General features: G+C 39.9%; 1 protein-coding gene and 1 non-coding gene across 2 annotated transcripts; one reads left to right on the forward strand and one right to left on the reverse strand.

Annotated features, from left to right (window-relative positions):
• Positions 1 to 18403: 18403 nt before the first annotated feature.
• On the reverse strand, positions 18404 to 18539 carry LOC114670211 (U8 small nucleolar RNA). Its single transcript, XR_003719693.1, has one exon. It is a non-coding gene; the product is annotated as a U8 small nucleolar RNA (small nucleolar RNA).
• An 819-nt stretch (positions 18540 to 19358) lies between these two features.
• On the forward strand, positions 19359 to 33183 carry LOC711440 (aldo-keto reductase family 1 member C3). The gene is made up of 9 exons (XM_001104543.5): positions 19359 to 19511; positions 21309 to 21476; positions 22332 to 22448; positions 23710 to 23787; positions 24232 to 24354; positions 27016 to 27125; positions 27396 to 27561; positions 31086 to 31168; positions 32961 to 33183. The coding sequence occupies exons 1-9, from the start codon at positions 19428 to 19430 to the stop codon at positions 33001 to 33003; spliced, it is 972 nt and encodes a 323-aa protein (XP_001104543.2). The 5' UTR covers positions 19359 to 19427; the 3' UTR covers positions 33004 to 33183.
• The last annotated feature ends 38906 nt before the right edge of the window (positions 33184 to 72089 follow it).

Genomic DNA, 72089 nt, shown 5'->3' on the forward strand with positions numbered 1-72089 from the left:
CACTACATTTGTCTGCACTTGATCTTGAGCTTCTCGTCTCCAGATTTGTGAGAAATCCATGTCTGATATTGATAACTGACCAGTCTGCAGTCTTTTGTTATAGCAGCTGTCATGAACTAAGAGAGCCTGTTAGAAGGAGGCATAGACTTAACCAGTGTTTTGGGGGTATTTTAGGAGCCCTGATACGTGATCTTCGTGTGTGTTTTGCTTCTATGAGGTGGTATTGATGGGGTGAAGTGGATTGTCCCAGCTACTCTGGCAACATTTCTTTTTGTTGCCTCACAATAGATTTCCACTTATTTACAGAGAATTATATGGCTATATCTTACTGTGCTTTATGTTGCTATAACAAAATAACTATAACTGGCTGGTTCTTAAACAATAGAGGTATATTTGACTAATGGCACCAGAGGCTGGAAAGTCCAAGGCCATAGTGATCTCATCGGATGAGAGCCTTCCTGCTGTGGTGTTCCGTGGTGCAAAGCAGGAGAGTAAGAGATCAGGAGCAAGAGAATAAAAAAGCAAGGGAGATCAGAGGCAGAGACTCTCCCTGGTCTCATGGGTCTGTCTATTCCCTCTCTACATAATGAGAGTAAAATCCAAAGAGCATGAGGACCGAATCAAATACGACAAAGACCCTCTAGAGGCATGCCAGTGCTGGTAACACCTGTGACAAGTTTTGCACAACTCACAATGAGTAAAGCACAGACCACCCCACATGGTGGCACAGCTTCTCTTCTTCAACAGACTTTCCCCAGGCTCCTCTGAGTCTCTTTTTAAATAGGCCTCGCCTTGGTCTGTAAGGATCTGAACACACTCCAACATCATTTGTAACAGTTCAAGGCTACATCCATAGATAACCACACCCTGTTAAAGAGCCAGCCTGAGAAAACTCACAGCTTCCAAAAGAATTCAGTATTTGTTCCAGCAATGTCTGAAGAAATGCCTGTCTCCCAGTCTCATAAAAGGGCAGGAGTCCAACTTCCATTAGTTCCAGTTATCAAACCCAGAGGGACTAATCACATGGCCCAAGCAGCCCCTTCCTACTTTTTGTAATTTTCCACTTGGCTGATTCCACTCAGTCGCTGCTCAGCCTTTCCCTGCTCCCCTATTTTCCTTTTAAAATGCTGAGTCACCTTGTATAATCATAGTTCAGTTCAGTTCGCGCTGGACCTCTTCTCTCATGCAATGTTAGGTTATTGATAAAACCTGTCCTCCCCGTGTTAATCAGTACCCAACTTTCTTTGTCTTTGACTTTAGCAGTAGCAGAATTTGCTTTTTCTGGCTTTTGTGATTTAATAGCTACAGACAGGTGGGAATGAAGACCAGCTTATATGACACTTATCTCTGGGTTCTAGTACTACTGAGCAGCAATTTCAGTATTAGGGATTTACAAATGTGTTTAATTTATTGCCAAACCCTGGCATACGTCAAAATAAATGCTTATATTTGATCACTAAAAGACGAGATAATGATCCACCTCAGGGAGGAGAGTATGTGACTGCAATTATAATCTTTAAAGCCTTCTGTTTAGAAAGCATGCTTGCTTGAACTTCAAGTTTCTGGGCAAATGTAAGGGTCATTTGTAAAAGCTGAGTTTTTCCTGCTGCCAATAAGGACAGAGACTTTTTCTTCTATGCTCATTTCTTAGACTATTTTCTCAGGAAAAAATTTGTGTTTGTAAACTGTTCCTTAGTCCCTTTATTTAAAATGCATGTCAATTGTTTGAAAAGCTGACTAAGCCTGTTGCCAGAATTGCAACCTGCCAGTGTCGTGTTAAGGGTAAGAGAGACAACTGTTTGGAAACAAAAACATCAAGTAAGATGACTTCCTATCTCCCTGGGCCCCTTGCTCCAAGCTACCACTGCCTGCTTGTCGTAAAGAAATGTTATTTTTCCTTGGGATAAAGGTGACTGTCTAACACAGAAGGATACCCCAATTACCAGGTGAATTTAGGATGGAGCCCTGAAAGAATGTTATAAGAAATGGTGGTGTTAGGCCTTATTACATGAAGACCAGTTATCATTTATCTCGAGAAGATGCGTGTAAGGGTTGTATTTCTTGGCTATATAAAGGGGTGAGATTTCTTTCTGTCTTTGTAATCTCTTTAGCAGATTACCGAGGATGCACATTGCAGCCTGGTTTAATGCTTTTTTAATTTAATTTTATTTATTTATTTATTTTCAAGACAGAGTCTTGCTCTGTCACCCAGGCTAGAGTGCAGTGGCACAGTCTTGGCTCACTGCAAACCCCAGCTCCCAGATTCAAGTGATTCTCCTGCCTTAGCCTCCCAAGTAGCTGGGATTATAGGCATGCGCCACCACACCAAGCTAATTTTTGTATTCTTAGTAGAGACGGGGGTTTCACCATGTTAGCCAAGCTGGTCTCGAACTCTTGACCTTGTGATCCACCTGCCTCGGCCTTCCAAAGTGCTGGGATTACAGGCGTGATCCACCGCGCCCTGCCCTAATGCTTTTTTAGTAAGAAAATTATTTTCTTTCTTTCTACTCTATAGAGAGGAGTTTTGTAGACTGGCAGGAGATTTCATTTTTAACATTATTCTCCAATAGAAAGGAGAACATACTTGACAGTTGTCCCAAATTAGGTAAAAGATTGAGATTGGAGACCCCCATAGGCCCATAATTTCTACCTTTGGTAACATAATAGAAGACATAGAACAACCCTCCCCTACACAATCTCCTCAGTGGGACAACCCAATTACATCCACTGTCCTGAGCACATGGACCCCTTTCTCTCTCAATCTTACCCATGTGATTCACTGAGGGAGCAGCTCCAGCCCAGATCACAGAACCATGTGAAGAACTGAAAACCCCACCTTCCCGAGAGGGCGAAGGGCAGAGCATGGACATGTTCGATGAGTACCAAGGAGACATGAGAAAAATGAAAACATTGCCATGACAGTATTTTGGTATTCCAGAGTTTCTGCCTCGCTGCTATCAAGAACATCACCCTCACCTCTGGTGCTTCTTGTTAGGAATTCTTCCTCCTTGACCTCGCCCTGGTTCTATGGTTATAAATCCCCACTTATCTTGGTTGAAGGCAGAGTGGAGCTTGAAGGAAACCAAAATATTTCACTCTCAGGAAAGGAAGATAAATCTTGGGGCCCCAAATCACTAAGTTAAAGGAAAAAGTCAAGCTGGGAACTGCTCAGCACAAACTTGCCTCCCACTCTATTCAAAGTCACCCCTCTGCTCACTGAGATAGTTGCATATTTGATTGCCTCCTTTGCAGAGGCTAACCAGAAACTCAAAAGAATGCAACCATTTGTCTCTCATCTACCTATGACCTGGAAGCCCCCTCCCCACTTCAAGTTGTCCCACCTTTCCGGACTGAACCACTGTTCATCATACATGTGTTGATTGATGTCTCATGTCTCCCTAAAGTGTATGATACCAAACTGTGCCCTGACCACGTTGGACACATGTCCCCAGGACCTCCTGAGGGTGTGTCATGGCCATTTGTCCTCAACCTTGGCAAAATAAACTCTCTATAGTAACTGAGACCTCTCGTAGATTTTGGGGGTTCGTACTCTAAAAGAAAGTTTTTTGACAGATTTCAAGATGGCTATTCAGAAGGGCGGGAAATACAAGAATCGCTAAAAACTGTCTTTTATGGGAGAGGCTTGTGCCTATAGAGAAACTCTGCTTGGATGCAGCCAGGCTTTCTCTGAGGCTTTCCCTTGGATTTAGGAAAGATTAACTGATGGTCTGACATCTTTAAAAGTCTGAAGAAAACATTTCCCATCTCTTCTCTTAAGTGCTGCTATCTGTGAGGTTTCATTGACATAATGTGCAAGAAAATTAAATGTTGGGACTCCAAATTCATTCAGCCAAAAGGAAAAGTCAAGCTGGGAACTCGATAACACAAATCTGCCTTCCCCTTTTGGTTCCTAAAGAAGATGGCTACAAGATGAAAGGCTACCCACCTCCCCTATATTTTGTCCACAAGGAAATTCCTGGTGAGCTGCTGAAACTTCACCATGGCAATGCAAATCGATAGCTTATCTTTACAGTGCAGTCACCCCCAGACACAAATGCATTTCCGATTGCTCCCCTACCCCATTTTGTCTGTGCTATCTTATGTAATATGCGGATTCCCCACAGTTTTCCCCTGCTCCCTGTTGTTTATGTGAAAACTGTGCGCTTCTCAGTATCCTGCCATTTCCCCTTTAAATTTGGAGCCCTCAAAATAATCTTCAGAGAAAGGCATAGACCTGTCTCCTGGGTGCATCCTCAACTTTGGCAAATAAATCTCCTAAAATTACTGAGACCTGTCTCATCATTCTTTGATTGACAGTAACAAGACCACCTCTGCTAGCCAGGCCTCCTCTTCTCTCCCTCCCATAACCTGTGTTGCCACTACAATCTGTTTTGCCAAGATTTAAACCCCGCTTCCATTTTTTTCTATCAACTTAGATGGTTTACACGTTGCTCTGTGGTTGTCCCCTACACATAGTCATAAGTTTGCATATGCCTTCTCTCTTTCTAATCTGCCTTTTGTTAGGTGAATTTTTAGTAAACTTCAGAAGGTTGAGAAAAATGTTTCCCTTGACCCCCACCAGCGTGATTGCTCTCCCACGGAAAGACCCAAATGAAGTGTCCCCTACATCTAATGCCATGGCGCCCCTTGAGTGAAGTCTTTCTATGTTTTAGGAAATGTCATAAATAAGTTTGTTTTTTTTTTAACACCTTGTTGGACAATAAAGGATTGATCTACTGATAGACACCTGATTCTCAATCAGAGCTTTTCCCAAGGGAATTTGTCATGTGGAAAAAAGCTCAAGAAATGGCCGGGCATTTTGGCTCATGCCTGTAATCCCAGCACTTTGGGAGGCCAAGGTGGGCGAATCACCCGAGGTTGGGAGTTCGAGACCAGCCTGATCAACATGGAGAAACCCTGTCTCTACTAAAAATACAAAATAAGCCAGGCGTGGTGGCACATGCCTGTAATCCCAGCTACTTGGGAGGCTAAGGCAGGAGAATCGCTTGAACCTGGGAAGCGCAAGTTGCGGTGAGCTGAGATCATGCCATTGCACTCCAGCCTGGGCAACAAGAGTGAAACTCCATCTCAAAAAAAAAAAAAAAAAAAGTCAAGGAATGTGGGAGTCATGGGGGCTCTAGAGAGATGGAGGAGCCACAGGTTGCTGGGGCTAAGATATCCTGAGCTGCACTAGTTTCTGAGCTATTCAAATCCCGGTTGTTTCACCCTTTTCTTTATTTTTGGAGTCACCCAGGATCCTTTCAACAACCACTTTACACTTGCATTAGAGCCTATTTTTGTTGTTGCAAACACAAAAAACACACTCAAATAAGATGCTGTAACAATAGTTCTCAAATCACAGCAACAACTCTAGTAGCTATATCCTAGGAGGTTCAAACTCTGTGTTACCTGTTGCTGTGGTCTGATGTGTTCTCCAAAGCCCATGTGTTGGAAACTTCATCCTCAGGGCAACAGTGTTGAGAAGTGGGACTTTTACGTGATACTTAGGTCATGAGGGATTTTCCTTATGCATGAATTATTGCTGTTTTCTCAGAGGCAAGTTAGTTATCGGGGATTGAAATCCTGATAAAAAGATGAGTTTGTTCTCTCTCTCTCTCTCTCTCTCTCTCTCATGACTCCAGAATTGTAAAAAAAAAATCTCTTTTCTGTATAAATTACCCAGTCTCAGGTATTCCATTATATTAGCAGGAAATGGACTAAGACACTACTTTATAAAATGTTGCAATTCCCAATGTTCAGCTTTTCCTTGATCTAGCTTCATCTACATGTTTCTTTGCTTGTTACTGATGGACAAATTTTCCTGTTGTCTCTCATTTACGGCTTACACTATCACATGCTCTCTATTAATTCATGTCTTCTATTTCCTTCTGTTGCTTTTCTGTAAGCATCTCTTTTCATGTGTCTCATTTTTAGGCTCTCTAAGACATATCATAAAACTCAGTTGATTCCTCACTATCATGCATAAAGCTGTGTTCGGGGGAAGTTCTCCCTCCTGACCTGCTACACCATCACACAGCCAAAGGAGTGCTGCCTTTGCTTTATTTGCACATTCCTGTTTTAAACAGTCATGGCCAGAATTATGTGGCTACTTGGGGCACATAATGAAAAATCTGGTTTTTGAAGTCATGCATAAAATTAAGATCTCTTTGTATTTGGTAGTCTCACATCCACTGTGCTCCCTGTTTCAGCACCTCATTGGGATTATTAAACTCATTAGATTCTTTACATGAACTTGAAATGTTCATAGAAATCTCTAGCCATTTCCCTGGTTAAACAAGATAATCTTTGTTTTTGCTAAAGAACATTCGTGGTTGTTTAATGATGAGGTTAATATTCCCCTCCTTTCCACCTCCACGTTGGAAAAACCACCTTGGACTGAGTTTTGAGGAGCAAAGAACTAATCACTTGGCCAAAGGGGCCTTGTATCCCCACAAGTCCTGGGTACTTTTCTCTCATAGAGAAAAGAAGGTGTGTATGGTTACCTGGAAATGTGATTTTATATATTCTTGGCATCCAGGGGAGAAAAATCAATAAGCAAAGAAGCTACAAACATCTCCCCAGAAATTAAAGGGTCATGCCAAGACTCTAGGTTTTCATTTCCTTCTGTTGCTTGTTAGAATGATGTTCTTGTGGGAAACTGGAGTTCTGCAATCCCCACTTCTTCTTGAATCCCTACCCTAGCTAAGTACTTTATTCTTAAGAGACTGGCACCAAATCACTTTGTCCTGTTATGGAAATGCAGGGTTTGTCTTTTGGATGGATTTCTGAAGACAATGGGTAAAACATTAAAGTTCATTTAATTGCCTGTCTGTCTGGGCAAGCAGTTTGGTTTTTGCCAAACGTTCCCCATAGTAAAATGGCAGTATGGTTTTGATTGCCATTGAAACTAACCAAACATTTAATCCTTTTCCCTTTAGAGAAAAAAAAAAAAAAAAAAAAAAAAAAAAAAAGGTGCAGCTCACTGCCAGTGCTCATTTAGTTTTACATTAACATGTTATTTGAGGCTGAAGCAAATCTGACCGATTTTCAATGTAAAAATAACTATAAAACCTGTTCTCAGAGTTATTTCTAAACAGAACTAAGATCAGAATTGTTTGAACCATCAGAATCGTCTATTTTGAAAAATCGATTCATGAAATGAATCTTCAGGCAACAACTGTTCAAGAAGGATGTGAATATCACAGGTAAGAAAGCTACATTTTCTAAGATGTGACATTGTCAGTGATCTGAAAATATGATTACTGTATTTTGTAAATGGAAATACCACTACAAAAACAGAAAGCTATCAACGGAATGATGTCTTTTGTTTCCAAAGTCAGCATACTAGAGTGATTCAAAAATAATAAGAAGCCAGGTGCGGTGGCTCACGCCTTTAATCCCAACACTTTGGGAGGCTGAGGCAGGTGGATCACTTGAGGTTGGGAGTCGAGACCAGTCTGGCCAACCTCGTCTGGCCAGTGAATGGTGGTGAAATCTCGTCTCTAATGAAAACACAAAAATTAGCCAGGTATGGTGGCATGTGCCTATAGTCCCAGTTACTCAGGAGGCTGAGGCAGGTAGAATCATTTGAACCTGGGAGGTGGAGGTTGCAGTGAGCTGATATAGAACCACTGCACTCCAGCCTGGGCGACAGGCCAAAAATCTGTCTCAAATAATAATCATAATCATAAAAGCGAGATATTTCGTGACAAAGTTCTCTCAGGGTAAACTGCCGCCACAAGTGCCGTTGGTGAGCATTCTCGAGGTAAATGGGAAAAGGGTTAAATGCAAGGCAGGTCATCAGCAAAGTACAGTACCTGTTTGTGAGCTGATTTTCTCTCCAGTCCAACATATTCCTCAATACGATTTTTAAATCGAATAGATATCTCACTAGGGGATAGGCAAGTAACTTAAATTTGTTCATACATAGAGGCAGGGCCGGGAGAGATTAAGAGCACATGTGGTTTAAACGCTGTTATCTTTGCTTTGCGGATAGTGTGGAAGTTGAAAATATTTGCCATTGAAGCAAGTGACTGTTTGCCTCAAGGTTAAATAAGGCAAGAAGAGCTTCAGATGCCTGGTCTGCAGTGAAGAGTAGAGCAGACCCTTCTGCTGTCAGGTGCAGACATTTCTCCTCCACCTTCTTTAAGGCATTAACACTCCTAGACATTGTTCATCTACAAGTGTCTTGAAAGTGTTAACTCCAGTCTCATTGTGAGTCTTGCTGACTCACGATGACTCGAGGACTTCGATGGCATGCTAGACCTTCCAGTCACCAGCCTGGATTATTGTACTTGTTCTGAGTTGCACAGGTGTTTTACTTTTGTGCCAGGTGGTTGGAAGGAGGCATATAAGATGGAGCCATTTGTTTTAAAATCATTTCGTTTATTGATGCTCTTGTCCAGTGTGTCTGAGGGTGGTACCTGCCTTCCCAGGAGGCAGGAGTGGGGCCCCCAGCTGAGGAGCTTGTGGTGCACTCTTAGTTTTTAAGACTTGTTATACAGGGTGCAGTAAAACAACATGTGCCACCCAAAATGTACTTTTTTGGTATATTTTGATCTTGCTATTAAGAGGGGCTACAACTCAGAGAGGCTGCAGACACATAAATAGCCCTGAAAAGCTTTCTTCTCCAGCAGAGATTTGCAAGTGCTGAGGAAATGTACCTTAGTGAAGTGAACAGAGGCTAAAAGCCTTTCTCTGAGGTCCCCCTTAATCTGCCTAATTGGATCAAGGAAAGATTAACTTCCAGGAAAAAACAGACTAAGATCCTCACACTTTAAAGGTCTGACTGAGAAACTTCTCCATAGGCCACTGCCTATCCTCCTGAGAGCAGCTTGGGGAGCCCCTGAGAGACTCACATCTGTGTGGGGACAGCCTTGGCTCACCATGAGTACCTCTCCCTCTCCCCCATTACCTGAGACCCCCACCTCCCCGAGAGACCCCAAGCCCCTATTCTCTCTGTAGCCTCAGGATGTGATGAAATCCTCAATCATCTGGTCCTGCTTGGAGTCTCATAATTGCTGCTCCATGTACATGTATATAAATTTATATGCATTTTATGTTAATTATTCCATTGTCAGTGTGTCTTATGTAATCAAGTCATCAAAACTTCAGAAGGGCGAGGAAAGAAAATTCTCTTTGCACCTGCAGGGGTATCTGCATGGTATGCAAACCAGAAAAGTTAAAGGGAAATAATGAATCAGAGTCAGGGAATTAGCAAACATGACCTGGACAATGGCAATGAAGGAATCATGCATGGCCTCTGTATTGGTATTTACACAGCTGAGGTCCATAAGTGCCAAGATCTTTGTCTTTTTTCTTCCTTTCCCTCTTACTGCATACATCTGGACATAGGCCAAGGTTTAGTAAAAGAATCTGTTTAAGATGTGGAAATGGGAAACTCTGTGTGGGAATGTCAATGAGTGTGTGTGAAAACGTTAACAATCGTGTTGAGAAAAAAAATCTTTCCTTGTGCTAGTATATTTACTTGCATAATTATCACCTTTAGTTTTGTAATTATAAGATTTCTCAGAGCCTGGCTGGGTGCAGTGGGTAATGTCTGTAATCCCAGAACTTTGGAAGGCTAAGGCGAGTGGATTGTTGGAGGCCAGGAGTTCATGACCAGCCTGGCCAACGTGGTGAAACCCTATTTTTAATAAAAATACAAAAGTAGCTGGGCATGGTGGCATGCACCTGTAGTCCCAGCTACTCATGAGGCTGAGGCAGAAGAATCGCTTGAACCCAGAAGGTGCAGGTTGCAGTGAGCCGAGATTGTGCCACTGCACCACTCCAGCGTAAGTGACAGCGTGAGACTCCGTCTCAAACAAACAAACAAAAATATATTTCACAGAGCCTACCATTGAATGTGTAGTGTTCAGGAAGCATGGAAGGATCTTAAGGAAGCCACCATCCGTGTCTCACTTTCTTCTTAGTATTAGATGAACTTTTTCGTTGACATCCGACAGGAAGAGCCTCTGTATTGGACCACCATGTTTGTACTCATTGTGTAGGAACAAACCAACACAACAAAATAGCGGGAGTTGCCGCTGACAAAGAGTTTAATAATCAAATGATGGCCAAAGGAGGAGGTAGGACGCAACCTCAAATGCACTGCCTCAAGGAGTTTTAGAATGGGGTTTTCAAGGGACTTTTGGCAGATAGAGGGCTGAGGAGTGAGGGGTTGCTTAGTTAGGGTGTGGGGGATGAAAACACAAAGATATAGTAAGTGCATCCTAGGATCGAATCAGTTCCTTAAAGTGGGTATTTACACAGGATGGCATCAGTGGATCTATTGGAATGCAGGATCTGGAAAATATGGAAAACTTGAAACTTCTTCACATTACGGAAGTTATCTATAGAAGTTAGGGCCTTGTAATACAGGCTATAAGCTGTAAGCAGCTACAAGGAAGTGGGCTGTGGGTCAAGTTGGTGAATGTTTAACCACCCTTCTACTCAAAAGCTTAAGATTTTGCTAAAAACCTAGACATTCAGTTTTATTGATTTTATAAGGATGGTGTCACCTTCATTAAACACATTTGTTCTGAGGGACAGTTGGGATGCAGTGGCCACTGACTTATGTGGCCAAAATGCTTGCATTGACCAAAAACTTTCTTTCACATGAATAAAAATATTCCTCCAAAATAAGCACTTGATTTTGAGAGTCTCTGAAAAACACTCATTGTATATAAGAAATATATTTTGTGGTTAACGACAATATAATTTTACTTTACTCAGGGAAGGCTATTTCTCTCAGTACATCGTTCAACTTTGGCACCAGCCAACATTCTCAGGACTCACATAAAGCCTACCAACTAAGCAAAATCCTGAATATTGTTCACTAATCCTGATTCTGCGTCCTTTCCAGGTGTGAATTCAAAGGCAGAATTACTCCCCATTTTCTCCCCTATCCTGTGTCTCTCCCCTGAGACTTCTCTGCAAAGCATCACCACCCAGCTTAGCGTCTGTCCTGGGCACTGGTAATAATGTGGTACCATTCATCCTCTCCTAGCATTTCATCACTCATCAGGAGCCCTCAGTTCTGTGCGGAAGAGGACAGAGAAGAAATCAGTGAGTTCCTGATTTCTGGCTTCTTTCTGTCAGTATTTTTTCTAATATCTCTAAGTTGCAAGAGAGAAGTAGAAGCTACATGGCATTCACCCTAAACCTACTTGCATGACACATACTGTTTGTCTTAGAAGGATGATTATACGTTATGATAAGGGGAAAAAGCAATCTCCATTCTATCAATTCTCTGGACGATTCTGACTTAAATAGAAGGAGTTTTACTGTCTAGGTTGATCTTCTGTTCCTTAGTCCACTGCTCTTGAAACTTTACTGAGGTTGTTTATTAAATATAGGGGTCTTTTTGAGGAACCTTTGGGGTTTTCTAGGTATACAATCCTGTCATCAGCAAACAAAAATAATCTGACTTCTTATTTTTACTACTTAAATGCCTCTTATTTATTTTCCTTACCTAAGTGCCATGAATAGTGCTTCCAATTTTGTGTTGAATGGGAGTGGTGGAGTGGACATCCTTGTCTTGTTCCAGTTCTTAGGGGAAAGGTTTTCAAGTTTTCTCCATGCAATATGACACTGGCTGTTAATTTCTCCTAGATGTCCCTTATTATTTTGAGTCACGTTCCCTTGATGTCTAGTTTACTGAGTGTTTTTATCATAAAGTTTTATGTTGCATTTTATCAAAACTCTGCATCTGTTGAGATGCTCATGGTTTTTTTTTGTTTTTAATCATATTTATATGATGAATCATGGTAAATTCTGTTCAGTGATTTGTGTACATTTCATCATCCTTCATCCCTGGAATAAAATCCACACAGTCATGATGGATTATCTTTTTGATGTGCTATTGGATTTAGTTTGCTAGTATTTTGTTAAGAATATTTGTGACCATGTTTTCCAAGGGTATGTTCCTGTAGTTTATTTTTCTGTTCTTTCCATGCCTGATTTTGGTATCAGGATGATACTAGTTTAGTAGAACAATTAGGGAGGAATGCCTCCTCAATTTTTAAAAATAGATTCCATAAAGTTGGTACCAGCTCTTTTTTGCATGTTTGGCAGAATTGGGCTGTGAATCCCTCTGGTCCCATGCTATTTCTCACTAGAACATTTTTAATTACTGATTTGATTTAATTACTGAGTATTTTTCATTACTCATTATGGGTCTGCTCTGTATTTCTATTTCTTCCTGATTCAATGTTGGGAGGTTGTATGTTTCCAGGAATTTATCTATTTCCTCTGTATTTTCCAGTTTGTGCACATAGAAATGTTTATAGGAGTCACTGATACTCTCTTGTATTTCCCTGATGTCAGTTTTAATGTCAACTTTATCATTTTTTCTTATTTATTTATTTATTTATTTATTTTTGAGACTTGCTCTGTTGCCCAGGCTGGAGTGCAGTGGGGCAATCTCAGCTCTCTGAAACCTTCACCTCCCAGGTTCAAGCGATTCTTCTGCCTCAGCCTTCTGAGTAGCTGGGATTACAGGCACACACCACTATGACTGGCTACTGTTTTTTGTATTTTTAGTAGAGGTGGGGTTTCACCATGGTGGCCAGGCAAGTCTCAAACTCTTGACCTCAAGTGACCCTGCCTCAGCCTCCCAAAGTGCTGGGATTATAGGTGTAAGCCACTGTGCCCAGTCTCACCCTTGTCATTTCTGTATTGTATTTATTTGGACATTCTTTCTTTTTTATCTTTGTTAGCTAGCTAACTATCAATTTTGTTTTTCCTTTCAAAGAACCAAATTTTTGTCTCATTGATCCTTTGTACCTGTTTTTTTTTTCTTGTCTCAATTTCATTTAGTTATGTTGTGACCATTCTTATTTCTTTTCTTCTGCTAGTTTTGGGTTTGGTTTGCTCTTATTTTTCTAGTTCCTTAGAAGTGACTTTAGGTGGTGAGTTTGAGGTCTTTCTATCTTTTCAGGGAAGCTTTAACACTATAAATTTATCTCTTAGCACTGCTTTCCCATATCCCAGAGATTTTGGCATCTTGTGTGTCTATTTTCATTCATTTCAAAAAATCTTTTGCATTCTGAATTTCGTTCTTTACCCAAAAGTTGTTCAGGGACATACTGTTTAATTTTTCATGCACTTGTATAGCTTTGAGAGTTCCTCTTGATATTGATTTCTAATTTTATTCAACTGAGGTCTGAAAAAATACTTGATATGATTTTGATTTTTTTTTTAAGTTTATTGAGACTTGCTTTGTAACCAAGCATGTGGTCAATTTTTGAGAATGGTTCACATGCAGATGAGAAAAATGTGTATTCTGTAGTTGTTAGGTAGAATGTTCTGTAAATGATTATGATTTCCATTTGATTCATGTTCCAGTTTAAGTCCAGAGGGTTGTGTTTTTTTGGTTTTTTTGTTTTGTTTTGTTTTTTGGCTGATTTTCTGTCTCAATGATCTGCAACGTTTGTAAGTGGGGTGCTGATGTCATTTACTAGTGTCGTACTTCTCCCAGTCTGTTTTCTTAGGTGTAGTAGTATTTCTTTTATGAATCTTTGTGCTTCAATATTGAATACATTTATATTTAAGATAGTTAAATCTTCTTGCTGTATGGAATCTTTATAATATAATGCTCTTCTTTGCCTTTTTAAAATATCATTAGTATAAAAGTCTGTTTTATCTGATATAAGAATGGCTAGTCCTGCTTGCTGACATTGATATATCATGTAAATGAAAACAAATCTATAGGTGTCATTAGACCTAATGGTAGGTCTCCTGCAGGTAAAAGCTGTTGGGTCTTGTCCTTTATCAAATTTGCTGCTCTGTTTCTTTTAAGTGGAGGATTTAGGTAATTTATGCTCAAGGTTAACATAGATATGTGAGCTTTTGTTTCTGTCATGGTCTTGTTATCCAGTTACTTTAGAGACTCAATTGTGCAATTACTTTATAGTAATTATGACCTGTGCACTTACAAGTCCTTTTATGATGGTATTATCATATTATTTTTATATTTAAGATTCCTCTGAGCATTTCCCGAAGGGCTAGTCTAGTGGTGACAAATTCCCTTAAAATTTGCTTGTCTGTGAAAGATGATTTCTCCATTTTCTTTCCTTTAAAAAGGCTAAAAATAGGCCCCCAATATCTTCTGACTTTTAGGTTTTCTGCTGTTAAATCTGTTTAGTACAGGATTTTCTTTAGAGGTGATTTGTGCTTCTGTGTAGCTGCTTTTAAAATTTGTTCTTTCTTATTGACCTTGGGTGGTCCGGTGACTATATGCCTTGTTGACATACATTTTGTATGGTATCTTTCAGGTATTCTCTGAATTTTTGAATCTCAATTTCTAAATGTCTATCAGGATAAAGAAAATATTTCTGCATTATTTATTCTACTATGTTTTTCAAACTTCTTACTTCTATTCATCTTCCTTAGAAATGCTTACTACTTGCAGATTTGGTGGCTTTATATAATCCCATATGTCTCAAAGGCTTTGTTCATTTATAACAATTATTTTCTTTTTAAAATTTCTGACTGGATTAATTTGAAAAACTAGTCTTCAAGATACGAAATACTTTCTTCTGCTGGTCTAGTCTACTCTCAAAGTTTTAAACTGTATTTTAAAATTCCTTCAGTGAATTTTTTGTTTTCAAATTTTTGATTTTTTCCCAAAATAGGTATCTCTTTTTTCTTCCCTTGACTGCTTTTGTAGTTTCTTTGTGTTTGTTTTTGACCTTCTCATGGATCTTATTGAGCTTTCTTATAATCCATACTTTGAATTCTATAACTGACATTTCTCAGTTTTATTTTGATTAGAGTCCATTGCTGGAGACTTAGTGTAATTTTTTGATGGTAACAAACATTCAGATTTTTTATGGTGCAAGAATTCTTGTACTGGATTTTTTTTCTCATTTGGAGAAGCTGAGAGTTCTTGGTTTTGAATTTACATTCATTCCAATGGAATTCTTTTCTCTATTTTTACTTTATACCTCCGCCCTTGAGGGTATGATTGTAGAGTATCATGAGTACTATATTTTGGCTTTGCTTCGATAGCCTTATGGCACTTCTGTTGGTAGGTTTTACATTGAGTTGCACAGTTCAATTCACAGGCCAGTAGATGGTACTTATGGGTAAGAGCCAGCTGTGCCAAAGCAGATGGGTATATACTTGATCTTTGTTTACTGTGTGGGGCTTTCTGTTGTTTCAAGTGATGGAATGGACAGTGGAATGATCAGTGCCCTGAGCTTCCTGTTCAGTGTGTGACAGAGACATAGCTGGGTAGAGCTGGAGTAGCTTAATTGCCTGCAAATACCCCAGTGATGAGCACAGGCACCAGCCCAAAGAGAGGTGACTAGAGGAACTTCTGTTGTAAAGCATGAAGGTCTCTGTGGGGGTTAGGAAACTGCACTGGATCAACAACCTGGGTAGTCAGTAACACAATCTGTTTCCCTAATACATCCCTGTCTTGGGCCTTGTGACTCTCAATTCAGATGCACATTGCTGTCTATCTCCAGGTCACAGTGTAGATGAGAGCCATAAAAAAAAAACTACTGTCCCATAGCTCTCTAAGGAAGTGATATTGGGGCTGAACCTCTTCACCCAGTTCAATACAGATAGCTTTGTGGCTCTTCTGTAGTGTGATGTGGTAATGCTGCTTCTTCATGGAGATAACAGGAGGGGCTCCACCTTTCAGCACTTCTGTGTTGGTATCAGCTATATTGGTGTCAGCTGGTTGGGTCAGCCTAGTCTCAGGACCACAGGGAAGTGATCACATGCTAGCATTGTTATACTGGGTTGGGCAATTTTCCAATTTCAAATTTCACATTTCCCAGGCCCCTACATGGCGATGGAATGCATGTATGAGGAAAGAAGACTGATGAGTGGCGATGAAATTACAAGAGAAAGTGAAAGACTGTTCTGTCCTAGAAGTCAGATGAAGAAATTGTTTTAAGAAGAAAAGAGTCAAATGCTATTAATAGGACAAGTAAGATAGAGTTTCAACATTGACCATTGGGATTGACTATTGACCTTTCCAAAGTCAAGAATGTTTTGATAGTACGATGGAGGCAAGAGTCAGAATAGTGTGCATTCAACAAAGTGTAGGATGAGAGTAATTAGATACAGAGGGTAGAACATGTTCAAATAATTGGCTGTAAAGGGGACCAGGCAATTGAGCAACTTCCCTAGAAGAAAATGGAGTAAAATGGGGTTATTTTTGTGATGACAGCAAAAATAGCATGCATGTGTGCTCTTAGGAAGAACTTAGCAGAGATAAGAAAACAATTGGTGATGCAGGAGAGAGAGAATGAGAATTGCTGAAATTATATCCAAATTAGTTTTCTGTTCCTGCTGTAATGAATTACCACAAAATGATGGCTTGAAACACCACAAATTAATTTTCTCAAAGTTCTGGAGACTAGAATTCCAAAATCTGGTTAAATGGGCTAACATCAATGTGTCCACAGGCCTAAACATTTATTTTTCAGAACATATCTCTAATGTTAGTAATACATGACTGCAATTACTTTGTCATTTTTTTATGTCTTTAGCTTTTTGTCCTTCATATCCTCATATCCCCAATTAACAATGTTTTTGTGTATGATTTTTAATAATATTTGTATTCCTTTCTCAATTGCTCTTTCATTTTTTCTATAGTTATTTTCTTTGTAGTTACTCTTGGGATGATATACAGCACCCTATAGTTATAACAATCTACTTTGAAAGCAATGCCAATTTAACTGCAATCCTATACAAAATTTGTTCCACAGCTTCGTTTCCACTTCACATTATTGATTTCATGAATTACAAATTTATACATTGTGTACATGTTAACACAGATTTATGCTTACTTGTACATATTTGTATTTTAAATATTGAAGAAGTGTAGAATATAACCAAACTTTCAAAAATATTTATTTTCACATTTTGCCATATGTATACCTTTACTAAAGGGCTTCATACTTCTATATGGTTTCAGGTTGCTGTCTAAAATTATTTTATTTTAAGCTGAATTAATCCCTTTACCATTTCTTGCAAAGCAAATATAACGGCAATGGACTCTTGTAGCTTTTATCTCACATTGTCTTAATAACTTTCTAATTTAAAAAATAATTTTTGCCAAATATAGATCTCTTGGTTGGCAGTTTTATTTTTACCACATTAAATGTATTACCTATTATGTTCTTCAAATTGTCTAATAAAAAAAGTCCATTGATCATCTTGAACAGAATTTATTGTTCTGTACATAATACAAAGTTTTGTTTCTCCTGCTGCTTTTAAGATAGTCTATTTGCTGTTAGCTTTTAGAGTTTTATTTTAATGGATGTGGACCTACATCTCTATCTGAACTCCAATTAAGTTGTTCACATGTTTAGATTCATGTCTGCTGCCAATTTGAGAACTTTTTGATGATTGTTTTCACCACATAATCTCTCCACCCCCATAGGCTCATGTTTCTCCTTCTCAGAATCCAATGCCATGTATACTACTTGGCTTAATGTTGTCCTGTAAGCCCTTTAGGGTCTGTTCACATCTCTTTACTCATTTTTTTTTTGCCTTAGACTCAAGGATGTAAAATATCTTATCCCTAAACATGTAGATTATGTCTTCATTCTGCTCAAATTGCTGTTGAAATCCTCTAGTGAGTTTTTCAATTCAGTTATACTGTTCAGCTCCAAAATTTGTTTGGTTTATTTTTTGTAATTTCTACATCATTATTGATATACTCATTTTTCCATATATGCTTTTCCCAATTTCCTGTAGTTCTATTTCCATATTTTAATTGGAAATTTTATCATATTTAAGACACTTTTTAAAAAACCTTTCTCTACTAATTTCAGTGCTCTTCAAGAATAATTTCTGTTAATTCATTTTCTTTCTTATAATGGATTGTGTTTTCCAGCTTCTTTGTATACCTTGTTATTTCATTTAATTGCGCATTTCAAAAAATAGACATTTTTCCCACTCTATATAGATTTGTTCTGTGTCATGATGATTATCAAATAATATGCTTGGTATGTTCTTAGTCTTAGCATAAGCCCAACATAAAACCCTAAGGCCTTGTCTGCTCTTTTCTGAACATGTATCTGCCTGGACTGTGTGTGCCCTTTATTAGCTCCCCAAATACCTACTGGCTTTTGAATAGCTTACTGTTTCAAAAATTCACACCCCAGCTTCCCCTCAATGGGTTAGATGGACTATTCCACGTCTCTTCACCTAATCTCTTGCCCTTGGCATCAAACTACATTTCTACTCAGCCCCCCCATAAATAAATAAGTTTATTTTAGTCAATTTCAGATTACTTCTTGATGCATCCATGAGACAAGTAGGGGCCTTTTGATCTACCATGTTGCTGAAAAGCTTTCAATGATTTTATATTATATTGTATCAATGTATAATCACTTACCTATTTCTCAACTTACTTTTTGGTTATTGTTTGAGGAAAAGTAAATAGAAGCAATCAGGGCATTGAAAGTTCTGACAGCTCCAAGATGTTGATAATGTATTGTGCAAACTACATTCGTCATGTTCTAATCTGCCCTCCAAAGGAAGGAACAAGTGAAAACTATCCCATATGAAAATTATTCATGCATTTATATATAATTAATTTCCAATTTTTCTTTACAAATAATGTTTAACAAGATGGAAAATTATGTAAAATAGTTATCAGTTTTTTGGCTAGTTACTTCATGATAGTCTCTAATAAACCTGGTTGAAGAACAAATACTATTAAGGCACTGCTTGCATATATTAAATGATGTCCAAACTCCAAAAACTGTTAATAATTAACACTCCAAGAAAAACTGCATAGAATTTCTTTTTTATTTGCACCCTCATCAGGATTACAGCTTTATCAGGACTGCACCTTTATCAGAAATGAATCTTTCTCTTACAATGCAAAGAAAGAAAAATCAAAATAAATTTTCTGATTGAAAATGTAAAAAGGGAAATATTTTTACAGTTTTAACTTTAAGTTTTTATTGAGGGCCAACAATTTTTAAAATTTTCATTAGTCATTCCTTTAAATTATGTGTATGTGAGAGAAAGATGTAAGATGGTTAATTATTTCAAATGATGCAATATAAAGAAGGGGCATTATCATGGCATAAACAAAAAAAGTATTTGTAGCTGGAGGTTTTTATAGTCTAACATATGGTTGCTATTTGTTCTATAAATACTTTTTAATAATTTAAGTAATATAGAGATTTCAAATAGAAAATACTTCAGATAAAAATTAATGTTTAATACCATATATTATAATAATTTACTTAGGAATTATCTTTGATAAGAAACAAGTGAACTGGATGAAATTTTCTCCACAGACCGTATAAGACTGCCTATGTACCTCCTCCTACATGTCATTGGTTAACCATTAGTCCGTTTGCAGGGGGCCATTTCCTGCCCATTGCTTTTGTAATCTCTGAGGGGAAGAAGCAGCAAACATTTGCTAGTCAGACAAGTGACAGGAAATGGATTCCAAACACCAGCGTGTGAAGCTAAATGATGGCCACTTCATGCCTGTATTGGGATTTGGCACCTATGCACCTCCAGAGGTAAGAATAATTTCTTTTAGTTTTGAGATTTCAAAAGAATAAACCTAGTAGACATGAAACCCATCTTGGGTTGTAAGGTTCGTGTTCCTGCCTTACTTTGAATGACTCACAGGTCTAGGTTTCCTAGGCTAGAAGAAAACAAGTAGTCAATCCTTGTTCAGCACTGAGGTCCGTTCCTATGGTCACGTACTGCTTATTTTTAGTTTGTGCACTGTTTCTTCTGTTCGTGTCTACTTCCCAGCTTGGCAGAATGTGTCAAACTCAGCATCGAAGAACAGTGTCCGTCAGCTCCCTCTGGTGGAAATTAATTGCAATAGGAGTGATTTATCTGTTTTTATAACTGAAGAAATCTTTCCTTCTTCCAAGAACATACGATCCAGAGAAATATTTATAGTAAAAATTACTGGATATAGTGTTTACAAAACTGTTGGCAGAGTATCATTATTCCGATGGGCGTTAGTGAGCACCACCCAGTATTACTGGGCCTGGACTAGAGTTTCCACTGTACTACTTTCACTTTAAAAAAAAACTTCCTGAAAGAAAAAATACAACCTCATTTTAAGTAAAATTTAGAACCTAACAAAGGAAAGTCTAAATTCTTAGTCCTTTTTTGTATGCATCATATTTGTATCAAAGTGGTAGGAGCGGTCTTATGACACAAAAATGAACAAAATGGATACCTAATTTTCGAGATAGAACTACTGGAAGAAAACTTGTATCCCAAGACTGTCCTCAGGCTACTAAATGTGTGATAGGGACTAATTATCGAAATTTGAGTCTCACTTTATCGATAAGTTGTAATGATCTACAAGGATACATTTGCTAGACCATTGACAAAAATGGTTTAATTTTTAATATAAATTGGCATGGTCTGGAAGTGAAAATAAGGACACCACTGAAGCGGCAGCCTTGGTAAACCTTTGAGTTAGTATCTAGTTCCTTGTAATTTCAACGAAAAAAGAAAGCTTCTTAAATACATGTAAAAATGGAAAACAGTTTATATTTTTGTCATTAAAAAATACCCTTCAAATCTTTATCCAAATTTGGTCAATAAGTCAGTAATTTTAAATTTCACTGGAATTCTATCTTTCCTGAAAGAAATAGCCTTATTTTTTTATGGCAGAAAGGTACCTTACTAAATTCTTACAGATTTCGCTGAATTTTTAATGTATAAACCGATATCCTCAGAGTATAAGTGTTCAGTTCTGTTGTGTAGCCAGAATGGCTGTGCAGAAAAGACTTAACATAATAGACTACTATTCACAGATGCATTATTTCCCATGTGAACCCTAGTCGGGTCGGTGTAACTAGCATCCAGTCAAAATCTCAAGAACTGAGACACCAAATAACATCTCTTGTAGACAGCATTTCCCAAATATGATGTTGGAGGAAGTCTGAGTGAATGTTCTGTGTAATATCACTGGGAGAGAACTCATATGAGCTTGAACTATTTCCCTTCCATACTCTGTGTGATTTTTACCATGTATAATATCACTATATTAAAAAATAATTAGGACTATTTGAGTCCTGTTAACTTTTCCAACAAATCACTGAATCTGAGGATGTTGTTTGGTACCTCCATAATAGTGATCAACCAGAGATTTCCTGGGACTGAAGGTGTTTCTGGGATGCTCAACCTTTATTACTAACCAGGAAAGACTCAGGCAAACTGAGATGGGATTTTCACCCAACATACAGACAGGAGGAAAAGCTGATTCTTGTAAAAGTCAATGCTTGTGCCTGAACTACCTCTCAGCCACACTGATCACCAGATACTACCTTTGGTTGCTTCTCCAGGTTCCCAGAAGTAAAGCTTTGGAGGTCACAAAATTGGCAATAGAAGCTGGGTTCCGCCATATAGATTCTGCTCATTTGTACAATAATGAGGAGCAGGTTGGACTGGCCATCCGAAGCAAGATTGCAGATGGTACTGTGAAGAGAGAAGACATATTCTACACTTCAAAGGTACTGTGCCTATGATGAGCTTGTGTGCACATGTATTTAATGTGATTATGTGAAGATGACAATTCTATGACTGGATCAGTAGTTGCAGGTGAATTTTGCTTCTGGGTTCAAATGTATTCACACACATTCACATATTAAAACTGAAATCAAACTCAGGGAATGATGATCACTTTTCATTTTGACTGCGTTCCAATTTATGACCTGAAAGTCCCTTTACTTTTTTGAGCTCCAGCTGCCATCAGTGTGATTTGACATGCGGTATAGAATCACAGAGAATGATAATCATGCTATGGTTTTTCTTATCCCCTGGGTAATTTTCTAAGATTTCTTATTATTCTCTCAACTGCTATCTTTATCAGTGAGATAGAAAGCAAAATAAGAATGCTGTGGGAGTATTAAATAATAAATACTGAAATTGTCCTAAATTGTGTCCAGCATAGTGAACATGTTCAAAACTTGTTTTACCCCCATTTTAGGTTGCTTTAGTTTCTAAGCAACATAAATAGCTATTCTTAAGCATTGGGTTGAATGGATAGAAGAATTAGACTGTTAAAATGAGTTGTAAACTCTACCGAAGATAATTCAGGTAACAGCATGGTTGTTACTTGATACTAATTTTTACATTTTAAGAATTTACTCCTATTATTCAGTAGATGTACAAACTATACATCCAACATATAATAAAGTTCATAAGAATAGATCAGAGCCAAAGGAATCATGAGAAGGAAGAGAATATGTTTGCCAGTGGTCATAAATTTTGAAGCAGTAGGAAAATGTCTAATTATTAGATGGCACAAACTAATAAGATTTGTTCAATATTCATTCAAAATCACCTGCATTCTTTAACCTCTGCAGCTTTGGTCCACTTTTCATCGACCAGAGTTGGTCCAACCAGCCTTGGAAAACTCGCTGAAAAAAGCTCAATTGGACTATGTTGACCTCTATCTCATTCATTCTCCAGTGTCTCTAAAGGTATACAGTTTGAGTATGAGCATAAAATTGCACTTCTGCTGTCATTATAAACATTGTTTATATGGATAGTTGAACAGAGCTTTTTCTCAGGAGGATGTAGGGATTATTACATGGAAGAAGAACCGTAAGTATAACACCTAATTTCCTTTCTTTTGAGTAAATTTTGAATCCTACTTCTCTAATGCACACCTACAAGAGAAGAGAGAACAGCAACCTCAAAGCCTCTTCTTCGAAAACTTGAGGAAATTACAATAGTCTTTTTCAAGGCACTGTCTTAGTTATGGCTTTTGAGTCCATCTCTTGGGATGTCACAGACACAGAGTTTCATGCGTTGTGATGCCCAACAAAACTGCTGCACATGTGGTACACAATGAGTTTCCACCATCTCTCCCCATTTCAAGCTGAAGCAGATTTGGCAGAAGCCACTATGCATGGTTCTTAAATTAGAAACCCTTAATGTGGACTTGCAAAGCTTTATTATTCTGCTGCCTCCTCTTTCACAATAGAGTTTGAAGCTGTATTTAGCCATGAATTACTGTGTAGTGTATAACTTTTGATTTAAAGTTACAGGAAACTACTGAGGCTAATTAATGCGAAAGAGTTTACTGAGTTATGTAAAATGGGAAGTCAAAGACATGGCTACATTTAAGGATATGAAATAGTCTACAAAAATATATCATTTGTCTATTCTTACCTCTAAACTCCAACACTTTTTTTTATTATTGTTGACCCAAACTTTTTCATTGGTGGCGATTATGGCTTTGGAGCGGTTCAAGGCTCATGGTCATCACCCTAAGAGAGCTCCTCTGGGTCTCCCAACTTCTGCTGACCCTGTGTGATTCACAGTCCTGCCCATAGACTATCAAATCTTCAGTTGATCTGATAATCCCACCAGGTACAAAAGTACTATCCACTATTTTTGGATATCAAGGTATTTCCAAATCAAAGAGAGGTACTTCAACCGAGGAAATTATAAAGGCAGAATAAAATGACATAAGTCAACTATGAAACTTGATTAAGATGTAGAAAATGGTCCTTTTCCATACATATAACATTTGTAAGAGATTAGAGGAAGCTTGTCTCCTGAATACATTCCTTACACCTTCATATGTAAAACACATAGCACACATCACTTTCTGGAGCATTGTACCACCTACCACCTGTCTCATGGAGGATGAGTGTCCTTAAAGGTATCTGGGATCACAGCTATGGGTGGGGAAATTAATTTGTGACATCATTAAAATGACTGCTTCTATTTCAGCCAGGTGAGGAACTTTCACCAACAGATGAAAATGGAAAACTAATATTTGACATAGTGGATCTCTGTACCACTTGGGAGGTGAGTGCTTGGCGGAGAGGACACAGAGAAGGATGACAAAAAGAGAAAGTCTGTTTCCCAGATTCAATAGGAGAGAATGGAATAGGCACCATTAGATCTAGAAATTCAGAAACTACAAGAGTAGTTTTGGTGAGATGAAGGGAAAAACACATAAGAGGAATGTTTAGAGAGTGGGGCACAAGACTTGGGGGAAAAGAGAACAGGAATCTCTTTCCTTGCCTGTGCGTTAATCTATCCAGTTTCGTAAGGAAGAGATAGAAATTCTTACTCTTGCTGCCACTATCTTCTTCCCCTATTTGCTATTTGAATTTTTCTCTTCTTGACAATCACTGCTAGCTATTTTCATTGTCATATTTTGAAAGTTGTTGTTCTCACACTTCTGTCTTGCACTTATCATGATAAGCCAACTGCACAAATAATTCCTCACAACCCCTTTCTCCCCAGGCCATGGAGAAGTGTAAGGATGCAGGTTTGGCCAAGTCCATAGGGGTGTCAAACTTCAACCACAGGCAACTGGAGATGATCCTCAACAAGCCAGGACTCAAGTACAAGCCCGTCTGCAACCAGGTGAGCTCCCTTGGCCTCCTCTCCTTTCGGTTCTTCATGCCCCTCTTCCTGTCCTATTGCCAAATATCTGTTTGTTTTGTCCCACTTATCTTTGTGAAGCAGAAGATTCTAGAGAGCAAAGCTTCTGTCAAGAAAGGCATGAAGATTTCTTATTTGTACCCTGCTTAGAAAAGTATTAGGGAAAAATTGGAATGAGTTTAATGTCGAATGGTGTGTAATATTTAGGGGAGGTCCATTTGATCAAGGAGGCCTGGAATCATCAATTAGAACTCAAGGAAAGGTGGACTTACCTCTAAGCTATGAAAGATGACCAGAGAGTTCATGGGTGAAGGTGATTTGGAGGGAATGGTGTATAGATATGAAGCTATGAAAAGATGAAATGAGCTGTACATAAATAGAGTTAGAATAAGAGAAGAGAGGTACTAGGGGTTGACATGGAATTTGGATGCCTGCATGCCTCTTCTTGATATTTCAAGAATTCTTGACCAGGGGCATAAATATACTAAAAATTGGCTGCAGACAATGAAGGTCATCCATGTCAGAAAGCGAAAAATTAGGCTGGGCGCAGTGGCTCACGCCTGTAATCCCAGCACTTTGGGAGGCCAAGGCAGGCGAATCACCTGAGGTTGGGAGTTCGAGACCTGCCTGACCCACATGGAGAAATCCCTTCTCTACTAAAAATACAAAAAATCAGCTAGGTGTGGTGGCACATACCTGTAATCCCAGGTACTTGGGAGGCTGAGGCAGGAGAATCGCTTGAAGCTGGGAGGCAGAGATTGTGGTGAGCCAAGGTCATGCTATTGCACTCCAGCCTGGGCAACAAGAGTGAAACTCCGTCTCAAAAAAAAAAAAGAAAGAAAAATTACCTGTTTATGGAAATAACTGTTCACAGTGGATGAAATCAACACTGAGGAACTTTAGCAGAACATAGACCAGACCTATCATTGCCTGTATCTTAATCTGCTACTTCTCTTTGGGGTCTGTCATCCAATCAATTGTTTAAACACATCTATCCTATGCATGGTTTTTTCATAGCTTAGGAATAAGTCCTTTTTTTCCCCCTGTGTTATTGTTGATTCCAGGGCTCCTTGATCAAATTGACTTCCCCCAAATGTCACAAAAAAATTCAAAAGTAAAGTCACTCTACCTTTTTACTAATTTACACTTTTGTATTCTTACTTTTATACAACCTAGAGCCAATGAGTAAAGATCTACAATTGAAATATGAAGTATATAAAATTTGTGAACGTGGCATAATGATACAGTTCCATTATATTAAAATAGAAACATTAAGAAAATTAATGCGGTTTTAATATTATTCCTTCAATTATTTTATGACAATTTTCAAACTTTCAGAAAATTTGATAAAAATAATCCACCATTCAACATTATCATTTATATTCAAAATTGTTAACACTTTGCCACATTGCCAAATATTTATGGCAAATATTTATGTGGGTATATCTGCATAAATACATATAATATTTTCAAAACCTCTTCAAAATAAATTGGAAAGATGACAATTCACCTCTACAGGCCTAAATATTATGTCACAGAACTGAAGATATTCTTCCAGTTACAGTATAATTATTGTATCTAAGAAAACTAACTGCAATGCCCTCATGTCGTTTAACATCCAGTCTATATTTGGATTCCCATTGTTTAATGGAAATGTCTTTTATGGCACTCCCTTTTAAAACAGGATGGAAATGAGTTGTGAGATGATCTGTTCTTTATAATCATATGTTTTCCATTCAGCAATTACTAATAATCCACTGGGTGATAATTCTCGACAGAAGAAGTCATATTCCATGACAAATGTTTACATACAATTGTGTACATATCACTAATATTTTTGTATTTTATGGTTATTATTGTATTTATTATTTTTTGGAGTTTTTAGATAATCATTTTCAATTTTAAAAACTTATTTAACTATTCGTATGTGACGTTTTACTATGAAAAAAAATATTTCACCAAATCAAAATGAAGAACAAATATTCCTCAAAGACAAAGTACAAGTTTAATACTTTCCTCTAAATATCAATTTCCTGATAAAGAAATTACTGTAATAACCACCAATGGTAGAGGCAAATTATTTTGTTCTTTCTTGCTCTCTCATTATCTCCCTCATTACTATGGACTTGGACATTTTTCCTTAAGATTTTTAATTAATTTTATTAATTTTTGTTAGTGCTTATTCTTACCCAATGGGTAAATTTTTTTCTTGATGCTGAAATCTATCTAAACATCACCAGTGACATTTCTTTGAAAGTAGTGCTTTTGTCTTTCAGACTTGCCCCCATGAGTCCTTGACCAAATTCTTGCTTTCTGGCACAATCTGATGCCAAAGGCTCTAAGAATCTTACTGTATCCCAGATATGGAATTTGTTACATCTCCTTCTAGTTATCAAAGGTCTTTGGAAGCCAGGATCTGCTTCATAGATGAACTTCTGTTCAGAAATGGCATTTCTATTTATACTTTTAGGAGATATGGATATAAAATGTATTTCTATGAAAAAGATTATTACTTGACAATAATATCCTTAGCTCAGATATAATACTATACTGATTATTATTCAGCTTCTTCACTTTCACCTTTTTTATATTAACACAATTATTTCATATAAATTGATGCTTCTCTCTTTTGGTCAACTGCAGGTAGAATGTCATCCGTATTTCAACCAGAGTAAATTGCTAGATTTCTGCAAGTCAAAAGATATTGTTCTGGTTGCCTATAGTGCTCTGGGATCTCAGCGAGACAAACGATGGTAATAAAACACAATGGGACCTTTACATAAACCTCCATTTTGCAGAAAATGTTTTAGGCAGAGCATCCTCCGTTTCCTGTAGTCTCAAGTGGCTCAGAGAGAGGAGAGAACTGCATTTCTGATGAGATCTCAGATGATGCTAATGGTGGTGCTTGGGGGCCTCGCTTGAGCAGCTCTGGTGCAGAGTGGACAACTTAGTCTGTTTAGGGAACCGCTTAACAAACTCTATCCCCAGCCTCAGGGCTTCAGCATTTCCGCCTTTCCTTCCAGGGTGGACCAGAACTCCCCGGTTCTCTTGGAGGACCCAGTCCTTTGTGCCTTGGCAAAAAAGCACAAGCGAACCCCAGCCCTGATTGCCCTGCGCTACCAGCTGCAGCGTGGGGTTGTGGTCCTGGCCAAGAGCTACAATGAGCAACGGATCAGAGAGAACGTGCAGGTGAGGAGCTGGGCTGTGGCCCTCAGGGCTGCTGCACAGTGTCGTTCACATGTGTGATTCTTGTAAGGCTCTGAGGACACCCTTGGGCCAGCTCCATTTCCCTGTATTTCCTACATGAACGCTTTGTGTGCATCATAAGGGTTTCTTCTACTCTACCACGGCAGATGCAGCACAGGTAGAGAGAATTGGGATGGAACCAAAAAAAAAAATGGAGATTTTTTTAATTTCAGCATTAAGTTGACAATCTACTCTGCATCCCTGCACCAGGAACATCATTTTTTCATGTTGTGTTTTTGTTTGGTTTTGGTGTTTGTTGTTGTTGTTTGTTTGTTTGTTTTGAGACGGAGTCTCACTCTGTCGCCCAGGCTGGAGTGCGGTGGCGCGATCTCGGCTCACTGCAACCTCCACCTCCCAGGTTCACGCCATTCTCCTGCCTCAGCCTCCCGAGTAGCTGGGACTACAGGCGCCCACCACCATGCCCGGCTAATTTTTTGTTTTTTTTTTTTGTTTGTTTGTTTGTTTAGTAGATATGGGGTTTCACTGTGTTGGCCAGGATGGGGGTTTGGGGGTTTTTTTGAGACAGAGTATCTCTCTGTCTCCCAAGCAGGATGATTCTCCTGCCTCAGCCTCCGGAGTAGCTGGGATTACAGGCGCCTACCACCAGGCCTGGCTAATTTTTGTAACTTTAGTAGAGACGGTGTTTCGCCATGTTGGCCAGGCTGGTTCCAAACTCCTGACCTCAGGCGACCCACCTGCCCTGGCCTCCCAAAGTGGTATTACAGGCGTGAGCCACCTCTCCTGGCCTCCTCTTCATGTTCTGAAATGAGGAGTTGCATTAGGTGTTCTTTAGTCTACCAATCATTGTGGAATTTTTATTTCCATTTCTTTGTACACTCAGTTAAAATGTCACATATTTCATCACTTGAAGTTTTCTGTTTGTGTACTGCCTGTTTAAGTCTTTGACTATTAGTTGTTTGTCTTTTTTTTAAGTCTAGGAGACCATGATTATACTATTAAATAGAGTTGTTAAACAAATCACCCTCAACATAGGGGTTTAAGATGAAAACCACTTATTTGCTCAGGATTCTCTAGTTAGAAAATTAGCATGGCCTCAGCCTGAACTTAGTCAAGTTCTGTTCTTGGCTGGGCTCTCTCTCACGTGTTTGCAGGACAACCATATAGCTCTGCTTCAAGATGTCAATGGGACATTTGTCTGGGTGCCATTTTCTCCTCCATATAGTTCAACCTCCAGCCATCCAGTCCAGACTTCACCTCATCGCATGGCATGATCCCAAGGCAGTGAGTGGACACGTGCAAAAGCCTTTTCATGTCTAGGCTCAGGGTTGCCACACCATTGCTTCTGGCAAATCTTACCCACTAATGCAAGTTACAGGACAGGCCAGACTCAAGGGATGGGTAAATAGACACCACCACTTACTGGAAGGCACTAGAAATTCATATAACCAAGCAAGTGGATACAGGGACATGTGACTGGAGGGAGTATTTCTTATTAATCTATCTCATATATATGACTGATTAATATATGATGGATTACTATATATGTGATAGGTTAATCTATATGATGGAATGATACATATATTATAGTTTAATAAGATATATATGATAGATTACACATACTATATGTACATATATATATTTCAGGTATTACTCCTTTAGAGATATAGATGTATTATTGAAGTAAAATGTCATTACGTTTTCATGGACAAACGTCGCTACATTTCGTGTAGTTAAATTATTCATGCCTCTTTCCTGTGGTTGATGAGTGGCATATCTTTTCTTATATTGGGAACGTGACAATCTTTTAATGTTATCTTGCAAAATTGGTATTTCTCTTTACTTATAAATTAGTTGTAAATTCAAATGAATTTCTTTTTCAATGTAAAATAAAAATCCAAATATGCACATGGAATTTCTAAATTGATATCAAAGCGTCCCACCAACAATTATTGAAAAGCATTCACATTTGCTCACACGTCTTGATTTTTTACCTCTACCATAAATGAAACATTCACAAATAATATCCTGCCTCTCTTTTGTCTTCAATTGACTTACTTTTCTGTACTGTCTAAATAGTGAAAGGTCTTGCTACCAGAATGGTACAACTTTTATTCTAACGCTTTATTTTATTTGATAATATTTTGATTATTCTTGACTATTCTGTTTTATGAAATTTTGAAACATCAGCATCCATGAAAGAGTACATACTTTAGTCTTTGGTTGATATTGTAATGAAACCGCAGCTCAATGTGAAAAGAACTGACTTTGTGACAATATTGAGACTTTCAACCCATGATGAATTTCCAGCTATTTAAATGGCCTTTTAATATATATTTCATTAATTTTGTAACATTCTCCATTAAACCATATGTATATATTTTCAAATATTTATCCATAGAATACTGAAAATTATTAGAATCTCTTGATAGTGTTTTCCTTTTTTGTGGATTTTCTAATGTATAAAAATGTTAAAAGAAAAATGTAGTGAACACCTTTAACCTGGACTCATTAATTGTTAACTTGTTAATGCTTTTTATTCTCTCTCTCTCATTCTCTGTATCACTATTACAGAGTGATTTATTCAATTTATAGATTTATTCAATTCAATGTGTTAGCAATTAGTGACATCTTCTTGATATTTAAAGTCTCTCAAATTTAGAGAGTGAGATACACTTCAAGCCTGTATCCGTTTCCTTTAAACGTGAAATTGTTAGTATTTAGACAATTCCTGCCTTGAATTATGTTGAAAACAATTGTTGTTTGCATTATACCTGTTTATTAAAGAGATATAGAAATTCAACAATGTCTATCAAACTTACTACATAATCTTACGTTATTTAAAAATTTGCCTCTAGGGCCGGGCGCGGTGGCTCAAGCCTGTAATCCCAGCACTTTGGGAGGCCGAGACGGGCGGATCACGAGGTCAGGAGATCGAGACCATCCTGGCGAACACGGTGAAACCCCGTCTCTACTAAAAAATACAAAAAACTAGCCGGGCGAGGCGGCGGGCGCCTGTAGTCCCAGCTACTCGGGAGGCTGAGGCAGGAGAATGGCGTAAACCCGGGGGGCGGAGCTTGCAGTGAGCTGAGATCCGGCCACTGCACTCTAGCCCGGGCGACAGAGCCAGACTCCGTCTCAAAAAAAAAAAAAAAAAAAAAAAAAAAAAAAAAAAATTTGCCTCTAGATTCTTATGGGTCTTCTAAGTATATGACCCTATCATGTGTGCACAATGTCAGCTCTGTGTCCTCTCCATTTTCTGTTGAGATTTTCTCTTTGTCTGCAGTGTTGTGCAGTTTCAATATATAATAACTAGGAATGGATTTCTGCTTATTTTTCATGTGATATTCATTGACCACCTGAGTGTTTAGAGATGACTTCTATAACTGTTTAAAACTTACCAATATTTTAAGTATTGTCTCTGCACCCAACTGTCTAATATACTTGTGGGTTCACAATTGGCAATTATGCAATCTAAAAATAATCAAAATTTTTTATTTCTGTGATAGGTTTTTGAATTCCAGTTGACTTCAGAGGACATGAAAGCCATAGATGGCCTAAACAGAAATCTCCGATATTTTAACAGTGATAGGTAAGTTTCCTTTGTAAATGAGTGACCTAATTTAGTTTTGGAGAAGAAACGTAGGATGGGTGTTGAGCGTGACCTCCATACCAGAGGGACGGAGGCCAATGTGAGTCAGAGGTGAGACAGGAGCTTTCTGGAACTCTCCTGCTGGATTCACTCCAGAGCTCTGTTCTCTGGCAGGCTGAGTGGACAGAGATCAGCGTGGGTCAACCTGTGCCTCTGCTCTCCTGATTCCATGGCACTTTTCAGAGCAGCCCACATCATTGCCAAATCTGCACCTTCCGTGCAGGCCTGGTGTTTCTACCACTGGACATGCTGTGGATACTGCCCATGTCACCTCATGAGATGTTTCCAAATCTGTGCTCATATCACATTCTCCCAAACCTGCTCAGCTCCTTATCAAACCAAAACCATTTCCATCAACTTTGTGGTCCAGGTGCCAATTCCCACCTCCTTCATATGGAATTGCTTGCTAGATCCTGTCAATTCAGCATCTTTTATTATTTCAAATGTTTTTCCTCCTTCTCCTTGCATGTTTGTTCATGCCCGAAACTCTGCTTTTGCCTCCAGAAAGGCTTCCTTAGGGAGTGAATAGGAGCGCTTGTCCTTGACTTCCTGCAATATGGAGATCTCAAGGCAGAGAATTTTTTAAAAATTAAAACCAAAAAAAAAGTGTGGAGGCAGAAGCTCCATTGTTGTATATAATTTGTAGCCAATAAAATATCTTTACTACTCCTTCATGGTCTAAGGTTCTAGGATTCACAGACGGTCATTCATGTATGAGGGAAAAGCAGGAAGTTATGGCCGGGCACAGTGGCTCACGCCTATAATCCTCGCACTTTGCGAGGCCGAGGTGGGTGGATTGACTGAGGTCAGGAGTTTGAGACCAGCCTGGCCAACATGGTGAAACCCTGTCTCTACTAAATATACAAAAATTAGCCAGGCATGGTGACACTTACCTGTAATCCCAGCTACTTGGAAGGCTGAGGCAGGAGAATCGCTTGAACCCAGGAGGCAGAGGATGTAGCAGTGAGCTGAGATCACACCACTGCACTCCAGCCTGAGTGACACAGTGAGGCTCCATCTCAAAAAAAAAAAAAAAAAAAAAAAAGCAGGAAGCTATGTAACTGCTGGCAGTGGAGATTTTAACAAGTGATAGGGTGAGATAGTGTTTGAAAAAGCATAAGCACTGTGGCCCTTCATAAGTGCTTAAAAATTGGTAGATTGTTAATTTTTTTTTGGTTTAGAGGAAAATAAAGAATAAAAAAGGAAACGATATAAAAGAAAGGAAGAATAGCGAGCATCAGTAATTCTTATCAATTAAAAATGTAATAAGATGGCATTTATCTGTTCCTTTATATTTCATGTTATTTCTATATAAGAATTTTTTAATGCATTGTAGCTCCTTGGATATTAGACTTCATATCATATACAACAATTTCCATTTCTGAATCTTACAAAATATACTGCATACAGTAGGCTGGAGAGGTAATAAGTAAAGAAAATATAATCAGAGTATCTCTTTGCTCTGCTGACAGATGTACAGGAATATGCTTGAATATTTGACTTTGTGTGTTTTACGTGTTAACTTCCAGAGAAGGGAATATGATTAATTTATTATTTTGAAAATACATATATTATGAAGCCATGTTCATAAAGGGAAGAAAGGCAGATTCTACAACTAGTCAGAAAATAAACTTCTTCACATTCACACTAATGACAGCTTCCTAGAAATCACTTTACTACTCCCCTAGTAATGGAGTCATTGCATTCATATTATACATTATTCTCTTTTCAGTCTCGCTAGCCACCCTAATTATCCATATTCAGATGAATATTAACATGGAGGGCTTTGCCTGAAGTCTACCAGAAGCCGTGTGTGTGGATGGTGATGCAGAGGACGTCTGTATGCTGGTGACTGGACCCATCGCCTCTACTTAAATCCATTCTGCTTAGCGACTTCAGTCAACCAGAGCTAAATCCACAGGCCAGAAAGACAATAAATTTTTATCATGTTGAAATAATTGAATTTTTTTCCCACAGATTCTTTACCTACTCTGTTCTGTTAAGAAAGTGGCCATCAGAGAAATGCAAATCAAAACCACAATGAGATACCATCTCACACCAGTTAGAATGGCGATCATTAAAAAGTCAGGAAACAACAGGTGCTGGAGAGGATGTGGAGAAATAGGAACGCTTTTACACTGTTGGTGGGATTGTAAACTAGTTCAACCATTATGGAAAACAGTATGGCGATTCCTCAAGGATCTAGAACTAGATGTACCATATGACCCAGCCATCCCATTACTGGGTATATACCCAAAGGATTATAAATTATGCTGCTATAAAGACACATGCACACGTATGTTTATTGCAGCACTATTCACAATAGCAAAGACTTGGAATCAACCCAAATGTCCATCAGTGACAGATTGGATTAAGAAAATGTGGCATGTATACACCATGGAATACTATGCAGCCATAAAAAAGGATGAGTTTGTGTCCTTTGTAGGGACATGGATGCAGCTGGAAACCATCATTCTTAGCAATCTATCACAAGAACAGAAAACCAAACACCGCATGTTCTCACTCATAGGTGGGAACTGAACAATGAGATCACTTGGACTCAGGAAGGGGAACATCACACACCGGGGCCTATCATGGGGAGGGGGGAGGGGGGAGGGATTGCATTGGGAGTTATACCTGATGTAAATGACGAGTTGATGGGTGCAGCACACCAACATGGCACAAGTATACATATGTAACAAACCTGCACGTTATGCACATGTACCCTAGAACTTAAAGTATAAAAAATAAAAAAGACAGTTACTCAAAATTTCATAAAATTCAATGCCTGGCTTCAGGAACCCTTGGAATGTGACAAAATTCTACAGAAACTACCAGTCCTGTTTTCTCTACAAGAAATGCTGGAGGGTATACTTCAGGCTGAATAAAAGGAAGTAGACAGTAACTTAAAGCCATATAGAGTGATAAATAAATATATGGCAAAATGTGAAAATATGTATTTTTGAAATTTTGGTTTGTATTCTATTTTTCTTCAGAATTTAAAATAAAACATAGAAATGAGTATAATTCTATGTTAATATGGACACAATATATAATGTTCTAATGAGTGACAAAAATAATGTGAAGTGGGGAAAAAACCTGGGAAAAGGAGAGTTTTTATATGAAATGGAAGTTGATGTTGATTCAATGTAAATTGTTATAACTCTATGAAGTTGTATGTCATCCCCACAGCAACTACAAAGGGAATGACTGTAGAATATACTCAAGAGGAAGTGAGAAGGGAATCCTAATGTCATTTAAAAATTATGCAATCTCACAAAATGGTAGCAATGATGGATATGAAGGACAAAAGCTATAGACATGGAGAAAAAAATTAAAAATGGCAAAAGTAACTCTTTTCCTGTCACTAACGACAGTCACGTGTCATGTAATGCCTGGGCTATCTTCTTGAGAAAGGCTTTGTTAGGTAATTTTGTCCTTGGGCAGACATCGTAGTGTATAGATAATTCTCTCAAACCTTGTCATGATCTTATCAGCGACCTTTATGTCATATTCTAAATCCTTTGTTTTCATTTCAACATTCTTCATAGCATCTTCATCAGAAGTGAAATCCATTTCGCCAAACCACTTTCTTTGTTCATCCATAAAAAGTCACTTCTCATTTGTGAAAATTATATGAGATTGCAACCATTCAGTAATATTCAGTCTTCAATTCTAATTCTAGTTCTCTTGCTATTTTCACCACATCTGCAATTACTTTCCCCACTGGTCTTGAATTCCTCAAAGTCATCCATCTATGAGGGCTGGAATCAACATCTTCCAAACTCCTGTTCTATTGTATATTTTGCCCTCTTTTCATGAATCATGAATGTTCTTAATGGCATCTAGAATAGTGTATTAGGATTCTCCAGGGGATCAGAACTAGTGGAATATATATATATATATATATATATGGGAGTTTACTAAGTATGAACTCACATGATCACAAGGTCCCACAATAGGCCATCTGCAGGCTGAGGAGCAAGAGAACCAGTCCGAATTCCAAAACTGAAGAACTTGGAGTATGATGTTCAAGGGAAGGAAGCATGCAGCACAGGAGAAAGATGTAGACTGTGAGGCTAGGCCAGTCTCTCCTTTCATGTTTTTCTGCCTTCTTATATTCTAGCCATGCTGGCAGCTGATCAGATTGTGCCCACCCAGATTAAGGGTGGGTCTGCCTTTCCCAGCCCACTGACTCAAATGTTCATCTCTTTTGGCCACACCCTCAGAAACACACCCAGGATCAATACTTTGTATTCTTCAATCCAATGAAGTTGACACTCAGAATTAACCATCCCAAATCCACCTTTCGTTAACTTGAACCCATCTCCTGAAATCATACATAATATTCAAATAAATACAATAATGAGATCATAATTACACCTAACATTATGCAAGTATCCTTCCTACAACCGGAAATGCACCAATCCCCACCCCAAATCCTGTTACATAAAGTTAACAATACTTAAATGCTGATGTGAAGTCAATAAATCTTATGTCACATGATGAAGGAGAAAGCAAATAAAATGAAGATTTGTTTTAGTACAGACATATACATACACAAATATGTTTTTAACAAAAGGAGGAGGAAATACTCATGACAATTACAGTCCTCGTTTCTGCAGCTGGTCACATGGTCGTAGCTGGTATTGATGACTACCTTCTTCTACTACCCATTATGTATATCTTTGTATACCTGATATGCAAGCACCTCAACGGGTCATGTTTTTTTCCTGATGGAATGAATCAAACCTTCATTTTTGAAGGGTCTGGGTCACTTGTAGTCCTGCTGGACTGGGCTATTGTAATTTCCCATTGACCTTAATCACATGGCATGGTAATACTAAGCGACGCCCTAATGGAACTCCCATATTCCATGCATACTCTTCCTTACCTCTGTTGTGAAATAGTAGACTGATTTCATCTTGATAGCCTGGGTCAATCACCCCAGCCAACACTGTAACTCCCTTCTTACCCCTTGACTTAAAGGTAGGAGGAGCCCAAAGTGTCCAGATGACTATCTTCATTTCCAGTTTAATGGAATCGTCGTTGTGTCTCCTGGTGGCAGCATTCTTCCCTCTAGAACTAAGATCTCTAGACCAGCAGAAAGTGATGTCACGAGAACAGGAAACAAAAAATTTGCTAGTGGATCACTAGGGGTAATGTTGAATGTAGCCACTTCCACTTCCTTGATATCTGGACCATGAATCCTGGCTATGAGAGAAACAGTACCAATACATTGGATGCTGATTCAGGGCATACACAGCCTTATGGAGAACTTTGCCGCATCCCTGCACAGGACTGTCACCAACTTTCTAATCATGTTTCTTCCAAGTCCCTAACCGTCCAGATAAAACATTGGATACAGGCCATGAATCACTATATAATCACACATCTGGTCATTTCTCCTTCCATGCAGCACAATCAGGTGCACTGCTTGAAGTTCTGCCCACTGGGAAAATTTCCCTTCACTGCTGTCCTTCAGGGATGTCCTACAAAGAGGCTGTAGTGCTGCAGCTGTCCACTTTTGGGTGGCGTCTGCATATCGTGCAGAACTATCTGTGAATGACTTACAAAATATAGTCATTCTTGATCACTGGAAATGTTAAATTCTAGAAAACGTAGCATTCCTATGCATGATAACATCATTCTCCTGCAGTTGTTGGCCAAAGATTCATTAGATGAATCCAATCTTTCCAAAATAGATGATTCTGATGATTCCGACAATTCTGATGTTAGTTCTCTTTAGAAATAACTCCAAGAATAGTTTCTATATTTTATTTTTACTTTGAAAATAAGTCAGATTTGCTTCAGCCTCAAAAAGTGTGTTTATGTAAAATTAAATGAGCACTGGCAGTGAGCTTTTTTCTTTTTTTTTAAACAGGAAAAGGGTTAAAAGATGCTTCCTAAATACCAGTCTACAAAATAGCCACATTTAATTCACTGCTTAACCACTTTTAAATGTTAGCTTCCTGAGCCAAAATGAGGGTTCAGGAGCAAACAATGAGGGAGCAGATGAGCTGCCCTCAGATAACAAAACCTATTTGTACATTTGGCTCCAGGGCGGTCTTCAACTATAGAAGATACTGGTTCATGGAGATATGGGAAGAAACATAGCCACCCCCAGTTGAGGATTCCTGAAGCAAGCCAGGACCTTGGGTAGGATTGATACCCTCCAGATTGTCTCCAGTTGGGAAAGCTTTGTCACAAATGGTATGTCTGTGATGATCAGGTATTAAGATCACCCACTCAGGTCATGCTAGTTCTAGGTGAGTAGAGAAATTGGAAACTGTCTTAGTCCATTGTGTTGCTATAAAGCAATACCTGAAGCTGAGTATTTATAAAGAAGAGGTTTCCTGGCTCACAGTCTGGTGGCTGTACAAGAAGCATAGCATTGGCATCTCTTAGGCCTTTGGTGAGGGCTTCAGGCTGCTTCTCCTCATGGCAGAAAGGAAAGGAGAGCCAACATGTGCTGAGTTCACGAGTGAGAGAGGAAAGCAAGAGAGGAAAGTAAGGTGCCAGGCTCTTTTTAACAAGCAGCTATGAAAAAAGTAATAAAGCTAGAATTCACTTACCACTGCAGGGAGAGCACCAAGCCATTCATGAAAGATCTACCCCCATGACCATAATGACTTCACTAGGCCCCACCTCCTACATTGAAAATTCAGCATATGGTTAGGAGGGTCAAATATGCCAGCCATAGCATTCTGCCCCCAATCCATAACCTCATGTTCTTCTTACATGCAAAATGTAGCCATTTCATCCCAATAGTTCCCAAAGGTTGTGACTTGGTCTAGCAGCAACTTAAAATTCCAAAGTACAAAAATTCATATCAGACTCAATGCAACTTCCTGCCAGTTATGAGCCTATGAAGTCAAAAAAAGTTATTTACTTTCAAAGTACAACCATGTTATCCGTTGTGAGTAAACATTCCTTTTTCGAAAGGGAAGTTAACCAAAAAAAGGCAGGGGTAGGGACAGGGGAAATAGGACTCATGGAAATCAGAATTCCAGCAAAGCAGACATTAAATTTAAAGCTTCAAGGCAATTTCTGTTGACTTTATGTCTTGTACAGCCTATGTGTCTAGATTCTTCTTGACCTAAGTAGCATTCCTTCCTTCTGGCCGTGGGGCAGGGCCTTCTGTGAAATGGGAGTCTTATGATCTACAGTCAAACAAGATAGGTCAGATAATTATGTTTATGGCCATAATTCACACAGAAAGATGGAGGGAAAGTTAGAGTAGTATGTTTCATTTTTATGGCTGGCTTTGGGAAAAATGGATTCTGATTCCTACGACCTACTTTGGGGAAGAAAGATTTTAGTTTCTGTAGCTAGTTTAGGGAGAAAGAGGATTGAGATATAAGAGGGCGAGAGAAGTTCAGAGAAAAACTTTTGCTTCTGAAGCCTTTATTTGGGGCATTGTTTGCTGAGTCCTGGCATTAATAGAAGTGTATGTTGGTTCTCTTATTAATCTGCCTTTCATCAATTGATTTTTTAGTGAAACATCAGAGAGCAAAGGGGAAGTCTTCCCTTGGCCCCTATAACTGCCATTTGACTGGAGGGAGATATTTTCTTTTCTTTCTATTACTGGACAGTAAACATGCCTTCCATTTCCTTGGAAAGAAGTACTATCTCTATATGCCAACACTGTTCACTCTATGAATTTCTTTAAAAAAAAAAAAGTGTGGAATGCAGGGAAGACAATGTTCCCTACTTATCAAATGTGCAGAAATGTGAGAGACCTTTCAGAATGGTCTCTCAATAGGCATTTACCAATTTTGACCAATTACACACTCCTTACAGGGTTTGTTTCATTCATAATCTACATCCTCTACCAGACTATAAACTCAAGGCATTTAAATTTTTATTTTATTTTTGCCTACTTTATTTATTGATAAAACAATGTTTGGCACACAATGAATATTCAATAAAGTTTTGCTAGATGAATAAATGAATGGCACAATATGCAAGAACTAACAAAATGCCAGAACATGGGTAGATGATTAAGAACCTTAATAAATTAATGAGATGCACTGCTTTAAAATCAGTAAAATATAATTTTGAAAATTTTGAATATTTGATAGCTTGGAAAAATAGTTGTTACTTCTGTTACATATAAAAGTACATAATCTGCATGTTGAAGATTTCACAATTGTAAAAACACACAAAACAAGAATATTTGCATAGGAAAATTATGAAGAAAAATACACCAAATGTAAAGTATTCTGGAATGGAAGAATTAGACATTATTTTTGTTCTCTATCCTTTCTCTTCTATTTTCTAAATATTTATGTTATTTGTGCACACTTTTTAATAATTAGAAAAACAAACATCCTCATATTCAAATCTTTACTTCATAAAGTGAAGAAGTGAAAGGCAGGCAAACAGAAACTATAGATTCTACTTTCTAATCCTCTCACCAAATACAGACATCCTCTCCAAGATGCCTAAAAGGAAGAAATTCTGCTAGTATCACTAAATAGATCATGGTCAATATTCTTCAGAAAACAGATAACAAAGGTGATTAGCAGCATTGAAATAGAAAAAATAATATTAATTTATAATTCTTTTCCCACTCTGTGAATGCAAGTGCTTTTCTGAAGGTGCAGTGAGGATTTGCTACCATCCCATAATTTATAATTATGTTCCTACTTGTACCCCAGCACACATAGTCTAATCTAAGGAGGGGATAACACGTATCTCTAATATCCAGACATGCAAAAAGTTGTTGGGAACACGCCTCCAAATCTGACCATAGACAGGCCCCAAAACTGGCCATAAACAAAATCTCTGCAGCACTGTGACGGGCTCGTGATGGCGATGACGCCCACACTGAAGGTTGCTGGTTTACCGGAATGAGGGCAAGGAACAGCTGGCCCACCCTGGGCAGAAAACCACTTAAGGCCTTCTTAAACAACAAACAATAGCATGAGCAATCTGTGCCTTAAGGACATGTTCCTGCTGCAGATAACTAGCCAGAGCCCATCCCTTTGTTTCCCATTTTAGTTAATCTATAATCTATAGAAACAATGCTTATCACTGGCTTGTTGTCAATAAATACGTGGGTAAAACTCTGTCTGTGGCTCTCAGCGCTGAAGGCTGTCAGCCCCCTGATTCCCACTCTGCACTCTATATTGCTGTTTGTGTGTCTTTAATTCCTCTAGTGCTGCTGGGTTAGAGTCTCCACGACCAAGCTGGTCTGGGCAAAAAGCGATTACCGTTTGGTTAATTATAAGAATTCTTGGCCGGGCGCGGTGGCTCAAGCCTGTAATCCCAGCACTTTGGGAGGCCAAGACGGGTGGATCACGAGGTCAGGAGATCCAGACCATCCCGGCTAACACGGTGAAACCCCGTCTCTACTAAAAATACAAAAAACTAGCCGGGCGAGGTGGTGGCGCCTGTGGTCCCAGCTACTCGGGAGGCTGAGGCAGGAGAATGGCGTGAACCCGGGAGGCGGAGCTTGCAGTGAGCCGAGATCGGGCCACTGAGCTCCAGCCTGGGGGACAGAACGAGACTCCGTCTCAAAAAAAAAAAAACAAAAACAAAAAAAGAATTCTTGTTATTCAGTAAGTAGTAGTAGTATTTGTTTTCCTTTACTTGTGGGGTTTTTTTTTTTCATTTTTATAATTTGTCCTTTCCAATTGTATGTCAATAATGAGTACCTTCTCAGCAGTGAGTGTGCCAGGAGCTGTGATATTGAATAGGGTCACAGGGATGAGTAAGACAAGGCTAAACACTCTCATGAGGGAAACCACAGATTTCTACTTAAAGCTTTTCAGTATATAAAAGTCACTTCCCACATTTTTGTTCATTCGAAAGTGTCTTCTTTCAGAATCCTGGTATGGTTTCACCAAAAGAAAAGAGACTATTCACATATTTTTCGGGGGGACTGAATTTATATTCTCATAACTAAAATTTTTCCCCTATTTCTGAAATAGTCATATTTGTATTTTATTTGTTGGTAATTATTCTACCAGTTTGGAGTGTAAAAGTGGAAAATATGATGCTAGCACATTGGTAAGCAGCAAAATGAGCATATATTTCCAAGTCATGCTAATTAAGATGTTCTATATTATATATGTAATGTATAAGTAATATAATGAATTGAGGGATTATAAATAGAATTTTAAGTTAATATGCTCTACAATAATCCAAGTGTTGTTTTTTCTTTTTTTAAAGCAAAGCATGAAAAGACATAGAGGCTTTGATTTTTGCATATAAAATCTCTGTCGGGTGCAAACACACATAAAATAATTTCATTTTTCCCCTATTTCTACACTCCCCTCCAAACTTCTTTGTGTTTGATTCTTCTTTTTCCTCAATCCTGAGATCCTGCCACAGTTTATCCGATGGAACGTCATGTTTGTGAACAAACCAAAGTCAAAGGATATTAGGTTCCCCAGAGATGGGCTTCAGGTGGACAAAGATGACACTGGAGTAAGAGTCTTGCCTTGAGGATCCAGAGAAACACCAGAGGATCTTATCTTGGTAGAGGCCACAGGAGACACCTCAGTCGCTAGCACTGAGGGTCTATTAGTTTCGTAATTCATTTATCATTCAGATTGCTGAGATTTATATATCTGAGGAAGTGAGAGTTATGACAGGCAAAGAAAGCCAATGAAGACATAAATTTGGGAGATATAAAGGGTGTCCTGAAAAGGTAATGCCGCATTAAGGAGAAATGCCACTGGACTCTCAGGGGAGGACGTGGAAGCAGGGCCCACTGTGACTTCCCTAGGACCTATGCACATTTACCTACCTGGGCCCGTCTCCATAAAAATATTAAAATTATGTCTTATGTTGCCTCGATGGAGACACGAAGGTGGACCAGGTTTTAGTCACTATTACATATTTGTTAATATTGTATTAATTTTTCTTTTTTAACATAAATTAAGATAGCCCTGTGCCTTCTAGTCTAATGGGTAAGAGGATCCAAAATGTAAGACCCAGGCACAGGCAGTGAGGGCATTAAAAAAAGTGGATTCACAATGGTGCAGACATAGGCAGTGTTACTCACAGACCGACATTCCTGTTGGGACAGAAATTGAGCCCTGCAGGAAACCTATGGTCTGAGGGCTACAGTGAAGCTCCAGTTTCACCCCATGCCTGAATTCAGGCCTGTCTTGCTGATGTAGAAAAGATGTGTTCCTCTGTTTCTGTGTGTCCTGCAGAAAACAGTCTGTGAAAGAATCTGCAAGCATCACTTACAATTGTAACTTAGCATGTCAGAGATTTCTGTTGAGGCCATCAATGGCTTTCATGTCTTCTGGAGTCAACTCAAAGACAAAAACCTGAAAGGCAGGCAATACTCACATTAACCTTTCCCCAGGACAGCAGCTTCTACCTAGAAATCCAAGGACTTTGCAAGGGGCAAAGGCAAGGATGGCATTAGGGAAGGCATTTCCATCCTCATCAGCTTCCGGGTGCACCTGGCCTGGGACCTCTTCCACCTGAGCTATGCCTCTTCTCCATCCCACCCCTCTTCTACTCTGCACCACTTCTCAAAAGAAAGATGTGCGCTCATCAATCTAAAATATTTCTAGAGAATTGCTTGAGACAGAAAAAGGAAATCACTTGTTTTAAAATGGAAAAGAAAGTGTGGACACAATACCTGCCACCTGGACTTGACCACACTTGGTCAAGCTCTTGTTTCCCCACTTCCCTGGGAACTTGATCCAGCCTTAGACTGAGCAAGCCTTGAAACACGGAACAATCCCACTGAAGAATCTGTTTGCCCCAGAAAAAGCATTTCCTGATCAACTGTTCTACTTGCTCACCTCAGGATCCCTGAATACTGTCTATTTGCAGCTGTGTTTGCTTGTCCTCATAAAAATGTTTTCTGATTGATCTTTGAGACACATAGATGTTATGCTCAGAGTTCTGCCCTTTGAATAAATTTCTCTTACTTAAGTCTAGGTTGGTTTTCATTTGTCAACACATAGCCCCTGTTGGGAAGTCCTTTAATAGCAAAACAGAGAGATATTTGGTAAAAAATATTAAGTTAATTATGTGATCCAGGAGACAATTTCTTGAAAGACTCAGATCATCTGCCTATCTATTATCTATCTATCTATAATCTATCTATCCATACATCCATTATCATGATCATCTCTCTCTATATATATATGTGTGTGTGTGTGTGTTTGTGTATATATGTGTGTGTACGTGTGTGTGTGTGTGTGTGTATATATATCTGTCCATTCATTTTATATATATCCACCCACCAGTTTATCCACTATTCTTTTAAAAAATGTACTTTAGCACTCCAGCCTGGGCGACAGAGCAAGACTCCATCTAAAAAAAAAAAAAAGTGCTTCAGAAGTGATATGGTTGTCATGGGAGCAGGGATTATTAACATGTGTTTAATTGAAAACTAAAATGTAATCTGTGTGGTTTAACAATGAGATTTAGATTTACCTATTGTATTTTTCCACAATTTAATATACTTGATCTATAACATTTTGAAGTAAATACATTATAAAGAATATGTCATTATTCTTTATAATGACATTATATGACATTTATATGACATTATAAAAAAATGTCATATTTTGTAAATATGAAACTCGTGATAAAATTTATAACTGTCATCTCAAAATGAAAAATAGCTTACATAGTTTTTCAAAATTCCTATGGGATTCTAAACAACATAAGTTGAAGACCTGTGATTGATATAAGGCCCAGAGTGTATATGGGGAGAGGCTTAGGAAATAACTTTACTTATTGTATATGTTAATTTGGTAAGGCTATGAACTTATACCTAGTTTCCTCGCTACCAGGAGAAAGGTGACAAAAGATGAGCCAGGATGAGCCAGAAAGAGTCATTGCATTTGGAGTCTCACCATCCAGAGAGCACACTGACATATTAGCAAACAATGTGCAATAAGAAAAAAATCTCACTAAGCAGAGTCATTTCATGTATTACTGTGGTGAAAAAAAATGTGGTAGGTGGTTTGAGTGGTTTAACAAAGCAGCTTATCCTATTTGGGTTTGATCTTAAAATACAGATAGGAGTTTGTTGGGCAGAGAAGGTGAATGGGAGAAACCAGGGCCCTTAAATTCATTACCACGTAGAAGAACTCCTAAAATGGATTAAAATGACAGAGTTGAAATTTGCTTAGTGTCACATACTTAGTAAGTGGCAAAGCCAGGCACAGAGGTGACAAACGTTGGGACTCTGAGTCAAGTGCTGTCTCTTCTCACCTTTGCAAGCTGCCCCCATCCCTAGCACACAGCAGAGAGAAGCATGAGAATGAATGGGACACAGTGTAGACTCCCATGCAAGAGAGGTCACCAGGACAGCACCCATGGCTCAATCTGGAGCAACACCACTGGACCCATACCTGAAGGTCACCTTGCATTCTCTTCTCAGAGCAGCTCTTGGCCAGAACCAACAACCCTGCTAAGCTGGGTGACCTGACCTGGGCTTCAACTGCATTTCTTGGCAATGGCTTTCAAGATTGGCTCCTCCAAGAGATGTGAACTGTCACAATGCAGCCCAAAAAATACATCCATACACACACATACACACAGATGTTAAGGATGGGGGATGGAAAATATAGTGTGTGCTATCCCTTTTCCTGAAATCCTCCAGAGAATTGAGAGAAACTGGTACAATGTAGTATGGTTATAAACAGTTTCATAAATCTTCATAGAAAGTCATTCATAATTACAGCAAACTGGAAACAATTGTCCATCAACAGGTGAATGGATAATTTGTAGTATAGTTGTCCATATAATGAAATACTACCCAGCAATAAAAGAACTACAGATATTGCAACTACATAATGTATCTCACAGACATGGTGAGCAAAAGAAGCCCAATGAAATATAATATACATTATCTTTCACATGAAATTTCAGAGCAGACAAAACTAATCTAAGATGGAAAAAAAAAAAAATAGCCACCTAGAGGTGAATTATTGTCTCAGAAGAAACAAAAAAATAACTTTTTTGAGTGACAGAAGGTTTCTGACATAGTAAGATCTGTCTCTACAACAAATAAAATAAAATTTAAAAATGAGTGAGGTGTGGTGGCATGCACCTGTGGCCCCAGCTACTTGGGAGGCTGAGGCAGGAGGATCATTTGAGCCTGAAAGGTTGAGGCTGCAGTGAGCTGTAATTGTGCCACTGCACTCTAGTCTGAACCAGAGAGTGAGATATCTTCTCAAAAAAAAAAGAAGAAGAAGAAGAAATAAAAAGAAAGTTTCTTTAGCATGTTAGGGGTGTGGGTTATAGAGTACATCCATTTGTCAAAATTGTACAGCATTACAGTTTATGCAAATTTTACATTAAAATCACTTTAAAAATCATAGTTGGAGTGGAGTTGGGAGTAAGTAGACATTTAGATGATATAGGAAAGAAAGACTGTTGGTGACATTGAAGCTTAGAGGTGTTTCATGAAAACCAACTACACTGTTGTTTTTACTTTTTTGTCGTTTTTGTCCAGAATAGAATTTAACTACTTAGTTTTGTGGGAAAGAGAGTTTCAGATGGGAGGAGTAGGAAGGGATGAGGGAAAGGATTAATCAGTGAAGGAGAACTCGTGAGTCATTCAGTAAGATGTATAGCAGTGGCGGTTTCTGTGAATTTCCTTGAGCAAAGGCGTGTGTCTAAACTACTTAAGATCTTTAACTTATCGGGACTGAAATGGGTGGGAGAGGGTTTCAGGAGCCAAGATGTTTGATTATACTCCACTGCTTCAAGGAAGTGTTATCTCCCTGAGAAACCTGTGGAATGCCACTGAGTGGTTATGCTCTCATGATATAAAGACATGAAGGCGATAAGAAAACTTTTCTCCTCAGAGGACACCTATGGCTCCCCATGGACGTCTCACCTGTCATCACCAACTCATCTGTCACCCCAGAAACTCTCTTTCCCACAAGGTTTAATATGAATTTTTCATAATCAGTAGAATTCCTGCCATAGGCTAACTCTGATGCTCTTACCACCACTTTGGGTCTCTGTGGGAAGCCAGAGCACTGGAGGCAACTGGAACAATGTCCTTGGACTTGCAGAACTTCAGGTGTTTACTCTGGTGAGGTATGGGTGACATTCCACCTGTATGACATTTGACATTCCAAGGCCAAATGTATGAGAATGAGCCAATAACCACATGCAAATTTAAATAGTGCTTTAAATGAATATGTAATACTACATTGACATATGTACTAAATATTTCTGATTGATCAGTTTTCTATGCACCTTCTGAAATACCTTTGAATCCCATCGCTTGGCATATTGATACAACAAGTTAATATTTCAACTTTTATTTTAGGTTCAAAGTATACATGTGCAGGTTTTTTACCTGGGTAAATTGTGTGTCACTGGGGTTTGGTGAACAAATGATTTTGTCACCCAGATATGGAGCTCAAGTATTCGATGATTTTTTTACCCTTACCCTCCTTCCACCATCCACCCTAAATAGGCCCCATTGAGTATTGTTCCTCTCCTTATGTCTATATGTACTCAATGTTTAGCTCCCACTTATAAGTGAGAACATGTAATATTTGGTTTTCTGTCCCTATGTTAATTTGCTTAAGATAATGGCTTCCAGCTGCATTCATGATGCTGCAAAGGGCATTATTTCATTTTTTTATGAATGTATAGTATTTCTTCATGTATATGTACCACATTTTATTTGTTTGGTCCACTGTAAATGGGAATTTTGGTTGATTCCATGTCTCTGTGATTACAAATAGGGCTGCAGTGAACACATAGGTGCATGTGTCTTTTTGGTAGAACAATTTATATTCCTTTGGGTACATATCAAGTAATGGGATTCCTGAGTTGAGTGGTAGTTCTAAGTTATTTGAGAAATCCCCAGGCTGCTTTCCACAGTGGCTAAACAAATTTACATTCCCACCAGCATTGTAGAAGTGTTCCCTTTTCTCCATAACTTTGCCAACATCTGTTATTTTCTGACTTTTAAGTTCCTTATAGATTCTGGATATTAGACCTTTGTCAGATGCATAGTTTGCAAATATTTTTTCACTTCCTGTAGGTTGTCTGTTTACTCTGTTGCAAGCTTCTTTTGCTGTGCATAAGCCCTTTAATTTAATTAGGTCCCACTTGTCTATTTTTTTTTTTTTTTTTTTTTTTTGCAGTTACTTTTGGAGAGTGCATCATTAAATCTTTGCCAAGGCCTATGTCCAGCATGATAGGTATTAGGATTTCTTCTGGGCTTTGTGTAGTTTTGGGTCTTATATTTAAGTCTTTAATCCATCTTGAGTTGATTTTTATATATGGTGAAAGGAAGAAGTTGAGTTTCACTCTTCCGTATATGGCTAGGCAGTTATCCCAGCAGCATTTGTGAATACGGAGTCCTTTCCCCACTATTTGATATTCTCAACTTTGTTGAAGATCAGATGGTTACAGTTGTGCAGCTTTATTTCTGGGTTCTGTAACCTATTCCATTGGCCTATATGTCTGTTTTTGTTCCAATACCAGGCTGTGTTGGTTGTAGTAGCCTTGTATTATAGACTGAAGTCAGGTAGTGTGATATCTCGGACTTTGTTCATTTTTTCCCCCTTAGGGGTTCTTTGGCTATTCGGGCTCATTTTTTTGTTCCATATACATTTTGGAATAGTTTTTTTTTTCTAATTCTTTTAAAATGGTGTTGATAGTTTGACAGGAATAGCATTAAATCTGTAAACTTATTTGGGCAGTATTGCCATTTTAACAATGTTGAATCTTCCTATCCATGAGCTAGGAATTTTTTCTGTTTGTTTGTGTCATCTCTGATTTCTTTCAGCTGTGTTTGGTAATGCTCATCAGAGATCTTTCACTTACCTCATTAGCTGTATCCCTGGGTATTTTGTTCATTTTTCGGCTATTGTGAATGAAATTTTATTCTTTTTTTCCTAAGATGGTGTCTCTGTGACCTAGGCTGGAGTGCAGCAGTGGTGCGATCTCGGCTCACTGCAACCACCCAGGCTCCAGTGATTCTCCCACCTCAGCCTCCCAAGAAGCTGGGACTATAGGCCTGCACCACCATGCTTGGCTATTTTTTAAATATTTTTGTATAGCCAGGGTTTTGCCATGTCAGCCAGGCCAGTCTTGAACTACACAACTCAAGTGATCCACCTGCATTGGCCTCCCAAAGTGCCGGGATTAGAAGTTTGAGTCACTGCCGCTGGCCAGATTGTATTCTTGATTTAGCTCTCAGCTTGGACCTTGTGTATAGAACTGCTACTGACATTTTGTACATTGATTTTGTATATTGAAACTTTACTAAAGTTGTGTATAAGTTTCCAGAACCTTTGGGCAGAGATGGATTTTCTTGGTATAGAATCATATCTATCATGTGTTAATACAGATGGCTTGCCTTCCTCTCTTCCCGTTTAGATGCCTTTTGTTTTTTTCTCTCGCAGGCTTGCTCTGGCTAAGACTGCCAGTGTTATGTTGAATACGCGTGGTGAGAGTGTACTTCTTTGTCTTGTTCTGATTCTCATGGGGAATGCTTCTAGTTTTTACCAATTCAATGTGATGTTGGCTGTAGGTTTGTCATAGATGGCTCTTACTATGTTGAGGCATGTTCCTGTGAATATTTGTTTGTTGAGGGTGTTTAATATAAAGAGATGTTGAATTTTATTGTAAGCCTTTTCTGCGTCTACTGAGATAATCATCTGGTTTTTGTTTTTAGTTCTGTTTATGTGATGAATCACATTTAATGATTTGTGTATATTGAACCAAACTTGTATCCCAGGAATAAAGCCTAGTTTGTCATGGTGGATGAACTTCTTGTTATGCTGCTGGACTCAATTTGCTAGTATTTTATTGAGGATATCTTGGTCTATATTCATCAGGGATATTGGACTGAAATTTTAATTTTTCATTGTTCCTCTGCCAGGTTCTGAATCAGAATGTTACTGGCCTCATAGAACGAGTTAGGAAGGGGTCATTCCTTCTTGATTTTTTGGGAATAATTTCTGTAGGATTAGTACCAGCTTTTCTTTACACATCTGATAGAATTCAGCTGTGAATCCATCTGGCCCAGGGCTTTTTCTGTTTGGTAGGTTTTTAAAATTCCTGATTCAATTTCAGAACTTGTTACTGTTCTGTTCAGGATTCCAATTTCTTCCTGCTTCAATCTTGTTAAGTGTGCATGCACATTAGACACTAATGTGGAGATGCAAACAATATGATGTTTCATTCTGGAGTTTTGGAAGAGAAGCTGAGTTACAGATATTGATTTGTGGTTTATTGGCCTAGAGGTTGTATTTAAAGCCATAATAATAGTTGACATCTTCAAGGAAATGAGTGAAGACAGGAAACAGTCCAAAGATTGCCCAAGAATCCTCCAAAGCTTATGGCCTCCTCCAATTGTAATAAATGAATAATTTCAGGAACTGATGTGGACTATGAAACTTGGTAGGATACGTCTCAGCTAAAAGATATGGCTTAAGGAAGCCCCTTTGATGAGATTAAAGTTACCACCACAGTAAGAACAGTGCAGGGTAAAAGTGTTAGAAAGCAACCCCAGGTCATAAACACGTGTCAGTCTCAAATTGCTTTGAACAGTGGCTCATGGCATTGTCCTAGGTTTTCAAAAAAGTTGTCTAAATGAAAATTTATGTCCTTTTGACTACCTGATTAAATTCATATCCCTAAAAACTATACAAATAGTTACACACCTTTGTAAGAGGTATTCCTAAAAGTTACCAAAGTCTGAAAGCATCATGTTGTTTTACAATATACTGTTTTCAAGAAATGTTTGAAATTTTGGAGAATGTATTAGACATGTTATTTACCATTTCTTTTTTTTTTTTTTTTTTTTTTTTCGCTCTGTCACCCAGGCTGCGGTGCAGTGGCCAGATCTCAGCTCACTGCAAGCTCCGCCTCCCGGGTTCACGCCACTCTCCTGCCTCAGCCTCTGGAGTAGCTGGGACTACAGGCACCCGCCACCTCGCCCGGCTAGTTTTTTGTACTTTTTTTTAGTAGAGACGGGGTTTCACCGTGTTAGCCAGGATGGTCTCGATCTCCTGACCTCGTGATCCGCCCGTCTCGGCCTCCCAAAGTGCTGGGATTACAGGCTTGAGCCACCGCGCCCGGCCATTATTTACCATTTCGAAATTAATTTGATAAAAAATATGCAATGGCTTTGGAATATTTTGCAGTTTATATGTGTTAAGTGTGCTTTTTAAAGTATGAAATATTTCAAAAGCCTGAGTATAACAAATTAATAGTATATTTTTAGAACCTAATAATATCTGCTCTATGTGGAGTTGATATTCAGGAGAATGTGGCCAGTCAGTGGCGTCTTTGATGTTCTGCTCCACCACAGCCCAACAAGGTCACTGCTGATACTGGGCACACAGAGGAGGTCAAGCCTGGCTCTCAGCTCTGAGTTTGTTAAAACAATGTAGGACGTTTCCTTTTATGCCCAAGACATAATTGACAAAAGAACGTGTGTTTGTATTTCCCAAGCAGAGATGTGCTCAATTCCCTTCTCCTAACCTCCACCATACCTGACTTCTAATTATCCTGGGAGGGTGCCCTCCCACCTGCCTGAATGTCATTTCATAGGGATGCTTCCTCCCCAGGTTCCTGGATCTCTGATTCTTGTGATGCTGGAAGGTTATACTGTCAATATGGCTGACCTTCCAGACTCTATGCTTGTGATGCTGGAAGGTCATACTGTCAATATGGCTCACCTTCCAGACTCTATGCTGTGTGTTTTCTCCTTTCTAAAAGAGCTAAACACAGACTGACAAATACCTGTCACTTGCTCCTCCTCTAGAGGCTAAAAACTCCACCCACTCTCGCCTCAAAAGTGTCTATACAATGGTTGTCATCGTCATCCACTCCCTACCCTACACTTGTATGCAAATCCTTTTTTTCGCCCTAGTGAACTAAAGGGAAAACAAACACACAAGTAACAGAAAAAGGAGTAGGAAAAGAATCTTTAGGAAAAAACATTCAATTATTTGAAGATCATAAAAATGTATTGTCTTTGCTTTCTGGCCTATGGATTTATATCTAGCTAATTGAAGTTGCTAAGCAGGATGGATTCAGGACATCAGTGGTGTGCCCAGCCACCAGCACAGAGACGTCCTCGGCATCACCATCCACAGGCAGGGCCTTCTCCTAGACATCATGCAATGCCCTCCATGTCAATACTCATCTGAAAAATGGATAATTAGGGTAGCCCGAAAGACTGAAAAGAGAAAGAATAGTGCAGAATATGGATGAAATGACCCTACTACTACAGTGGTAGTGAAGCGATTTCTATGAAATAGCCATTCGTGTGAACGTTAAGAAGTTTATTTTCTGGAAAGTTGTAGAATCTGTCTTTCTTACTTTTATGAACATAACTTTATAATATGGTTTTTTTCAAACTAATAAATTATTCAAATTATATTCTATTGCCTGGAATTTGTCACATAAACTACACAGCGTCAGTCATTCAAACATATTCCTCCATATCTGTCAACAGAGCAACAGACCTTTTCTATTTCAAATTCTCAATGAAAACAAGAACTCATTCTGCATTATTTTGAATAGAAGCAAGTCAGCTATATGTTCAGCCTAATCAAAAATTTTGAGTGTTAAATGATATTGGCAACAACCACACATCCTTTTAAAAGATGCAGTCATTACTGACTAGCTGTTTACCATATGGAAAATATTTTGATTCAGACATGTCATATATGATATGCAATTCCATATCCTAAACTCCACAATATGCTAAGGGCAATCTTCAAGTGGAAACCACACAAAATATAGTGATGAATAAACAAATTGTTAATATTAAATAATTAATTGATGGTGAGCATTACCTATGTTTACTACTGTCCCTTTCCTTTTCATGATTCCCTATTTTATTTTTTATTTTCTTCTAAAAAAGATATAAACGATGATATATCTAAAAATGTTTGAGTTCTTATGATGTGCTGCTGTGCTTTTCCTTTTTAATACATTATCTCCTGTCTATTACTGTTAATATCTCCACTGCAAGCAGTGACATTTTGCCCTCATCACATGAGTGCCTTTCTGTGAATCCTAGAACCTTGGAGCATGTAGAAAGAGTAAGATCTTTGTCAACTATACATTATCTCCAAAATGGAGCTTTAGTCTCCAACTCTTCCCTTGATTTTTTAATCTCTCTTCTCTAAAACTTCTTTATACTCTGGCACTGAGATTTCGATATTGCAAAAAATAGAAGCCAAGAGTTCTATTGCCCACTAAAGGCAAACTTTCTTGAGGCAAGATGCAGTGTTTGGGTCATGAGCAAACGTCTAAAGAGAAGGAAGAAAGATTTTTGAAACGATTAAAAATACTGTATTGACATGATCTTGTGAACAATGCCGTATGGAGGAGATGAGAATTTCTGGCATGGGTCCCAAGGTTAATTGAAATGTTTTTTATCTGATAAGGAACTGAGCAGATTTGGAAGAACGTCTAATCAGAACACATGGGCAATATCCACAGTTCGTCCAGTAGGCCATAGCAGAAATGCCAGGCCTACATGAAAGATGCAGGCTCAGCAATAATATCGGCTAGCCTGGAAAGTTCCATGGAGTCACGAGAGCAGAGGCACAGGTTGAGCCATTCTGACCCTGTGCCCACTCACCCTGTCAGACCTGTCAGAGAAGAGAGCTCTGGAATGAATCTAGGAGGAGGATTCCAGAAAGCTCTTGTCTCACCTCTCACACACACTGGCCTCTGTCCCACTGGTACTGAGGTAACATTTAAAAGCCATCTGATATTCCTTCTCCAAAAATAGATTAGGCAACCCATTTACCAAAGTTACTTACTAATCTAGGGCAACATATCGAAAATTTCCATTTAAGTCATCTAGAACTTTCATATCCTCTGAAGTCAACTGGAATTCAGAAATCTATCAAAGAAGTAGAAAACTTTTATTATTGTTCGATTGCATAATTGTCAACTTGGAATAGCCAAGTATATCAGACAGTAGGGTGTAGAGGCAATATTTAAAATATTTGATAAGTTTCGAAAGTTATGAAAGGCATTTCTAGACTCTCAAGTGATTAAAGAACATAAGGTAAAAAAGAAACATAAATCCATTCCTAGATATTATACATTAAAACTGCACAACACTGCAGAGAAAGAGAATATCTCAACAGAAACTAGAGATAGAATAAAACTGACCTTGTGTGCACACAACTGGTTCATGTACTTAGAAGATTCGGAAGAATCTAGAGGGAAATTTTGAAACTTATAGTTTAGACAGTTTGGATATTTGTCCCCTCCTAATCTCATGTTGAAATGTGATCCCCAGCGATGGAAGTGGGACCTGGTGGGAGGTGTTTGTATCATAGGAGCATCCCTCATGAATGGCTGGGCACCCTACCCATGGTCATGACTAAGTGTTCAGTGTATTAGTTCACATGAAATCTAATTTAAAAAAGAGTCTGACATTTCTCTCTTCATTTTCTCTCTTATCCCCACTGCACTCCAGCCTGGGTGACAGAGCGAGACTCCATCTCAAAAAAAAAAAAAAAAAGAAATGAGAAAAGAAAAAAAGAAATACCTGAGGCTGGATAAAATATACAGAAAGAAGGTTTATTTGGCTCACCATTTTGCAGACTGTACAAAAAGCATAGCACCAGCATTTGGTTCTGGTGAGGCCTCAGGAAGCATTTACTCATGGTAGAAGGTGACAAGAGGAGCAAGCATATCAAATAGCAAGAGTGGAAACAAGATTTCTCATGACTCCTGACTGTGAAGTGCTGGCCAAGGAAAAGAGGACTCACCCTAGACAGTGAAACTCCTTCTATCTATGGCAGACCCAGCTGGAGAATTGATAGAATGGAGGATATTTTCCTTACTGTAAAGTATAATGTTCCTTCTAAGTGAAACAAAATCCATCATGCGAAGTAGATTTAGGGAGAATGCCATGCCACTTCTATTCCTCTGTTGCAACTTGGAGATATCAGAGAAGAAACAAAGAGAAAAAGAAGCAAGAAATCAGAAGCTCACTTTCTATGTTCTTCCCCCAGGATGTGAGGGCTCCTAATGAGCAATCAAATGCTAGGAGGGAGTGAACAGTACCACATTATTACCAATGCCCAGGACAGACGTTAAGCTGTGCAGTGATGCTGTGCAGAAAGGCCTCAGGAGAGAGACACAGGGGAAGGGGAAAGAAGGAGGAGCATTTCTGCCTTTAACTCCACGCTTGGGAAGGAGGCAGAGTCAGAATTAGTGAGTGATATTCAGAGTTATGCTTAGTTGTATGGCTCTCTGTAAGTCCTGAGAAACTGCTGGGTGGTGGCAGCATTGAAAGATGTGCTGAGATCAACAGCCTTCCCTTGAGTAAACAAAGCGCTTTGTGTTTAACCACAAAACACATTTCTTGTGGACACTGAGTGTTTTCCAAAGACCCTCATGACCTAGTGCTTACCATGGAGGGTGTCATTCATATGAAGGGAAGATTTCCGTCAATGCAAGCACTGTAGCCTCATCGATCAATGGCCACTGCAGCCCAGCTGCCCCTCAGAACAAGTGTGTTCCCTGTCAAGTGTCCATGAGAAAGTTCACCTAATCCTAAGGACAAAGTGAGACACAGGTGACGTCTTCTTCAACATCCCTCCAGAGGATCACACTACATCCAATGGCAGGCTGTTAAAAGTCTTACAATTAAAAAACTAAAGATAATAATTATAGTGGCTGGGCGCAGTGGCTCATGCCTGTAATCCCAGCACTTTGGGTGGCCGAGGTGGGTTGATCACCTGAGGTCAGGGGTTCGAGACCAGCCTGACCAACATGGAGAACCCTCATCTCTACTAAAAAATACAAAATTAGCTGGACATGGTGGTGCATGCCTGTAATCCCAGCTACTCGGGAGGCTGAGGCAGGAGAATCACTTGAATCAGGGAGGTGGAGGTTGCAGTGAGCCAAGATGGAGCCATTGCATTCCAACCTGAGTGACAAGAGGGAAACTCCATTGCAATGTGTATGTGTGTGTGTGTGTGTGTATATGTGTACATACATACATATGAGTCAATATACTTGTACAATTAAAGATTTTTCTCAACTCAATTCGTAACATATTCACACAAACTCACATACTATTTCCCACCTACCCTCCCTAACCAGATGCTCTTACTAAACCCTGGCCTGTGTCCAGCTGTGTGCAGCTGGGGGTGTAGGGAAGGGAGGATGGAAAGATGAGAGACTTGACCCTGATGGCCCTCCGTCCTGGGGAGACCAATCTTAGGCTGTGCACCATTCCACATTGCCATTGTCAAGGCCATGTTTGCTACTTCTAGGACTGGGATTTATTATTTTCCTCACCTTTTTTTGTTTTTACACCATGCAGATACCCTTATAGGGGCGGTTTGGACCAAGAGAAAACTTTCCCTTTGCCCTCTGAAGTTTCATTGAAAAATCAACTGGCAAAAGGTGGATTAATAAAAGAAAAGGGATACAGACTTATTAACACGCACAGGGAGAACCACAGAGTGACTCCCCACCCCCAAAGTGGCACAGATGTTTAGATACCATCTTGAGGTCACAAAGTACTGTGGGCTCAGAGCATAATGGTGATGAGTCAGGTTATGGTGCAAGCCAGGTTATGGGAAGGAGTGAAGAGGAGGCCTGACCAGTGGGAAATAAACATCAATTCCTAAGCCTAGATCAAGCACTGAGAAATAACTGTTAAATTTTGCAACATGGAAGTCATTGGTGACCTGATTAAGAACACTTTTTGCACAGCCTCCCAAAAGAGTTTTAAACAATCTCAATTACCATATATATCCCTGGAAACAACTCTAATCCTCTCTTCTCAGACAGGTATAGTGGGTACCACACACAGATATTGTCCCAAGCCTACTACATGTCTCATTTATTCTGCTAAGGGCAACTTAGCCTTTCTTTCTTCTTCTTCTTTTTTTTTTTTTTTTTTTTTTTTTTTTTTTTAGATGGAGTTTAGCTCTGGTCGCCCAGGCTGCAGTGAGTGCAAGGGCATGATCTTGGCTCACTGCAACCTCCGCCTCCTGGGTTCAAGTGATTCTCCTGCCTCAGCCTCCAGAGTAACTGGGATTACAGGTGTATGCCACCACACCCGGCTAATTTTTGTATTATTAGTAGAGACGAGTTTCTCCATGTTGGCCAGGCTGGTCTCAAACTCCTGACCTCAGGTGATCCACCCATCTCAGCCTCTTTACCTTTCAAATAGTCATTCGCTTTTCATCCTCTCCCTTTGTCCCTTTGAAGTTTCACTGGAAACTCAACTCAAAAAAGACAGATTATTTGGAAAAATGTATTTAACATATACAAACAGAAACCTTCAGAATGAAGACCCAAAGATACAGGGGAAATTACACACGTTTATTCTTAGGTTCAACAAAGTATGGACAGCTGTGTAGAAATAGGATGGGATAAGAAGGGCCTGACCTAATGCTAACGGACAGAGCGGGGCCCCCAGCAAGGCCTGACTGTTTAGATTCTCCGCAGCCTCCCTGAGCAGCGCTCCCTCCTTGCTGCTGCGGGGCAGGGCCCTCTGTGGAATGGGGCTCTTATGACCTACAGTCAAAGAAGGTGGGCAAATAATTATTTAATAGACAGCATTTACACAGAAAAGCAGAGGGAAAGTTAGAGTAATATTTTTTTTGAGATGGAGTCTCGCTCTTGTTGCCCAGGCTGGAGCGCCACGGTGCAATCTTGACTCACTGCAACCTCCGCCTCCTGGGTTTAAGCAATTCTCCTGCCTCAGCCTCCGAAGTAGCTGGAATTACAGGCATGCACCACCATGCCCAGTTAATTTTGTATTTTTAGCAGAGAGGGTGTTTCACCATGTTGGTCAAAGTGGTCTCGGATTCCTGACCTCAGGTGATCCACCTGCCTTGGCCTCCCAAAGTTAGAGTAATATTTTTATGTTTCATGGCTGGCTTTGGGAAAGGGGCTCTGCCTTCTACGACCCACTTCAAGGAAGAGGGAGTCTAGTTTCGGTGGCACCTCAGGAAAGCGGGAGACAGAACAGCAGGAGGAGGTCAGAGAAAAACCTCTGCGACCTTCACATTGAGGCATTGTCCTTGCCTATACCTCAGAGGAGCCACTGCCATTTCTCTAGGTCAAGTTCATGAAGTTTACCCTCCCTCAGCTCTCCAGAAATGACTGAAATGCAGTGGGAAAAACCTGCTGCTCGGGAGGCCAGGAAAGTCCTTGTCACACAATATTCCCCGAACGGCAGTGCTGTTGGCATACTTGCTTCCTGGTGTTTTCCTTGGAGAACTTCAGAACCCTGGGGAGAACTTCAGTACATGGAATGACTGGAAAATTAATAGCCCCATTTTAGGAGCCTCCTTTCAACCAGCTGGTACTAAAACCTGTGCAACTCAGAGCACGTTCCCTGATCCAGGTTGGTGATTGACAGTTCTAGCATGCCATCAAAGCCCCTTGGTCACTGTGAATCAGCGATACTGTCCAGAGAGGGCGGCTGGATTTAACGCTATTGAATCACTTTTGGATTATCCACCGTGGTGGGCATGAGTTTGTAAATGAGGGTGGGACAAGGGAGAAATGTCTGCTCCTGACAGCAGATGGGCCTGTCCTGTCGTTTACCAAAAGCTAGCCTCTGGAAGCTCCTCTTCACCTGTTTAACCTTGAGGCAAATTGTCACTAGCACAGGTGGGAAATATTTTCAACTTCCAACACTAACTACAAAGCAAAGGTAACAGCAGTTAAACCACTTATGGTCTTAACCTTTCTGGGCTGCTTGATATATATCTCATATATATATATGAGATATATATATATTTTTTTTATATATGTTTATATATATGTTTATATAACTTGTATATCTGAAACTGCAATCCTTAAGCTAATTAGAAAATGTATTGAAGAAAATTACTGGACTAGAGGAAAAATCGACTCACAAACAAGTACTATACTTTACTGTTGACCTACTTGGTATTTAAAACTGTGGTGAGTTGTGATGCCAGTTAAAGACATCTGTGATTTTACCCTGGGGCATGTTCAAAAAAATCAAATTGATAGCCCAGATAGACATACAAAAAATGAAACTTTAATGTTCTCCCTTTGTCTTCAGAAATCCATCCAGAAAATAAACACTGCATTTTCAAAACAGGACAAAGTGATTAGATGCCAGTCTCTTAAGAATGAAGGGTTATGTAGACAGTCAAGGAGAATTGGGAAATTCAGAACTCAGATATTACGTTTCCCACTAGAACAACGTTGTAACAAGCAACACAAGAAAATCAAGCCCAGTTTTGGTTTGACCCATTCTTTTCTTGGCAGACACATTTTTCTTCCTTCTCTGCTTCTTGGTCTTCTCCACTGACAGCCAAGATAAAATTCTGTGACCAGGAATCTACCAACCCTCTCCTCTCCATGAGAAACAGCTACTCAAGACTCGCTGGGGGACTCGGGGACCCACTGGGCAAGTGAACAGCCCTTTGCTCTGCATAGCTCAGTCCAACAAAATTCTTCTTGGGGAAAAAAATGATGCAAATTAATCTTATGGCCAAACATTTCCGTAAGTGTTTCTCTTCACATGCCTCATGTTCAGACTAAGAAAAATCACAGATTTTCTTCAGTGAAAAAAAAAATTATCGTGTTGCAGCAGGGAAATGGCTAGAGGCTTTTATGAACATTTGAAGTTCAGGTAAAGAGTTTACTTGATTTGAATAATCTCAGTCAGGTGCTGAAACAGGGACCACTGCCATGTGATTCTCACAAATACGTAGAGATGACTCTTATGAACAGCAAGCCATACGACTTCACAAACTAGATTTGTGTTTGTTTGCACCATGTAGCCACATAATTCTGGGCATGACTGTTTAAAACAGGAGTGTGCAGCTAAAGGAAAGCCAAGAAGCAGGGTTGGGGCGGGGGATGGAGGATCACTAGGAGGAAGTGCCCAGGGTAAGGGGCATTCTGACTCAACCAACCTAAAAGGATTCCTGCTGAAGGCAGCTCAGGGTGGCCAGAAATTCCTTGGGGATGGTGAGGGACAAGGAACCTGGCCAGATATTGAGGCTGAGGGTGACAGACATCAAGGGTGGGGCATTCTGGCTAAACTGAGGTAACAGGATTCTTGCTAAAACTGGGGTCTTGGGACACACCCCAAAATGGGGCCTCACTGAAAAAGGAGCTCAGGGGAGCCTGACTAGGGTTGGGGCAAGAAGAGAGTCCTTGTCACCAGAGAATGCTCTCTAAACACCCTCCCGTGAAGAAAAGGACAGCGGCCCAGCATTCTCTGTGCTTCCTGGCCCAAGTCCTCATCTTGCATTGACCTGATGATCTCCACGCTGTCCACATCTGGAGCAGAGGTGAGAAGACTGCGTGGCCTTGTTTCTCCTTCAGCACAGCTGAGATGAACTAAAATCCACCGAAGGAACTTGAAGTTAGCACAAGTACAGGGTCTAGGAATCCTAGAAAAGAAAAAATGGGTTCACCAAAACTCTAATGCAAGGTTGAAACCCTGACAACAGGTCAAAATGGCACACGTTTTTGTGTTTGTTGGTTTTGTAGGGACCAAGGGAAACCATCCTCTTTGCCTCTGAAAAAGGCTTACTGGAAAATTAACTGGCTAAAGGCAGATTAATAAGAGAACAGGCGTACAAAGGTATTAGTGTGCAAAGGACAGAATCAGGGTGATTACCCCAACCCCTCCCTCAATTGGGTTCAGAAGTGTATGTAGTATCTTAAGGTCACCAAAAGAATGGGAGTTGGGAGCATGGGACAAAACAGGCTCTGGTGAAGTATTAAGTTATGAGAGGAAGAGAAAAGGAAGTCTGGCTAGCAAAGGTGGTCTTGTTGTGTAGCTGAAACCTCACAGGGAGCAGCGCTCAGAGAGAAGAGGTGAAGGTTTCAGGTCTATAAAGGTATCAGACTCTCAGTTAATCATCCCTAGGTCTAAGGGAGGGGCTCCGAGGAAGCCAGGCTGCATCGAGGCAGATTCTATCCAGATGCAACTCTCCCCTGCCCAAGCCAGCTTTGCACAGCTGTTTCTGTTGGCAGTCCCTTTGAAAGGCCACCTCAAAATACGTCAAAGAAAGACCCATATTAGACTGAAATACTTTGGTTTCCTTCAGTTTTTATTGATTTTGTTTAAAAATAAAGACCCTACCTCTGGCTTCCTGATTCAGCATCTCCCAGGGTTAGGCCCAGGCATTTGCATTCTTGGAAGAACCCCGGTAAGAACCCCTCCTTGGGTTCTTGGGAATGGACATTCATTCCTCTGGGCAAAAATCTTCATGCACTACCCGCTGTACATCCTAATCCAAATGCCTGTGATACACCAGGGACACCTGGGGGCAGCTCCCTCACGGAGCTTGTGTTGTTCCTCTGTCCCCTTTTCTCCCTCTCTCTGCACTGTATGGTTTCAGGGAACCTTTTCTGATATGGATGCCACCTCCAGATTTCTCCTTTGTGCTGGCTGTGATGCGAAAGCTAGGACTATTTTTCAGTTCTTAATGTTTCCTGTGGTCCTTTTACCTGCCTGGGCCAAATTCCTTTCAAACCCCGCTTGGTCATCTGGTTCTGTTTCTGACTGTCAGATTTACGAACCCAAGCATTGGCCATTCTCATCACCACCATGACACCCACACAGCAGTGTCAGTTTCCTAAAGTCATCGATTGTTGGCCAGGGGAATGTTTGCAAAGCAGAAGATTATGAAGACCCCTGTCCTGAATCCTCATGCAGCTCATACTTGAGGAACCTCTCCTGTCTTCTGAATTTGCTGCCAGAGTTGCTGTCTTGGCATCTTCTCTTTGCATTGCTCTTCATGAATTGGAGGCCTGATCCATTTCTCTCCCTGGATTTGTTCCATTGTCTTTGGTGCTGTGTGGACGGCATAGCTTGTAAAGTAGACACACCTGTCAGCAATAACGTAGGTATACACTGTAAGGCAGATGCACCTGTCAGCAATAACGTAGGCATAGCTTGTAAGGCAGACTCACCTGACAACAATAACTGAGGCATACCCTGTAGGGTAGACTCACCTGGCAGCAATACCGTAGGCATAACCTGCAGGGTAGAGTCACCTGACAACAATAACTTAGGCATTCCATGTAAGGCAGGCGCACATGGCAGCAATAACTTATCCTAAGAAATGAGGGTTGCCACGTGGAGGGCGCTGGTGGGAGGAGTTCAGTGATGGTGCTATATAAACTGCATGCTTTTGTTTTTTCTTTTTTGGCAAGTGATTACAGTGTTCCCGTCCAGCCTGCTGACGCCGGATCACCCTGTAAGTAACCCCCAACTAAGCCCTATAGGTTAATAGGGGCCCAGCACAATGGGTTCCTTACTTATAACTTGGTACCATCTTCAATAGCTACAAAAGTAGATATATGACACTGTTCCTTTATGCTTATTTCAATTCACCTTTTTTTACCTGAGTATTCTCTGGAGAGTGAGACTTTTGTAGTTTATTTTTCTTTCTTTTTTTTTTTTTTTTTTTTTTTTTGAGACAGAGTCTCGCTCTGTCGCCTGGGCTGGAGTGCAGTGGCTGAATCTCAGCTCACTGCAAGGTCTGCCTCCCAGGTTCACGCCATTCTCCTGCCTCAGCCTCCCGAGTAGCTGGGACTACAGGCGCCCGCCACCTCGCCCGGCTAGTTTTTTTTTCTTTTTTTGGATATTTTTAAGTAGAGACGGGGTTTCACCGTGTTAACCAGGATGGTCTCAATCTCCTGACCTCGTGATCCACCCGTCTTGGCCTCCCAAAGTGCTGGGATTACAGGCTTGAGCCACCGCGCCCGGCCAGTTGTTTATTTTTCCTATCCTATTCTATCCTAAAGGAAATGTAAGATTCAGATGTTCTGTGTTTGTAGTTTTGTTTAGTTGAGGGGAACCAGTTAGATAAAGCAACCAGGATCTGGGAAGTGACGAGACACATGAAATCTCTCTAGACCTAGAGAAGTCGATATCCCAGATCTTCCCTGGGGTATGAGCTAGTTCTTGGTGATATTCTTGATCTGTATGATAACACTCCTAATTTCTTTGAGCACCTTTGCTGCCCGTTTTCCACGTTTCTGGATATTGCTGGACTGTTTCTCCACCTCACTCACTCCCTCTTTTACATCTCATGAAAGCCAAACTAAACAGTAACAGCTGCTAATCTATGCGGCAAAATATGGGTAACTGCGACCTGAAAGAACTGAGCAAGAATTGCCCTCTCAGCAAATCTCAACTCTCGAGTCACCTTTCTTCCTGCACTGAAGGAAATCCTGGCAGCTTTTCTCTAGCAGGAACCACCAGATGGGATGAGAGGATAATGAATTTCTTCTTTACTTCCCAGAAAAAAAGGATGTTTGAGCCCTTCCATGTAAAAGCATAAACTGAGAAAAGGCAGTATTTGTTTTAAAACATTTTGCTGAAATGGAAGAAAGTTATTTACAGAAAAACCATGAGGAGTGGGATAGAGTTTAAACTCTGATAGGGAATTTAACCAAACAGAACGAAGTTCAGTAAGGACTCTGCAATTCATGAGGAAAAGGCACTCAGGTTTATCAGAAAGGGTTTTTTTTTAAAAAAAAAAAAAACTTTCATACCACATCGTTTGTCATGCATTTGTAGGATTATTGTAGACCTTACAAATTTTTATTTTACAATAATTTGCATTTATTCATTCATTCCTTTCCCAACCTGTTGACTACAGTTCGGGACCAAGGGTGGCCAGAACCCATCCCAGCATCTCCAGGCACAAGGTAGGAACCACACCTGGACAGGACACCATCCCATGGCAGGGTGTACTCACAATCTATGCCCACAGTCACTCAGAATGGGACCAATTAACCAATTAACTATGTGCACATCCTTGGAATGTAGGAGCAAAGTGCAGTATCCAGAGAAAACCCACGCTGGCTGGGGGACAAAGTGTGAACTCCACTGACAGTGGCCCCAGCCAGGAATTGATTTTTTGTCTCATCAACATTGTAACAAAAAGACATTGAACAAAACAACATTATTCAACGACCTACTATATTGTCTTCTACAACCTAGTTATTAAAGCAGTTTTAACAATTGAATTTAGATCACTAAAAGCTTTAAAATGACTTTCCTGATAGCCAATTTATTCACATGGTATAAAAACCTAAATCTCCTAAAGCCAGGATAATTACATAATGTAACATTTTTAGAAGGGGGAACTGAACAATGACTTTAACTGAAACTCTGGTGGGGGATCTGAGATAAGTACAATGGAACTGCCTAAATTGGATGCCGCCCATCCTTAGCACCCTCATCTGTAGGAAAGTGCCAAGAAATTGTCTTGGCAATAGGCATTCTCTAGAGGCAATGGGGGAATGAAGTATTTCTTTCCCCCATTGAGGGAATGCAAAGATGAGGGTTTGCAAAGTAGCCAAAAGTTTAAAATTCCAGGGGCTGAAAAGTAAGCTTTCACAAACCCACATATTTATAACTTAAGCACATTTCTGTATGTATATTTCAAAATATTCACTGAAAAACCCCAAAAACATAAAGCAGACAGGGAAGCAAATGTAGGATGCTTCACAGTCAGCAAGACAACTGTGCTAGATCCTTCAAAAAGGTCAATGACATGAAACATACACACCCAAAAAGGAGGAATTGTTCTAGATTTAAAAGGACCAAAGAGACACAACCAATTCTTGAACCTTGGTTGGATTCTGAGTTGACTCTTCTTTAAAAGCTAAAAGGACATTTTGGGGACAACTGTGGAAACCTGAACATGGGTTGTTTATTAGAAAATATTAGGCAATTGTTAGTTTTCAAAAGTGTGATAATAGTATTGTGCTTATGTAGGACAGTGTCCTTATCCATAGGAGATGCAGGCTTAGGAAAATCACGATGTCTGCACTTATTTTTATTGTTTCAATAAAAACAAGGAAAAGTATTAAATGTGATAATAGGCTAACAAGTATTCGTTGGTCTACTCTTTCAACTTTTCTATAAATCTGAATTTTTTTTAATTTAAGTTCTAGGGTATATGTGCACAATGTGCAGGTTTGTTACATATGTATACATGTGCCCTGCTGGTGTGCTGCACCCAATAACTCATCATTTACATTAGCTATATCTCCTAATGCTCTCCCTCCCCCATCCCCCCCACCCCACGACAGGCCCCAGTGTGTGATGTTCCCAACCCAGTGTCCAAGTGTTCTCATTGTTCAATTCCCACCTATGAGTGAGAACATGTGGAGTTTGGTTTTTCTGTCCTTGTGATAGTTTGCTGAGAATGATGGTTTCCAGCTTCATCCATGTCCCTACAAAGCACAAGAACTCATCCTTTTTTTTATGGCTGCGTAGTATTCCATGGTGTATATGTGCCACATTTTCTTCATCCAGTCTCTCATTGTTGGACATTTGGGTTGGTTCCAAGTCTTTGCTATTGTGAATAGTGCCACAAGAAACATACGTGTGCATGTGTCTTTATAGCAGCATGATATATAATCCTTTGGGTATATACCCAATAATGGGATGGCTGGGTCAAATGGTATTTCTAGTTCTAGATCCTTGAGGAATTACCACACTGTCTTCCACAATGATTGAACTAGTTTACAGTCCCACCAACAGCGTAAAAGTGTTCCTATTTCTCCACATCATCTCCAGCACCTGTTTCCTGACTTAATGATCGCCATTCTAACTGGTGTGAGAGATGGTTTCTCATTGTGGTTTTGATTTGCATTTCTCTGACCAGTGATGATGAGCACTTTTTCATGTGTCTGTTGGCTGCATAAATGTCGTCTTTTGAGGAAATGTCTGTTCATATCCTTCACCCACTTTTTGATAGGGTTGATTTTTTTCTTGTAAATTTAAGTCCTTTGTAGATTCTGGATATTAGCCCTCTGTCGGATGGGTAGATTATAAAATTTTTTTCCCATTCTGTACGTTACCTGTTCACTCTGATCATAGTTTCTTTGGCTGTGCAGAAGCTCTTTAGTTTAATTAGATCCCGTTTGTCAATTTTGGCTTTTGTTGCCATTGCTTTTGGTGTGTTAGTCATGAAGTCCTTGCCCATGCCTATGTCCTGAATGGTATTGCCTAGGTTTTCTTCTAGGGTTTTTGTGGTTTTAGGTCTAACATTTAAGTCTTTAATCCATCTTGAATTTTTGTATAATGTGTAAGGAAGGGATCCAGTTTCAGCTATCTACATATGGCCAGCCAGTTTTCCCAGCACCATTTATTAAATAGGGAATCCTCTCCCTGTTTCTTATTTTTGTCAGATTTGTCAAAGATCATATGGTTGTAGATGTGTGTCGTATTTGAGGGCTCTGTTCTGTTCTATTGGTCTATATCTCTGTTTTTGTATCAGTACCATGCTGTTTTGGTTACTGTAGTCTTGTAGTATAGTTCGAAGTCAGGTAGTGTGATGCCTCTAGCTTTCTTCTTTTTGCTTAGGATTGTCTTGGCTATGTGGACTCTTTTTTGGTTCCATATGAAGTTTAAAGTATTTTTTTCCAAATGAACTTTAAAGCATTTTTATCCAATTCTGTGAAAAAAGTCATTGGTAGCTTGATGGGGATGGCATTAAGTCTATAAATTACCTTGGGCAGTATGGCCATTTTCACAATAATGATTCTTCCTGTCCATGAGCATGGAATGTTCTTCCATTTGTTTGTGTCCTTTTTTATTTCATTGAGCAGTGGTTTGTAGTTCTTGAAGAGGTCCTTCACATCCCTTATAAGATGGATTCCTGGGTATCTTACTGTCTTTGAAGCAGTTGTGGATAGGAGTTAATGATTTGGCTCTGTCTGTTATTGGTGTATAAAAATGCTTGTGATTTTTGCACATTGATTTTGTATCCTGAGACTTTGCTGAAGTTGCTTATCAGCTTAAGGAGATTTGGGGCTGAGATGATGGGGTTTTCTAAATATACAATCATGTCATCTGCAAACAGGGACAATTTGACGTCCTCTTCTCATAATTGAATACCCTTTCTTTCTCTTGTCTGATTGCCCTAGCCAGAACTTCCAACACTATGTTGAATAGGAGTGGTGAGAGAAGGCATTCCTGTCTTGTGCCAGTTTTCAAAGGGAATGCTTCCAGTTTTTGCCCATTCAGTATGATATTGGCTGTGGGTTTGTCATAAATAGCTCTTATTATTTTGAGATACATCCCATCAATACCTAGTTTGAGAGATTTTAGCATGAAGGGCTGTTGAATTTTGTCGAAGGCCTTTTCTGCATCTATTGAGATAATCATGTGGTTTTTGTCTTTGATTCTGTTTATATGATGGATTATGTTTGTTGATTTACATATGTTGAACCAGCTTGCATCCCAGGGATGAATCCCACTTGATCATGGTGGATAAACTTTGATGTGCTGCTGGATTCGGTTTGCCAGTATTTTATTGAAGATTTTTGCCTCAATGTTCATCAGGGATATTGATCTAAAATTCCCTTTTTTTGTTGTGTCTCTGCCAGGCTTTGGTATCAGGATGATGCTGGCCTCATAAAATGAGTTAGGGAGGATTCCCTCTATTTCTATTGATTGGAATAATTTCAGAAGGAATGGTACCAGTTCCTCTTTGTACCTCTGGTAGAATTTGACTGTGAATCTGTCTGGTCCTGGACTTTTTTTGATTGGTAGGCTATTAATTATTGCCTCAATTTCAGAGCCTGTTGTTGGTCTATTCACAGATTCAACTTCCTCCTAGTTTAGTCTTGGGAGGGTGTATGTGTCCAGGAATTTATCCATTTCTTCTAAATTTTCTAGTTTATTTGTGTAGAGGTATTTATAGTATTCTCTGATGGTAGTTTGTATTTCTGTGAAATCAGTGGTGATATCCCCTTTATCATTTTTTATTGTGTTTGTTTGATTTTTCTCTTTATTAGTCTTGCTAGTGGTCTATCAATTTTGTTGATCTTCTCAAAAAACCAGCTCCTGGATTCATTTCTTTTTTTTTTTTTTTTTTAAGGGTTTTTTGTGTCTCTATCTCCTTCATTTCTGCTCTTAGTTATTTCTTGCCTTCTGCTAGCTTTTGAAGGTGTTTGCTCTTGCTTCTCTAGTTCTTTTAATTGTGATGTTAGGGTGTCAATTTTAGATCTTTCCTGCTTTCTCTTGTGGGCATTTAGTGCTATAAATTTCCCTCTACACACTGCTTTAAATGTGTCCCAGAGATCTGGTATGTTGTCTTCATTCTCATTGGTTTCAAAGGACATCTTTATTTCTGCCTTCATTTCATTATGTACCCAGTAGTCATTCAGGAGCAGGTTGTTCAGTTTCCATGTAGTTGAGTAGTTTTGATTTTCTTAATCCTAAATTCTAGTTCAATTGCACTGTGGTCTTGAGAGACAGTTTGTTATAATTTCTGTTCTTTTTACATTTGCTGAGGAGTGCTTTACTTCCAACTATGTGGTCAATTTTGGAATAAGTGTGATGTGGTGCTGAGAAGAATGTATATTATGTTGATTTGGGGTGGAGAGTTCTGTAGATGTCTATTAGGTCTGCTTGCTGCAGAGCTAGTTCAATTCCTGGATATCCTTGTTAACTTTGTCTCCTTGATCTGTCTAATGTTGACAGTGGGGTGTTAAAGTCTCCCATTATTATTGGGTGGGAGTCTGTCTCTCTGTAGGTCTCTAAGGACTTGCTTTATGAATCTGGGTGCTCCTGTATTGGGTGCATATATATTTAGGATAGTTAGCTCTTCTTGTTGAATTGATCCCTTTACCATTATGTAATGGCCTTCTTTGTCTCTTTTGATCTTTGTTGGTTTAAAGTCTGTTTTATCAGACTAGGATTGCAACCCCTGCTTTTTGTTTTCCATTTGCTTGGTAGATCTTCCTGCATCCCTTTATTTTGAGCCTATGTGTGTCTCTGCACGTGAGATGGGTCTCCTGAATACAGCACACTGATGGGGCTTGACTCTTTTTATCCAATTTGCCAGTGTGTGTCTTTTAATTGGAGCATTTAGCCCATTTACATTTAAGGTTAATATTGGTATGTGTGAATTTGATCCTGTCATTGTGATGTTAGCTGGTTATTTTGCTCATTAGTTGATGCAGTTTCTTCCTAGCATCAACTGTCTTTACAATTTGGCACGTTTTTGCAGTGGCTGGTACTGGTTGTTCCTTTCCATGTTTAGTGCTTCCTTCAGGAGACCTTGTAAGGTGGCAGGCCTGGTGGTGACAAAATCTCTAAGCACTTGCTTGTCTGTAAAGGATTTTATTTCTCCTTCACTTTTGATGCTTAGTTTGGATGGATATGAAATTCTGGGTTAAATTCTTTAAGAATGTTGAATATTGGCCCCCACTCTCCTCTGGCTTGTAGAGTTTCTGCAGAGATCCACTGTTAGTCTGATGGGCTTCCCTTTGTGGGTAACCCAACCTTTCTCTCTGGCTGCTTTAATTTTTCCTTCATTTCAACTTTGGTAAATCTACAATTATGTGTCTTGGAGTTGCTCTTCTCAAGGAATATCTTTGTCGCGTTCTCTGTATTTTCTGAATTTGAATGTTGGCCTGCCATGCTAGGTTGGGGAAGTTCTCCTGGATAATATCCTGCAGAGTGTTTCCCAACTTATTTCCATTCTCCCCGTCACTTTCAGGTATACCAATCAGATGTAGATTTGGTCTTTTCACATAGTCTCATATTTCTTGGAGGCTTTGTTCACTTCTTTTTACTTTTTTTTCTCTAAACTACTCTTTTTGCTTCATTTAATTCATTTGATCTTCAATCACTGATACCCTTTCTTCCACTTGATCGAATCAGCTACTGAAGCTTGTGCATGCCTCAAACCCTGTTTGAGCCTCCCAGCTGCTTTGTTTACCTACTCAAGCCTAAGCAATGGTGGACACGCCTTCCCCAGCCTTGCTGCCACCTTGCCGATCAATCGCAGACTGCTGTGCTAGCAGGAAGTGAAGCTCTGTGGGCGTGGGACACCAAGCCAGGCGTGGGATGTAGTCTTCTGGTGTGCTGTTTGCTAAGACCATTGGAAAAACACAGTATTAGGGTGGGAGTGTCCCGATTTTCCAGGTACCATCTGTCACGGCTTCCCTTGGCTAGGAAAGGGGATTCCCCAACCCCTTGCACTTTCCGGGTGAGGAGATGCCCAGCCCTGCTTCAGCTCACACTCCACGGGCTGTGCCCATTTTCCAACAAGCGCCCAGTGAGATGAACCCGGTACTTCAGTTGGAAATGCAGAAATCACCCGTCTTCTGCACCGCACGTGCTGGGAGCTGTAGACTGCAGCTGTTCCTATTAGACCATCTTGGAACCAGACCGCTATCGGCAATGTTAACATTGCATGAGAATACAATGCCAAACACCTTGCTGTGGTTTGATTGTATCCCCCAAAGTCCATGTGTTGAAAGTATAATCTCCAAGGCAACAGTGTAAAGAGATGTGCCCTCTAAGAGGTCACTAGATTATAAAGTCCCTGTTCTCATCACTGACATTGTGAAAATGGGTCCATTATCATGAGGGGGTTTATTGTAAAAGTCATTTCAGTCCTCTTGTTCACTTATCCTCTTACCCCTGCTTCCCACCCCCTGCCTTCTGCCATGGGATGACACAGCACAAATGTCCTCACCAGGTGTGGGCCCCATGCACCTGGACTTTCAAGCTTCCAGGACTGCACTAAATAACCTATTTTCTTTGAGTCATTCAGCCTCAGGTAATTCTGTAACAGAAAACAGACTAAGACACCCATACAATCCTCCCTGAATACGTGAAAGTCCATTGTCAAGCAACAAAGAGAAATGCTGCTGGATTCGCTAGGGAAACACACCTCATCCCTCCTTTACCACTTCGCACAAGTGGGGAGCCAAAAAGATCACCTTTCAGGGTTCTCAAAATGCCCCCAAAGGCTGGTTAATACCACGCCTTCTGACTGGGAATCTAGTTCATTAATGCTGCTATGACAAAGTACTGCAGACTGGGTGTCTTAACAAAAAACATCTCACAGATCTGGAGGATAAAAGTCCAAGATCAAGGTGCTGGCAGATTCAGGGTCTGGCAGGGGCCTGCATCCTGTGTCATAGACAGCTGTCCTCTCACTGTCCTCATGTGGTGAAACAAGCATGAGATCTCCTGGGGGCTATTTTATCAGAAGCACTAGTATAGTTTGGACGTTTGTCCCTTGCAAATTCCATGTTGAGGTATGACCTGCATTGTTGGAGGTGGAGTCTAATGGGAGGTTTGTGGTCATGGGGTTGGCCCCTCATGAATACATGAATGCCCTCTCTGGGGAGGGGTAAGGTCTTACTCTATTAGTTCCCAAGAGAGCTGGTTGTTAAACAGAACCTGGCCCCTCCCCTCCTTCCTGCTTCCCTCTCACCAGGCCATCTCTGCACACACCAGCTCCCCTTCACCTTCTTCCATGCTCGGAAGCAGCCTGAGGCTCTCACCAGAAGCCCAAACCTGAAACTTCCAGCCAGCAGAACTGTGAGCGGAATACACTTTTCTCTAGAAATTACCCAGCTTCAAGTTCTCTTTTATAGCAACAATAAATGGACTAAGAGTGTGGCTCTAATCCCATTCATGAGGGTTCCACCCTCACGACCCAATCACATCCACAGGACCCACCACCAAACAGCATTACCTTGGGGGTCAAGGCTTCATGTATGGCTTTGATAGGGATGGAAAGATTCCATCCATTGCACGGGGCAAAGGGAGGCCATAGCAGCGGGTCATTCTCATAATAGTCAGTGTTCTGGGGCTGCTCACTGCCCCTCACTCCCAGGCCTCCCCCGTGCCCCCCGGCCAAGGCCTTCATGCTGCTCTGAGCCACCTCTCCCAGGTCCTGCATCCCAAGCAAAGGTGCAGACTCAACTGAGATCTCCTGAGGCTCACTCCCTGCCCCTGTAACAAGATGGCCATGTCCTTGTCAAGTTCTTCTCTAGGAAAATGTGGGAGTCACATAGAGACTTGTACCTACCTGTGTAGAGGTTGTCCAGAGCCTCCTGTCACCCCCTCTCTCTCATTGGTTTTTGGCTTCAGTCTCACCTTCTTGGTGATGCCTTTGTCCCTGTGTCCCTCTAATCAAAGTAGCTCCCCAGTCCCCCACTCTCTCTCCATCTCACTCCTCTGTTTTAGTTTCTTCAGAACAATTGTGACCAGAGCAATTGCCTGAATTATTCACTCATTTTGTGGTGTGTTTTCATATTTATTGACTGGCTTCTCCAAAACTAATCACCACACCTAGAAAAGCTCCCTAGTACGTGGTCAGTGTTCAATAAATACTTGTGGAATGAATGAAATTGAGCTCTAAGCATCAGCACAGTGGGGTTTTTAAGTTATTCTATGCTGTTATTTTCTGTGATTTCCAAACTTTCTAAATCCTTATTAAAGGTTGCATCCAACACTGTTTTTTGCAGTGGGAAACTGAGAGGCCCACCTTGCACTCAAACAGAGCAGCAAAGCATTTGTCATCCTTCCCCTCAGGGCTGAGACTAACAGCAGGCCCTTCCTCAGCAGAGTACAGCTATGCCCAGCTGAGTGACAAACGCTCTAGTCACAGAACACAGCAGGCCGGCAGGGTGGCCACAGGGAGAGTTCACGCTTGGCGGCTTGTGGACAGGTGCAGGGTGGCAGCCCTGAGGAGGTTCAGAGGTGACCAGGGACATCTGGAGGGAACAGCATCAGTCATGAACCAGGATATAAATATCCATGCTGCTTATTTAAACAGGATGTGTCATCAGATGGTGGGAATACCTCGAAGCCAGTAGGGAACAATGAAGCAACCCAGAGGCTTTTAAACCCAGGAAGCCGCTACCCTCCTAGGCTGGAGAAGCAGAGGCAATGCTGGGGGCAGAGCCTGGGCACCCTGGAGGAAGCAGCAACTACAGAGGGCCTGAGAGAGGCAGCCAGGATGACTTGGGGGATGGAAGCTGCTGTGTCCCCCAGAGAAGGGAAGAAAGGCATGCGGACTCCAGCTTCCCTTTCTGCTCTCAGCAGTGCCTCAAAGTGGCCAAGCCCAGCTGGAAGGCAGCAGGTAGAGAAGGCAGTACCCAG

Source organism: Macaca mulatta, chromosome 9 (genome assembly GCF_049350105.2).
Source record: "Macaca mulatta isolate MMU2019108-1 chromosome 9, T2T-MMU8v2.0, whole genome shotgun sequence".
Lineage (NCBI taxonomy): Eukaryota > Metazoa > Chordata > Mammalia > Primates > Cercopithecidae > Macaca > Macaca mulatta.

What these genes read in the sequence shown, in the direction of transcription:
- LOC711440 (XM_001104543.5), top strand. Translation starts at nt 19,428, where the DNA reads ATGGATTCCAAACACCAGCGTGTGAAGCTAAATGATGGCCACTTCATG. An exon ending in TCTCAGCGAGACAAACGATG is followed by an intron (nt 27,126 to 27,395) that starts GTAATAAAACAC and finishes CTTTCCTTCCAG; the next exon opens with GGTGGACCAGAACTCCCCGG. An exon ending in GGATCAGAGAGAACGTGCAG is followed by an intron (nt 27,562 to 31,085) that starts GTGAGGAGCTGG and finishes TTTCTGTGATAG; the next exon opens with GTTTTTGAATTCCAGTTGAC.